The 70,542-nt window shown below is 45.0% G+C and overlaps 2 protein-coding genes across 3 annotated transcripts; both read left to right on the forward strand.

The window, feature by feature from the left end:
• Window positions 1–5,109: 5,109 nt before the first annotated feature.
• Window positions 5,110–29,711, forward strand: QSOX2 (quiescin sulfhydryl oxidase 2). Of its 2 annotated transcripts, none has more exons than XM_030461400.1 (12): window positions 5,110–5,631; window positions 10,067–10,167; window positions 11,476–11,524; window positions 12,618–12,723; window positions 12,978–13,068; window positions 14,554–14,699; window positions 14,922–15,062; window positions 17,173–17,302; window positions 19,909–20,031; window positions 20,950–21,100; window positions 24,849–25,037; window positions 27,364–29,711. In XM_030461400.1, exons 1-12 carry the CDS (start codon window positions 5,328–5,330, stop codon window positions 27,912–27,914), a joined length of 2,082 nt encoding a protein of 693 aa, XP_030317260.1. In that variant the 5' UTR covers window positions 5,110–5,327; the 3' UTR covers window positions 27,915–29,711. The 2 variants fall into 2 exon arrangements, with proteins under 2 accessions (XP_030317260.1, XP_030317261.1); XM_030461401.1 differs by having other exon boundaries at window positions 5,350–5,631; window positions 12,615–12,723.
• Window positions 29,712–33,704: 3,993 nt separating this feature from the next.
• LHX3 (LIM homeobox 3) lies at window positions 33,705–39,821 on the forward strand. Its single transcript, XM_030461346.1, has 6 exons — window positions 33,705–33,774; window positions 36,389–36,560; window positions 36,769–36,971; window positions 37,185–37,336; window positions 37,470–37,641; window positions 39,397–39,821. Exons 1-6 carry the CDS (start codon window positions 33,705–33,707, stop codon window positions 39,813–39,815), a joined length of 1,188 nt encoding a protein of 395 aa, XP_030317206.1. The 3' UTR covers window positions 39,816–39,821.
• The last annotated feature ends 30,721 nt before the right edge of the window (window positions 39,822–70,542 follow it).

Genomic DNA, 70,542 nt, shown 5'->3' on the forward strand with positions numbered 1-70,542 from the left:
CAGTGGCACTCAGCTCCTTGGAAGAAAACTGTGGAAGCTCCTCTGGTGATCCCACATCACAGTTCATATGTTAAGCAATTGTCTGCATGTGCTGTAGAAGAATTATGGACCCCAGAAAAGACATATTCAAATTTTAGGAAGATCAGAGTGCCAGAGCACTTTGAATATAATGATCTCCCAGGGAACAATTTGGAAACAGAAAGCAAGAGGATGTATAATCAGGTATTTTTAGAGCACTGGTATTAAACTTTAGTGTTCTGAAAGCTGACTCACATCAGCTGGTAGTTAATATTATTCTAGCTACTAACACTAAATACAGCTAAAAGAACACTGGCAGAGTATTTCAAATTCCTGCTTCTGGCTATCTACTGTAAAATAATTCTTCCAGAACAAATGCCCTTACTGTGGTACCAGCCTTTTGCTAGAGCAGGTGATGTCAGGAAATCTTGCACTGAGATGCAAACCAATGCTGACAGCTCCTCAGCATCCTTCAGGAGTGCTAAAAAAACTTATGGAAGGGCACCAGTGAGAGATTTAGTTCACTGTGTTGCTACTGTGCTTTTGTGTTACAGGTTATATTTGACTTGACCCATGAGCTGCTGTGTGCAGAATATCAAGTGACTGTAAATCCAAACACATTTCCATGGATGAAAGAAAATTTGGGATCTTACTGTTCCAAGCACCTTTGCAGAGGAGCAGAAGTCAATGAGGTCAAGGTACATTCTGGAAACGTAAAGTGTACAATTCCAGGAGTCTGTAAGGAGAACAGATATTGCAATGGCTGAGAGAGGAAAATATGGACATTGGGAGGATCCTGCAGTGTAAATTATTTAGTTAGAGAAGAAAACAGCATTGCTCCAAAATGCTTGAATAAATATAGACTGAGCACTAGACTAATTATAGTTTAAGTATTCCAAGTGTATGAAGTTCTGTAGAGGAATGGGAACTGGGTTTCAAAATCTCCCTGGTTATAAATATCTTGGGTCTAAACTCTGATGTGATCTTGCATTTAAAGGTTGTTGGTTGGACAGTATTGATCAGCTGTTTCTTGATCAGTTCCCTTAGCTCTTTTGGGGACATTTCTAGATTTAAAGCTGAATCTCCAGACTGGTACCTGTCACTCGTTTGCAACCTTTGCAGTGACAGAATTCCTATGAGAAGAATTCTTTTCAGCCTTTTTTATTTTGTAGACGTTTGTTCAGGGTGAAATTATTAAAATAATGAACCTGGAAAAGAAAGACTTAGAAATGAAAAGAAAATTCCTTAATATGACCAAGTATGGGAACTGTAAGAGAGACAGAGTGGACCTTATTCTGGTAAGCAGACTTCCAAATGGAGATTTGTTTCCTTTCTCTAGGTTTAAACTAGCAATTCTTACGCTTTTGTGAGCATCAGTTTTACCTAAACTAACTTCAGAACTTCAAGTTACTGCTTTCCTTTTCCATACATGTGCAGTAATAATCTGGTATTTCCAATCCTTGTGAATGTTTTAAATTAACTTAATAATTCACCTGAAGTTCTTGGGTGAGGTTCAGTGTCCTTCTACCTTTCAGGACAGACTCTTATTCTTGAAGTAAATTTCCATATCCATCCTAAATTTCAGATTGAGGAGCTTCACAAAGAAGAATCTCAATGGACTGACTACAGTGATGATGAATTAACTGTGAAGATGAGAATGACTGAAGACATCTTTGATAGCTTGATCCTGGATACAATCAGAGTTCTTAATAAGATTTATCTTAGAAAAGCCTGTGATTAAGTTTTCCCTAAAAGGCCCTAATGGAGGGATTTTAATCTCTGGGTTTTCAGAGGCAAGAAATGAATGATTTAAGAATTGTAATTCTGAACTTGTACCAAATACCAGTGTGCCTTGGACTCATATGTTCATGTTTACAATGAAAGGGTGAAAGCAGAGACTTAAAAAGATCTTTAAAATATTCTCCTTGTGTTTGGGGGCCTTGGGAATGCTCATTAAGATCATCCTAAAATGATGGCACACATAATCTAAATGGTGGAAGTTTTATTCTTGGCTCTTTTGTGTTTTGGGTCAGTTCAGCACTTTGTTTGCTCATGTATTTTAAGAGCACATTTTTTAACATTGTATGCAAGTCTACCAGAAACAGGGATCAAAGCCACCTTTGTATCCATTATCTTACTGTGCATGATGAGAAGTGAATCACATGTTGAAAATAATGCTCAGAAAACTGTAATGATTGTCTTAAGAACGTAGATGTGCAGGGGGAATTGTATTTCCCAGAAACTGAACTGCTATTCCTCTGTAGTCTGGAATCAACTCCCCAAATTGCTACAAATCTGAAACTTTCCTTGCTGCTTCCAGCAGAGTCACAGAGGTGACTGTGCCTGGTTTTATGTACTGTGGAACTGGTGAAAAGCAGCCTGGAGATGGATTCAGTGATTTGGTGTGTGGAATGATCTTGCCCTGGCAGGATCCAGAGCCAGACATTCAGTTCTAACATCTCTGTAAATGAGATTATATTGATGTAATGCACTTTTAATGGGATACTTTTCTATCAGTAACTCCAGCTTTGGAAAATTAAAACTCTGCATGTGGTTAGGTTATTTACCATGCAAGTCACATGAGCCCTTTTGATTCTTACAATATCTAAATATAGGGAGGTGAGGATGTACTTTAATTGGCACAACAGAGGAAATCAATAATACTACTATTTTGTATTGGAAAAATCAAGATTTTAATATGCAAATATTAACTTTCCCTGTGCATGGTAATTGGTCACTGTGTGTATTGCTGTGGTGCCCCCTATTTTATGTTAAGACCAATCATAAATTTTTATTTGTTAGCTTTCTTTAAAACATAAATACTATGCAAATATTTCTTAGTGGAACTCAGAAACTGTTCATTATGAAATAATTGAATGTCAGTAAACCTGATTTATTCAAATCCCATTCATTCAGGGTGTCTTAAATGAAATGAAAACAGGACAATGAAATATAAACTCTATATGTACTTATCACAATATTTAGTCTGGTTTTGGTGAGGAAAAATAAAAATATTTTTGTTTCTATTTTAAATACAGATGGCTTAACTGTTTTCATACTGAATGGGTTTTCTGAACAAACAAACCCTCTGCATCTCATTTTTATTTTTACTGTAATTCTAATTAATTCCAGATTACATTGTCCACACTGCTGTTCTTTTTAGTGAATGGTTGGGTAGTTTTGTTGTTCTGAAGACCACTCCCAGGGACATTAAAAAGCCCTGTTAGCTGCCATATGAGCAGAAATAAAAAGGGAACTGCTGCCCCAAGCCCATTGATCTTATCCTGTAAACTATTTTCATGTCCCTCGTGGTGCATTTTCTTAAGTTTCTGATTTTTATCTCCATTGATGAATTAATCCTGATAAATTGTTTGTTCTAGGATTGTTTATTGTTGTCAGTTTATTGTTGATTTTAACTGGTTGTTGTTGTTTGGTTTTTATTTTTTCTCCTGGATTTAAAGACAGATTGTGAGATACAATGACAAATCTATATCTTGAAGCACCACAGTTTTTCAGTTTATAGTCACTATGCTTTTTCAGCAGGATCCTTGTTGTGTTTGGAATGAAAGCCATTAAAAATATCACTTTTTGATGTGGATGACAACATGAAGGACTTGTTTTACCTCAGACCATTGCCTCCTGTTACACTGCATGTTACACTGGAGGAAGAGAACCATTATATTTGCAATTAGGTTTGTGAGTGAAGCTTGAACTCTTGCAAGGTGCTGTATACAGAAGGACATAGCTATAAAATAACTACTGATGATGAAAATAAAAAGTGTATACATAGAACATGTCAGACATATTTAATATCTCCCACCATTCTATATTAAAAACCTTAGATTTTGGCACCCAGATATATTGACCTGCTCAGTCAGTGGCAAGACTTCAATATCAAGATAACTCTCCTTCAAAGTCTAATATTTTGTTTGCCTTGGTTTTGATCAATATTAACCTCTTGGGTCAATAAATCTTGATACTAGCCTCAAGAGGAGCCATTATCCTTCATAGAAAATGATTATTTCTCAGTTAACCCTAGATTTAATTTTCCTATAATTCATCTCCTTCATCTTCACACATTTAACAAGTCTTCTGAATAAAATGCACTCTAAAATACCTGAGGTGCTCCAGATTTTAAAATTCTAATTAGCAGCTGCCACAAGATTTTTCAGTTCTGTGAAGAGGCTGGAGCCTGCTTTTGTACCTACCAAATTTTGTTGCTTACAAGGCCTGGGAAAAATAGACAGAATGTGGCAGAAGCTGTTACTCAGTGCTCAGAGGAGAGGACTTGTGTTGTATGTAAGATTCCCACCCTTGTACTGCCTGTGAATTACTGGCCAGAAACAATTATAAACTAGATTCTGACCTCTGACTTTGCACCAGTGGCTCTGAAGTAAGAATTTGGATCTATTTATTTCCTCTTACTTATAGAAGGATTAAAAGAAACATTTGTAAGTAGCAGAAGTAAGAATTACCTGCGTGGGGACCTGAGTCTTTCATTATCTGAGATTTAAGCTCCTCTCAAGTTGTCATCTGGAGACATTTTCTCCATTGGTTCTCTGATAATGTAATGAAAATCCTTCAGCCTGTATTTACAAATTAAAGCAGACTTTCATACTTTGGCCACAGCTATAAGATGTGTCAAAATCCATCCCAATACCCCCTCAAACTGAATTTATTACAAGGACAGTTTCTAACACACGGTATTCCCTGTCCTGCTTTTTATTATTGTACCTTTGGTTTGGGGAAGGGGCCCTTCCCTGCAGGGTGACATACACTGGGATAAAGCAGTTCTTGACCCGAAGGCCAAGTGATTTTCAACCCTCCTCTGCGAGAAGCCTCGTGAAGTTGGAACTTCAGTTTCCCTGGCAAATCTCCTCATGAAATCAGCCCCCACGCTACCGCTGTTTCCTGATTCCTTCCAGCCCTCCCCAGGGAAACGTGCCTGTCAGCACAGCGGCAAAGTGTCACTGTCACCATGTCCCTTTCACCGGGGTTTGGTCAAGCTTTTGAGCCAGGAAGGGAGGAGGAGGGAAGGTGGGAGCCACTCTACCACCCGCGGATCCGTGGGTAGGGCCGTGGCTCCCGGCAGTCCCGGCTGCCAAGAGGCGCGTCCCCACCCGGGGAAAAGCCATTTCGCCGCCTATGGCCGGAGCGGCCTCGCTGCCTTCGGACGAGGAACCCCTCGCTTCCTTCACAAGGAAACCGAAGCTGAGCTTCCAAAGCCAGAGAGAACCGAAGGGAGCGGGTATCGCCGGGCTCCGCGCTGCCCCGCGTTAGGCCGCGTCTCCAGGGCCGGGCGCGTTGCTATGGCGGCCCCGCCCCGCCCCTCGCCGCTGCGTCCCAACATGGCGGCGGGCGGCGGGCGGCCGGGGCTGCTGCTGCTGCTGCCGGTGCTGCTGGCCCCGCTGCTGCTGTTGCTGCTGCTGCTACCGGCGGCAGCGCGGCTGTACCGGCCGGGTGAGGACCCGCTGACCGTGCTGTCGGCCGGTTCGGTGAGGCAGGCTCTGCTCAACTCCTCGGCCGCCTGGGTAGTGCAGTTCTACAGCTCGTCCTGCGGCCACTGCATCGCCTTCGCCCCCACCTGGCGGGCCCTGGCTGGGGACGTCAAAGGTGAGGCGAGGCGCCAACGCCGCCCCCTCCGACGCGGGTTCTGCCCGGGATCCCGCGCCCGGTTCTCCGCAGCTCTGCCCGGCGGGAGGCCAGGCTGCCCCGGGGCCGCACCGCGGCCTCCCTCGGGTCGCGGCCCTCACTCGGTGCCCGGGACTCGGGGCGCCCGTGTGGGCCTTGGCGGGGCCTCGCCGAGCCTGGGCACACGTGGTCACCGGGGCGGCCTCGGCATGAGGGGGGTGGGGGGTGGCAGCCGGGCCCCCGGGCTCCCGCGGTGCCTTGCCACGCGTGGCCGTGCTGGGGATGCGGCTGCGGGCCCCGCGGGTGGGGGTCACCGTGCTGAACCCTCCCGTGGCGGCTCTTGCCGGCCGGAGCGGCTCACGGGACAAAGCGAGGCTGCCCGTGACAGGTTGTGTGGGAAGCCGGGGGTAAAACACCCTCAGACGAACACCCGGAGCGATCCCGCTGCGGGTTCCCAGCTCAGGGGCTCTATGGGCGGGTGGGCTGAGGCACAGGAGGTGTTTGGAGTCAGCGCTTTGGGGCAAGATCTTTATTTTCGGAATGTTTTGTAAAGAGATTAGCCCATTATAAAAGCGAAACAGAAAATAAATATTGTGGTCATGAAGGGGCCGGGCTTGTGCTTGGTTTGTATTTTGCAAATTCAGTAGAGCGTGAATGGGCCAGGAGGGAGGGAAGGACAGTAACACAATAACAAGCTTAAATGAGACTCATATTTTCAGATTTATCAAACAGAGACTTAAAAAGAACGGGTGGTCTCCATGGTTTACACTGGAGCAGCCCTGCATCACTGTGTTCCGGGCTGCTCAGGTTTTTTTGGCTGGTGCTGAAGTGTTTGTTTAACTCGTAGATGTAAGGTAAGGAAACAAAGTGATCCCCTGGGTATCAGTTCAGTTCAGTAGCTCTGGTGGGGAGGGCTCCTGAGATCAAGTTTGTAGGAAATGTTATTTTTAATGTAGTGGTGCTGAAAGCTTTTAAACTACTCTTAATTTAGCGTTTGACCCAAGAGATGTTTCCAGGATGTAGGCAGAGAGTCTCATGCATTTATACAGTTCCAGTTTTTGAGAGGGAGTGAAGAGCTCTGGCTTTTCTCTGGCAGCCTTGTTTGGGAAAAGTGTTACCAGTTAAGATGAAGAGGAGGAGCAGTGTTGGGCATGTGGGCTTTCAGAGAAGGGGAAATAGAGGCCTACCTAAAAATAGGTCCTGATGGACACATCACATGCTGAGGGTTGCATAAGTTTGTATAACACTTCCATCTCATTTGATATGTTTGTGCTCAGAATAGGATTAGACTTCCTTGAAGAAAATGAAGAACAAAGAGGTATAAGGCTGCAGTGAAGATTATGAAGAGCCTGATCTGGCCAGAACTTTTATCAAGATAAGACAGGGACATGTTTCCCACAGCAGCATCATACCTTTGTAGGCAACATGTTTTGTAACTTGCCATGACTTCCTCAAATGCACATTTTCTTTCTCAGCTGCAGTCAATGAGAACTGCAAATGATGTTGTGCACTTGTATTACCATAGCCAGTTAAAAGCCTATCTACTTTTTAATCCATTGAGTTTTTATGAAGACTTTAATTTTAGAAGTGGATTTTTATGTTTGTGGACATTGGCACTGCCAGCAAATGCAATTGGCTTCTGGTGTTATTTGACAGCAAAATGTTTCCATTTTAAAGCTGTAATGAATGGGGTTTAGTCAGAGGCTGAGAACAGTCATACTTTTCATTGGTGGCCTCATCCAAAAAGAACCAAATAATCTTTTTCCCTCTTGTGTCTCAACGTTTATTTTTCAAAAATATTTACTCATCTGCTAGGATATTACAGCTGTCTCCAAGGATGCAGGCTCATCTCCATTAGAGAACTCCTAGGTCACTGTGGTTATATTTGCTAATTTGGTACAGTCCAGTGAAATTGATGCAACTGCTTTGTCCATAAGAGGCCTGTGCTAGTGCCAGTAATTTTTATTTAATTTTTCATTTGTGAAATCTTGGCAATACTGTCATTGCAACCTCCCTAGTAGAAGATAATCCTCCTGAAAGATAAGAGTGGTGCTTGCTTTTGTGTGATTTACATTTTGAGTTTGATAGTCCCTCTCCTCCAAGAACAGGCTTTAAGCTTAGAGTCATTGCTGCTGCATCCCTAATCACACATTTGGTTTTATTACAGCAGTGTCCAAAGTGGCCATTATACTTAATTGTGCTTTTCCTGTCTTAAAAGATGATTGAATCTATCCACCAAAATGCCTGTGGGCTGGAATTATGTGTAGTAATTTTCAGTGTAGAGATAACAATCCTTGGAAATCCCATACACAACAACAATTTAATTATCCTCAGGAGTAATCTCTCCTCTGGATTTGTAAGAACTGTTCCACATCTAGCAGTTGTTGTTCCAAATCTAGGAATAATGTTTTCCTTCTAGAAACTGCTCTTTTGACATGTGGGGCAGTGCAGGAACCTTGCTGCTTTTCAGGAATAAACAAAATATGTAAAACTCAAACAGCATGCAGGGAGAGGCTCCTTGTGGTGCATCTCATTTCCCTGACCCAAACTTCACCGTGGAAATTGAGATGTGGGATTACATGTACCTGCTGGAGGCAGTAACACAGCATTTCAGCAAAGAAAGTCTCTTCACCCTGGTGAACACCTGGTGTGTTGGTGTTGTGTGACATTTCCTGAGTGGGAGGGAGGTTTGACCAACCTCCTGGATTGACAGTTTATCCAGTGCCTTGTGTCATTATTTGGAACTTCTTTAGCATAAACAGAAATATTGTTGCTTAATGTGATGTCTCTCATCTACCCCTTTTATGTAGCTTGAGGATTTAAAAAATGCTAATGCTAATTTAAAATTTATCAGCATTTAAAAAAACCCCAGTTTGAGCTACAGTGCCACTGTCAACTTCCAGAGTCTCTTGGCTGTGCACTCCAGAATTTTTTGCATCCTTTAGAAAGCAAAAGCTCCTTTTTAAGCAGAAGCAAATGCTGAGCAGCACACAGCCCAGCTGGTGCTCTTTAACCCGAGTATTTAGCCAGGGATGGGTTTGTATTGTTGGGGGGAGGCTATTTGCATTAGGTTGATACTGCTTCTATTCATTGTGTGGAGGAGGATCAAGACAGGTGGAAAAAGGAGGAGGAGTGGTGAAAGTTGAATGAGAGAGATACCCAGAAGCCAAACTTTATCTTTTCTTTTTTTTTTTTTTTTTTTTTTTTTGCATTTATTTGATGAAATAGACTGTTGTGTCTTTTGTGCTCCTGTGAATACTTGCCCATCTGCTCCAGCATGCTTGTAGTTACTCCTGGTGCCTGTTCAGCTGTTGGCATGTTCCAGCACAACTGAAATTCTCCATCAGCTGCCCCATCCTCCTCCAAAGACAAATGAAGGTCAAGCTAAATTTCAAAAGCAGCTAAGCATGCAACTGTCAATCAGATCTTGAACTTGATGAAGCTTTCGTGCTCTTTGCTGTAAAAGCAAGTTTAATTTTAGTGCTTTTTAAATTTTATTGATACTTGGGAATTGTGGTGTACCTTCCAGTTCTGCCCACAGCTGGGTTGATTTAGCTTAGCTTTAAAAAGGAACTGGCTAAGGAGTCTCTTGGAGCAGTTCTTCCTTAAAGGGATTGCTGCAGCCAAGCATGGATCAAAAAAGATAAGTTCCTAGCAAAATGAGAAGGAGAAGACTATAAATGAGTTGAAAGCTTTTATCAAAGTTATACATAAGCATATTTATAGAAATACTTGTGGTTATTGCTATGAAACATTTATAAAGGAAACTTAGTGATGTTTAAACTCAACTGTTCACCTCTCTGGGTAAAACACAGACATTTTTTATGTGTATCTAATGTATTTCTGAGCAATACTGTAAGATAAAGGAAGCTTTCAGGAGGCAATGTGTGAGCCCTGGAGAACTCTGAGAAGATTGGAAGTTTGGTAAAGAGTGAGTCCTTGTTAAAAGAGCTCTGATACAAATGATGCATCACATTTGTGGCTTGATAGTTGGCAGCCATGGGGATGAGTAACTGTTGCATTCATTTGATTCAAAACCTAGTTTCCTAGGTTTTGCATGCTTTATTTTATGAGCTTAGCTACTGGGAAGAGCTGGGGAGTACATTCTGGTATCTTGCAAGTGTTGGGTTGGCCCCCATTTCATCCTTCTGGATGCAATGAATGTGTTGTGATTCTCCACTGTGCACTGGTGCAGCTGAGGATAACAGGGAGGTTTTAATTAATTGATAAAGCAGGAGATGGTGTTACTCTGGAGGACAGAAACAAACAGCAAATGAGAATTGACTGAGGGTCTGATTTTGATACCCCTGGGATCTCTGGGAGTTGTGCTGTTGTTTGGTGTGGGAAGCAGGGTTATCCATCAGCTGGGATCTGGGATCACTTCTGCTGCAAAGCTGAAAGATGTCTTTGTTTTCAGACTGGGAATCTGCAATTAGAGTGGGTGTGCTGGATTGTGGAGATGAAGAGAACTTTGAGACGTGCAAAGAATACGGTGTTCACTATTACCCAACTGTCAGGGTAAGTGGCATCACCTGCTGCCTCAGGTGCTTTGTAGTAGCTAAAACCATAACTTTTTGTGCAGGCTGTTACACCTACCTGATTGTTATTTACCTGGAACTTTGGTTTTGGTGAGGAAGCTGCAGAGCTGATAGATCAGTACAAGTTGTTGCTGAACACAATAGGTGCTGCAGTTGTTCATAGCAGGACTTTAGTCCTCAGTTCTGCATCTGAAAAAATTCATATTGAAAGAAGGTACCATTCTAAAAAGTGCTGTGTTGTTACATTTGTCTAACACCTAGTCAGGGTGTGTTTGTTAGATAATAACATTTTGTATAAATATTTGTCAAATAAATGTTTGTGATTATTAATAGTGGTGTATGAAAGTAAAACAATAGTGGTATGTGGAAATAAAGGCAATGCACTGAATACATTATCAAGTGATTTCTTGACCAGGGCTCCAATGAAAAAAATGAACCCTTGATTGATCCTTCATTATTTTTCTAATTAATTTGCTTAACTGGCTTTTAAAATGGATCTTTTGTTTGCCAGAAGTGTATCTACCATTGTTCATCCACAGACCTCAGTGAAAGTTTTAACTTCTCTGTCTTTGTCAGTCTGGATGATCATGTTATTACCAGTAAGCACAAGCAGAATCTGATGGATGGAGAGGACTGAATGAGCTGTGTTTGCTACAGTAGGAGAGGGAACATAAGACATGGTGTAGAATTTCTGATGTTCTGCCCTCACAGAAAGAACAACTCATTTTTTTATTAAAATCTTTGGGTTGTAAACTGGTATGCACTCTTTATTAGGCACTGATTTTTTTTCTGGTTTAGTTTTTATAGCAGGAGGCAGTCAAGCTCTATTATATATCCTTGTTTAACCACTGGAGGGAGTTGAGAAAATGTGAATAGTGTTCTAAGTATACATACAGTTGGTGGGACTGATTTAGTATTCAGTTAATTCCTGTTTGTTAATTCTTGCAGTAATGCAATACAATATGCAACATGATAATGCAATAAACAGTATTGAATTATATTTTGTGGTATTTTTCCTCCAGAAGTTGGCTTTATTGTGTATCAGAGTTTGGCCTGGTACCTATGAGCTACCCTTGTATAGTTGAGAAGCTGGTCCTTAAAAATCACATAAATAAATAGGCTAAGGGGGAGAGCTCTCTTCTGAACAGATAGATCAAAATGTGTTGTAATTAAAGCTGTAAAAAGTAAAAAATCTTGAAAGCCTTTTCTTTTTTGTCTAAATTGAGAATGTGATCTTACACAGCAAGTTATTTTCAAAGCAATAATAGATTTTTTTTTCCTCACATAGTACTTCAAAGCATTTACAAAGCAGTTTACTACTGGAGAAAATTACAAAGGTAAGAATGTCCCACTGTAAGAAATTCCCAAAGCAGTTTTCCTGTCTGACAGAACTGTGTCACACAGTGAGCAAAATCCCTTTGCCTCTCAGTTAGTTTATACAAGTACAGATGGGGTGGACACTAAATAGCTCTGTAAGGTAGGATATTACAAGAAATGGCACAATTTTAGACAGGAATACCATTTGTTCAAGAACCAAGGGCTCACATTCCTCCTTTTTTTTTTTTTTTTTTTTTTTTTTTAGTGTAGTTCTTAATTTTCATAAAAGATTGGATAATTTTAAATTCCTTTTTTCCACCACAAACTCTATAACCAGGAGATCCAATTTGCTCAGTCCTGACTGGTGCTTTTTGATCTGTCAGCCACTTCCCAGGCAGTCTGAATCTCATTGGGAGATCCCCTATTCAGATGTTGGCTAACTGAAAACAGGCTTATCCTGTGTGTCTGACAGGATCACAGCTTGAGGTGGTTTGTCTGGGGACAAAAGTAATGTTGTCTTTTTCAATGGATTAACATTTAAGAGGCCAGAGGTCAGGAGAAAGACCACCTGCACCATTAACCCTTCAGGGAGAAGTGGGCTGTAGTGTTACCTGTTAATGTTTGGCATTTGGGAGAGTTTCTGCTTTTTAAGTTATTTCTTTTAAAGCAAAAAAGCAGTCTCAGACTTCATGTATTTCCTCACATCTGCTTTATAAGCTCACCTGGCTCCTTGGTGAGGGGTGGTACCTCCCTGCAGCTTTTAATGGCTGAGGAATAGCCTTCCTGCAAATTAGTGTGAAAATGAACAGAGATTTAGAGTGTAGCACTGTCTGAAGGAGAAATCATCAAGGCAGGCAGATGGTTCAATTTGGAAGAGTCCTGAAGTTTTATTAATTTGAGGGTGGGATGATAGCTTTTAAATATGATCTCATCTCAACATAAAAATGAAATCCTACAACTAAATCCTTAGTCCTTGTTCTTCAGCCAAGTAGTCTATTTTTCAAGTCCAAACCCAAAACCTGATGCAGAAGAGCACGAAAACCTGCACGTGAGTAATTTTTTCCCAGTTTTCTGAAGCACTGCATACATCTTTTTGTAACCTGTACTCAGCAGGAGCAGACAGAGAGCTGCAGACAGTTCGTCAGATGATGGTTGACTTCTTACAGAACCACTCCCAAGAGGTGAGGCCGCCTGCTTGCCCACCATTGGATCCTGTTTTGTAAGTTGTTTGCTTAAAGTACAGCTGTTAATGAAATCAAATGTTGAAGGTCTTATTAAAGATGAAGTAAGCTTTTTCCATCTTATCTTATCTTATCTTATCTTATCTTATCTTATCTTATCTTATCTTATCTTATCTTATCTTATCTTTCTTGTCTTATCACTTCTGCTACAATATTGTCAAAGGAGTTTCCATCAATAGGAGTGGGTGTGTTGCATCCTACCTGTCCTAAATAGCTTCTCTTCTCTTCAAAGGCTCCCTGATGTTGCTTCTCTTTTGGACAAGAAGAGCCATCACTACACTGCCATTGTGTTTGAAAACAGTAACTCCTATGTTGGACGAGAGGTAATGTGTGACTTAGGAATGATGTGAATCTGAGTGCATGTTACAGTACAGCTGAATTTTGTTATGTAGCAGAATTTTGATTACAGGACTGAATTAAAGGGTTATAAACAGGAGGTCTGCATGTCTGGGACAGCACTGACTCAAAGGATTACACAGGGCTCTTGTATTTAGTCACAAGAGGAACTTGCTTATAAATAAATGTGCTGTCATGTTAACTTCTTCCATCCATGTTTTCATGGCACATTTATTTGTCAATTTCATTGTTAGCACCATTCTTTTTTCTTTCAAAATTTGGAAGATTGCAGTGAAAATGATACCAAATTACATTATTGTTGTGTGACTCCTGGAGAGCTGTTCATAATATTCATTTTTCTGGGCAGCTTTGTGATTTCTGTCATTTATACTCTAAATTCCCTGATTCTTTCTTCACATTTAGGCTTTAGGAAATTACATTCTAAATTAAGATGACAGCATAAAATTATTTTCAGAGCTCTGAGGCACTGAGGAAGTGGAAGTCTTTGATTTTTTGCTTCTCCTACTCCCTCAATAAAATATTTGATTTGGCATCATTTCACCACCTAATGAGCCTGCTGTTAGCTTAGACAACTGTTACTTTTCTTTTCCTGCCAAGATCTAGGATAAGTAAAGAAAATAAATTGCATAATTATCTGGGCATGATCTGTGTAGAAATAACAGTTGTCTGTGAAATGGTTCTAATTAGATGTGATGCTGAGGTGGCCCAGTTGCGTAAGTAGAGGAGAGTGGGCTGCCAAAAGCAGGAATTCCTTGGGGAAGTGGGCTTATTCCAGACATTGGATTTCTGGAAGCTGCTGTGTTGATACAAGTGGGCATTACTGAAGAAAAAAAATGTCATGATTATGAAGTTCTTCAGCTTTTTATCACACTTTAATTTTATTACCTGCTGTTACAGGGAAAGACTGAGTGTCATTTGGTTAACAGAAAGTGGAAACTGCTTTCAGAAGCAAAAATATTTGCTAATAAACTTAATTGGATTTGAAGTCATGGACTTTGAAATCAGAATACCTGAAAGTGGTGGATCAGTGTTTCTGCACTACCTGAAAATTTGTCTTTAGACTCTTAAATGTATAACACAAAACCTAAACCATGTTGGTTCCTGTGGAATATCCTCTGGACTGTTTTGTGGTCTATGAGGACATTTTATTTTTCCTTCTAGTATTTTCTTTAGATATTGGGCTTCAAAGGGAAAAGATCAGGGTAGACCAAGAAAAAAAAATGGAAGAATGAATGGGTAATGAATTCCAGAGAAGTGTAAGTCTTTGTTAAATTAAATATTTGTTATTTTAAATTATAATTGTCTACAGAAAATAGTCATAGATGTCTTTCTTGCTGAACAGCTAAATGATACTCTTAAAAGATAATGAATTTCACCAATTTATGTGTTGTCCTCCAGGGCTGGATATTCTTTGGATAATCTATAATTCATGCCATCTTTTTGTTACCCAGGTTATCTTAGACTTGATCCAGTATGAAAACATCATTGTAAAGAGAGCATTGGATTTTGATAAGCCCTTTCTTGAGAAACTTGGTATTACTTCAGTCCCTTCATGCTATCTGGTGCATCCAAATGGGTCCCATGGGTTAATTAACACGTAAGTAGCTACCTGTCAAACCACTAATCCAAAAGGTTGTTGTTACTGTTCCTACATTGCACATGGTATCATTTCACTTTGTATTAAAACATAACACCTTGAGCTAGGACTGAAAAATATAAACTAAAGTGAATATATTTGTTTTATAAATATACTAATTTGCTTTGGTAGTCACTTAGTCTGAGACAAAAAGTAATCTTTATTTTGTCCATTTGTGTGCAGTTTGAAGCCTCTACGGTCTGTCTTTTCTTCGTATTTAAAGTCACTGCCAGGTGTAAGGAAAAAGCTTCTTTTGCCACTTCAGCTCCCTGCTCAAGAAAACAAGGAAAGTACAGAAATCAAGGTGTGGAAAGAGTTTGATAAGTAAGTGATAGCCTGGATTTTCAGATCAATGCTTGGTTATTAGAATTCGCTTGCAGCTTTTGCTTTCCATGTAGGAAACTCTGCTGTAATTTATTATAAAATCCCAGTGCAGTTAAAAATTTTACTTCATTCCATCCCAGGTGTTGCAACTTGAGTTGAACAGGTTGGTCACTACTCCATGTGCCTTCTGCTGCTGAGTAAAACTAAATGTGCTCATGCTTAATACTGGAGAAATTATGGCATCGAAGCTGAGAGACAAACTTTCAGCTCTTGCTTCAGCTTCATCCCATTTCTCAGTATATTCAGGTAACCCTTGTCAATTGGTTCAATTCCAGCATCAAGGTTGCAAGGTCTCTACAATTATGAGCAGCATTGCAGGCAGTTCACAGGTAAAATTACTGTGAGCTTTGAGTATTTGGTTTTTAATTTAATTTAATTAACTCTAAAACCAGCAAAGACTTGTCAGCTATTATCTGCAGCATATAAATCACTGATTTGAATTGTTGGAGAACTTCAACGTGTAATTGGTGTTCCTCAGAAATAAATAATAAAATAACAAGCTGTCACATTTCTGTAGAAAGAATTCTAAGCAGTGCCCAATAAGAAGTGCTTGTCAAATGCAAGTACAATAGAAAATACTAAAGTCACTGTAAGAGGTATTTGTCATACCATATCTGGTAAGGTTTATTTTCACCCTCTTTCCTTCTTGTCTGTTTGAGAGAAGGATGCAAAGGCTTTGCAGAGAGATAATCCCTCAGCATCTTTAGATGGAAAAGATGTAGCACTGAGTGCTTTCATTTTGTACTTATTTGCTTTCATGGGCACTATTAGTGTCAGCTTCTTTCAGTGATTATTACAAAATATTTTATGTGAAACATTCTATTATCAGGATAACTTTGTTAAATTGAGCTGCTTTCCAGCAAGGCAAAGTCCTGTTGATGTGAATCTCAAGTCCAGGTATCTCTCAAACAGGATTCTTTGGGGGAACCTCATGCATTCACATGGATGTCTCTTTATTTAAGAAACTTGAAGCAGAATTTTGTTCTTCTTTTAAAATTGAAGTGAGTACACTATTAGCTAAGGAGATAAATTCAGAGTAAGTCTGGTTTGAATTGTTAATAACATAGATTATTCTGTGCTTTAATATTTCCTGCATGTTATTTAAGAGGTGGGACCAGCTGGTTTCTTGAATGATTGTTGTTTTATTTCTATTTGTTTTTAGAAATAATAATGCTGCTGAACTCCTGCAAGAAGTGTGTACCTAGTAACTGTGAACTTCTGTTTGGTTACATTACTTGCCATCATACTGTCTGGATTTTGTACTCTGAAAGCACTGAAATATAGTTTCTTGTACTTGATGTATGTTTACTTTGGAAAGTGTTTACTTTGGCAAATGAAGATACTTGATTGTGAGAAGGAATTCTTAGGATATATTATTTCCTTTACTTGTCATAAGTTGCCTACTTGTGTCCTAAGAGCTGGTGTAATTAAACTTGACTGTTAAACTGGTGTGCAAAGAACCTATGGTAAAACTGCTGCTTTTGGGAGAGGATTTCTAGATTCAGTCCTTTCCAGCATTGACCTTTCTTAGTCTGGTTTCCTTTCCTGCTCTGTGTGTAACCTACTTTTGCCCAGGAGAAGCCTCCTTTTTTCAGTGTGTCATTTTGCTGTTTGTGGTCAGGCCTAAGGGGAAGCTGTGATTTTTTTTATTTTATTTTTTTTTAACACCAACTGTTTCCTTACTGACAGAGTCAGGGCTATAATTTTGTTACCAGGAAAGCTGGCTGTGAGGCAGAGAATTTAGTCAAATATGAAAGAAATTCTTGTGTGTGGTTATGCCTCACTTGTCTAACTCCAAACAAAATGACATAGAATTACTTCTTTAAGAGAATACAGGGAAACTCATTGAACTTGACACTCCCCATGCCCAGCCCCTCAAGTAACTGCTGCATCCTTCCCCTCCTGGTGCAGGATCCATTGCAATCACTGTGGAGTGGCAAATGTTGAGGTTTTGATGACACCTTCTATATATCAATTTTACCTTCATGACTGGTGAGAAAATGAGCGAAAGGAACCTGACACTTTTCAAGGTTATAAATGTGTGTTTCAGGTCCAAGCTGTACATGGCTGACCTTGAGTCAGGATTGCATTACCTGCTCAGGGTAGAGCTGGCTACACACAAGACACTGGAGGGAGCTGAGCTGAAGACCTTCAAGGATTTTGTTACTGTCTCTGCCAAGGTACACGATTCTACTCTTTGATTATTTGCAAGAATAAAGTGACTCTAACATAAAATTTATTATGTGACATAAGTCTCTCAAAATGTCTTTCAGAATGCTTAAATATATGCTTCCTCGGGAGCTTAAAAAAATAGTTTTGTGGGTTTCTGTAAATGTTATTTTTGAGTTATCGTATGCTGTTCTGACACACAGGATTAAAATGCATTTTAATTTCATTTTATAGAGGGCTTGAAATTAAATAGCTTAAGTATTCTGCAGCATACTGCACAAACACTATAAATATAGGCCATTTATCATATTTTCAGAATAAGTAGCTATTGTAAGTGAGGGGGATTAAAAAAAAAACTTTTGTTTTTAATTCTTGACGTTTGGGTTTCATCAGTGCATACTTGACAAATAGGATTCTATTTAGAATACTAGTAACTAGTAACTAGTTACTAGTAACTTCTGTTAATTTTTAATATAATCACAATATGGATTTAAATTAATTGAGTGTTTAAAAATAGAGGTATTATAGTTGAGTATTTAAAAAATAAAAATTCTACATATTATCTTTGAGTTAGAGGACAACATATGTAACATGATGTGAAAAACTGGAATAATCTAACTTTATAATGTCATCCTAGTGACCTAACCAATATCTCTGTATATTTACTTACTGAGCAGCTCACACTTTGTTTGATTACAACAAATCAGTAGCTTTTTAAAGGAATAATAGGGAAATATGAAATATTTCCAAATATCTGCATTTATCTAAAAATCAGTTTCTTGCTCTGCCCCCCTGGCAGCCATCAGAAATCTCTAGCTGGCCTCATTTCTTTAAGAAAGTGTAGTGGTAATCTTTCCATCATATTATCCCTGAAACATCCTCTGTTCTTCCTGATGGCTCCTGGCCAGCTGATGGCATTTGCTTCCCTGGCTCTTAGTGCCTAAGTGGGCAGTGCTCTCTTTTCCTTGCACGCTCAGCTCTTTGTTTGCATTCTCCAGCACTTCCCTCCTGCTTCTCATCCAGGATTCTCAGGCTCTTTCCATGACCAAACTTCAGCCTATCAGCATTTGTAGTGATGAGGAACCCCTAAGTCACAGAGGGCTCTGCATTCCCTGCTTGGGGAATTTTCATCCAGAATGAGTGGGGTTTTTGTTTTTTGGGTTTTTTTCTGACAATCAGTGCAGAAATCTAGAAATCTCTTGGGTTTTGAATCCTCAGTGAGACTGAAACCTACCAGAGATACTGTTGTCTTTTAGACAGTAATGCATGATATTTGGGGGCTCCTACAGGAGTTCAGGGCAATACTGATTTTTTTTTTTTTCCTACAGACTATACAAGCCATTTTTGAACCCTTGAATGAAACCCAAATGTTTTTGCCATTATATCTGAATTAGATATTATTGATAGTTGGACAATGTTTACAGGAGGATTAGTGTATGTATAGCATGCTCTGCAATAAAGTGTTTTATGTATTTAATGTAGCACACAAAGGTGCTTTATCTCCCCATCTTTTGGAAAAACTGCTCCCTCTGGGAGGATCCTTAGGGAGTGATATGCATACTCTACTTAATTCTGTAGTAATTACAGTCATTTCTAGGGTAAAATAAGGTATTACCTCACACTGATCTGCTGGACACTGATTCTTTAAGTTGCCAGTTAAGGAAGTCACTATTTCCAAATCACTTTGGGAATCACACAGGAGAAGGAAAATGCTCCTGTAGATAACCAGCATCATCTCCATTTACAGAAACTGGAACAAGTGTTCTATAAAAACTAATTTTTGTGATGGATTGTGAGAAGGATTACAGCTTCTCTGCCTCACTTGGGTCTTGTGCTCCTTTCTGAGCTGAATTACCTGACTGGGGAATTCTGTGTAGTCTGTAGTCTGTCCAAAGTTCTTCTGAAGCATTTCTGTGCTGCTGAGGAGCTGCTTTTTACTGGTTAACATTTTGTGCATGCAACTTCTTAATTTTTTTAAGCCAAAGTTAATGTGAAATGGCCTTTTATTTAAAGCAGAACAAATAATTAAGTTGCTCATAACTACAAATCTAAAGCATTTTAAAGGTGGGAAAAACACATTTAGCTAAGGAGAAGTGGCTTGCTGCTAATGAGATTTGTGTTTTGAAATATGTGTTTTGGTTGTGGTTTTGTCTTTTTTTTCTTTTCCTTTTTTTTTCCTTTCTTTTCCCCCTTTCTCTTTTTCCCCCTTTCTCTTTTTCCCCCCTTTCTCTTTTTCCCCCTTTCTCTTTTTCCCCCTTTCTCTTTTTCCCCCTTTCTCTTTTTCCCCCTTTCTCTTTTTCCCCCTTTCTCTTTTTCCCCCTTTCTCTTTTTCCCCTTTCTCTTTTTCCCCCTTTCTCTTTTTCCCCCTTTCTCTTTTTCCCCCTTTCTCTTTTTCCCCCTTTCTCTTTTTCCCCCTTTCTCTTTTTCCCCCTTTCTCTTTTTCCCCCTTTCTCTTTTCCCCCTTTCTCTTTTTCCCCCTTTCTCTCCCTTTCTCTTTTTCCCCCTTTCTCTTTTTCCCCCTTTCTCTTTTCCCCCTTTCTCTTTTTCCCCCTTTCTCTTTTTCCCCCTTTCTCTTTTCCCCCTTTCTCTTTTTTTTTTCCTTTTTTTTTTCCCTCAGCTTTTTCCTGGCCGTCAGCCTGTGGTGAAGTTGTTAGAGACCTTACAAGAGTGGCTGGTGAGCCTTCCATTAGACAAAATCCCTTATGATGCTATCCTGGATCTGGTCAACAACAAAATGCGGGTAAGCTGGAGCTGGTTTCTAGCATAAAACACAGCATTAGTAAAGGATAAGAATCTCTATAAATCTAAGACACCACTTACTGATGGTCCCTCTGTTATAATGGAGTTATAAGAAGGTTAAAATGAAAATAAAATGAAATCATTACCAGAAAAAAAACCCCACATGAAGAAATTGAAATGCTCAATTCTGTCTGTGTCCTAACGAGCAGTCACTGGCATACACACACACACACACACACACACACGTTCCCTTGTCACAGCTTCAAATGACACAAGTTTCCCAGAAGAAATTTTTGAGTTGCCTTTGCTTGCTCTGCCTGGGATCAACAGGATTCTCCTGAAGGTCAGAGTTTAAACAATGGGAAATTTATCCATTGAAATGGGCATTATTCCTGAAGAGTTTCCCAAAATACTCTTTAATTTCCTATTAAGACTTTGCTACTGTAATTCCTGTAGATCTTGCCAAGTCACATGGAATTTTTAGTGTGTCCAGGGAACCTGTGGCTGTGTCATATTTGTGCATATATTTTCTTCGTGCTGTACTTAAGAAAAACTTCAAATTAACTGCAATATTCTGTCAAACCCCTCAGACATTTGTGGTGTGCATTTTAGTTGGGTTGACACCAGGGACAGTACATTGTGTATCATGCAATGTGTTTGCCAGAGGGATGGGGTTTGTAATGGTGCTTCAGAGTATCTCTGACCTAAGGGTTGTTGTAAGTTTACAATTTGTTTGCCTTAAGCATGAATTTGTTAGGTGCAGAAAATCATTTCCTCTTTATGATCTTTATCCTTGCATCTCCTCAGTTTCAAGGTAGGATCAGCTGTGTCTGCTGTTGTGTGCAATGGTGAATGTAGCTCCCAGGGCTGTGTGTATTTTAAATTCTTTTGGTTTTTGTTTATTTGGTTTTTTTTTCAGATTTCTGGGATATTTCTTGCTAAGAAGATTCAGTGGGTTGGGTGTCAGGGCAGCAGACCAGAGCTGAGAGGTTATACCTGTTCCCTTTGGAAGCTGTTTCACACCCTCACTGTTCAAGCTGCACTGAGACCAAAAGCTTTGATGAATACAGGTGAGCAGCAGTTATCTGAGGCACTTGAAGGACAAGACAAATACATGCAGCACTTCAGCTGTGCAATAGGAAAAATAATGCATTAGGCAAATTTTTTTAGGTGTTAATACTCAACTAAGACATTGGGGGAGGAGAGTGACTTGGAGATTTAGCTTTCAGGTTGGTACCAGCAGAGGTCAGAGCATAGCTTTGCTGCAGCAGGGAGGCTCTGATGGAAAGTCTGGCAGATTGTTGTGGCTTAGACATGTGATAAATAAAAAAGGTGGCCCTAAAGCTCTGAGCAATAAAGCAGAAAAAGGAGAGAATTTCAAACAAAGAAATTCTGAACTACCTGAGAAGGGGTGATGATTGTTCATGTTACCTGAGGCTGTGCTGTTAATTTGATTTGGGAAGAATGAGCTTAAACCATACAGTTTAGTAGCTATAAAAGCTGTAAAACCATTAGCCAATCTTGTAATTTTATTTCTTAAATACCCAGTGCTATGGATATTTTGGTGTTTTGGTTTTTTTTCAACTGAATGTACCTCACATCCATCAATCTGTGCAGTGACACACTGCCTTGCAAGCACTCTGTAAAACTGCATATTTTTAGACTTGCAGCATCTTGTGAAGCAGAATGTTAATATTCTGGTGATGGTTGCTGTTTAAGGAACATGCTGGATATATAATCTATTTGCCTTGCACAATGGAAATAGAATTACTACTGCTGGAATACCAGCCTTCCTGTGGTTTTGTTCTTGCCAGGACAGGTTATAGTTTTATTTAGCTTTCATTTAAAACCTTTTAAATGTCTTTTCCAAGGAATATAAGAATGCTCTATGGACTGCTACTAGGTCATAAAACTCAGGAATTTGTAAGTTGCTTTGATTTTTTCAGCTTGCAGGTAGACACACTTGTTCAGCATTACTTGCAATCACAGTGAAAATCTCTCAATTCTTAATATTGATCTGCTGTAGAACAGGGAATTCTTGTTTTTTTTTTTTAATATCTAATCATCCTGTTGTGTTTTTTTTTTTTTTTTATTCTCCTTGTTTTGTTTGATATTTGGGACAGTAAGTTGAATCCCTTTAATTTAGTACTGTACCCTGCCTGGTGAGTTGGGAGGTTTTTTCCTACTGGATGATGCATTAGCTGCTCAGCAGGACCAGGAATAAGTTAAATTCTCCCCTTTTGTCTGAATTGCCAAAAGTGAAAAGTAAAAATGTTCCTAGTATTTAACTATACAGAATTGCATCTTAAATTGTTCCTGTGTTTCAAGTCTGAGCTCTGGTCAGTCTGAAGTTAAAAATACATTGTAGAACCTGAGAACTCTTTGGCACACTTAACCATTGATTTAAATCAGGCCAGATATGTGATGATCACTTCTTATGGTGAGAGAATTGGGTCAGTCTGAGACTGTGGGATTATGTCTTGGGAGGTTTTCCTCTCCTTATTGCTTGTTTAAATCCCATCTACTAAAAAGCATGATGTACTCCCTAATCCTTCCCACCACAGGTAGGGTTTTATGGTTCTTGTCCACTTTAAAGATTAGGGTTACCCTGAATTGCAGTAGTTTGGGAGAAAAGAGAAAAGGAGGATTACACGATGATACATGGCAGATGTTAACAGAAGATTCATCTCTGGGCTGGTAAAAGAAAAACAAACAAAATGAGCCATTTTGCAATTGTTTGTTTTCTTTTTAAAGCAGCTGTATTTTTCTTGATAGTTTCCCCTGCTTGCAGTGTCTGGCAGTCAGTGTGAACTTGATGTGTCTTTCCAGCTAAATGTTTTTATTGGTTTATACCTGAGATGTTTTTATGCTGAATGGTGTAATTTGAGCCTGCAGTGGGATCAGCATAAGGGAATCCAAAGGAACTCTGAGCCCAACTGCTCCATCCAAGGATGTGTGAAATCATTGCAGAGATCTGGACTTGAGCATGCTCAATAACATGAGTTTTTAGGCAGTGGGATCTATAGGTGTGAACAAGACAGGCCTCTGGATTTCATTAAAAAATTACCTGGTTTCTTTGTAATCTGTTCCTGAATTTTAAAGACCTCCCCACAAAATGAATGTTCAAGAGGGTCACATTACACAGAAGAGCAGTTTTATTTACTTTTGTGTATGAATCCCTCTTCCTCCATAAGAGGTTATTTGTAATAGTTATTTTCGTTGTCTGGTTCTGGTTTTTTTCTAAATATATTTTTAGTGTGCTTGGTAAGCCTGAAAATGTGCCTGAAATTTGTTTCAATTTTCCAAAATTATTTTTTTAGCCTTTCTTTTAGTACTGTAATTTAATCTGCTTTAATCTCATATCTTTTATTTATACACTCCTATTCAATCACAGATATTGAATGTCTGAGTAGAGATTGTTTGCTTTTTAGGATTTCTATTCAGCTTTAAAGACTTTTTTTTTTCTCTGCCATGTTTAAAAATAAAATGTTGTTGCTCTAAATAAAGACATTTGTGACAGACTTCATGTATTTCTTATAGAGAGAACAGATAAATTCTCTTGATAATTTTTGGATAGGTTTTGCTGAGGGTTTTTTTTTCCAAAAAACAATGGATGTACAGAGGGCATCTGTGCTACCAGACTGTTGGTTATGCAGTGCCAGAACAGGACAGGGAGCACAGCACTGTAACCTTTGCCTGTAGAACCTACAAAACCTGCATTGTAAATTACAGTGAGAGGTGTTCAACTCTGGGAGTCAGTAATTTGATCAATCTGCATCATAAAACGTGTTTTGTTTGACAAGTGTGTGTTTGTGGTAACATATAGTACATTTTTAAGTACATTTGGGCATAATTTACTAGGTCAATTAAGCATGAATCAGAAAATCTGTGAGACAGAGATGAAACCATTAGGATTTTAATGAATTCTCTCCTGTTTTCAAGCCACTCAGAGATGTGGGCACTACCTGCTGTAACATTAAAGACCAAGGCTAAAGTTCTCAATCTGTAAAGACCTGAGCTAACATCTGAATAAAATAATGATTTTTATTTTTTTTTTAGCATTATCTTTAGTGTGAATGTTAGAGAGAAATAATGTATTTGTATGTATTTTAGGCAGAAGTCCTGAGGTGCTCTTGAAAGTTCACATATTGTTAAGTAGCTGTTATGTGAATGCATTCTGTACCTGCTAAAAAGCCACAGCATTAATAACAGCAATGGGATTCTGCTGCTCTGTAATACCCCAGAGTTATGGAGCAGCAAACAGGTGTCACAGGCACCTTGTAAAATACCTACCAGAGGGGTTTTGACTCTTGGCTTTTCAGTAGCAAGATCACCATAACTTAACACCTGAGCCTGAATGTAGTGGGCAATGCATAACATAAATATTTATTTAGTTATTGGGCAAAATACCAATGGATAAAAAAAAATCTTCTGTGCCTCCAGAAGAAATAGGTGAAATACAGACAGTGTGGGCTTGGGGACTTGGCATGTTTTAACAGTTTCAAAATGTACTCTCATGATGGACTTCTAAAAAAACCAAACCAAAACGTTATGAAAATGCTCCATGTGAAGCTTTTCATGTCTCTAATATCCTAGTGACTTCCTGCAGTACAGGTTCTGTGTGCTTTGAATATCTTGACATTCTACCAGTGACTGGTTTCTCCCCTCTCCAGTGGAGCAGTGAATCTGCAGGGAACAAGAAGGCAGCAGCATTTCCTTTCCTTTTCCCACAGTTCACTTTTATGGACAATAAAGTGCAAATGTTGCAGCTCTGCTTGTCCAGCTGGTGCTAAATCCATCTCTCCTCTGTCCTCCTAGGTCTTGAAGACAATCCCCAAATAGTACTTCAGGTCATGAGGAGATACATTCACCACTTTTTTGGATGCAAGGCTTGTGCTCAGCATTTTGAAGAAATGGCTAAGGAGTCCCTGGATTCAGTTCAGACCTTAGACAAGGCTGTTCTCTGGCTCTGGGAGAAGCACAACGTTGTGAACAGCAGGCTGGCAGGTAAGGAAGGACCTGGCTTGGGCAAACCCACCAAAGGAGCTGTGGCTGCAAGACAAGGCTGTGACATTTCATACAATGTGCTGTGTATTTGAACAGACAGAGAAGCAAATTACTCTCTGTAACAGGAGTATTAAAACAGCAGTATTGTTTGCACCTTGAAATGCCTTTAGTAAATACTGACTTCAAAAGACTTAACTCCACATTTAGATTCCAAGAAGGGTACTTGTGAGTAGAACAAAATGTAAAGCATCCCAATCAGCTTTAACTCTAAAAAGCAGGGTGCTCACCTTGGTGTGAGTGAGCAGTGCACACCCCAGAACACAACTGTCACTTCTGAAATATAATGAAAAAACTTTGTCATTCTCCAAGCTGCTCTTTCTGCTGACATTCCACCTGTTGCTTGATGAGAGCATCTTTCTGGAGTACAAATCAAAGCCTTTTCCAAAGGAGCAATACAGTTCAGCCTAAATTTTTTTTTTCTGTAACCCTGTAAATAGCTGTCCAAGCCTGTCTTCGTTTTGTTCCAGAGAGATTCTGTGTTGAAAATGATCAGAATTGAACAAGAGAGCTTCTCAGTATAAAAGAGCCTAAACTATTAGCAGATCAGTGACTGAATTAAACAAAATTGCTCTATGAGGAAAATTTGTTCCCCCACTGGATTGCTCTGTTTTCTAAAAGTACCATTAAAACACTGGTTGTGTTTAATGCCTTCTGTTATGGGGATATCAAATAACTAAAGCACTAAGGAAAATTGGTTTCTCTTTGCACTTAATCCCTGTCTGCTGTCACAGATCTGTGTAATGGAGCATTAGTTACAATTTAAATATGCTATTTTGTGTTCATATTGTGCTTATGCTAAATTCCCAAGATGTGTGAAGTATTAAGTACTACTGTGAGTGTAAACAGTTTGTCCCCTTTCTCCAGGGAGAAAAAAGGTAAATTATGAGGTACTGAATAAAGACATCTCCTCATGTTTGTTACTATATCCAGGTTGAACACAGGAGAAGGAAGCTCTGTTGACTTGGAGTGGCAATGGAGCAATGTACTTATTTAGGGCATTAAGTTATTGGAAACTGCATGGATATTGATTCAGATGATGCAAGTGCCAGCTAAAATACCCTTTTGGAAACATACTGGAATAAATAATAATGTTAAATTATGCTTTTTAAGTTTGCTAAAAATTCTCTTTGGGAAAGTGACTTATTTTAGGCCCTTAAAGCTGCATCTGTATTTCTGGGGATGCAGATACATGTTTGTGTAGCTTGCCATGGGAAATGGTGTTTGGCTGGTCAGTGAGAACCCCCTGGCAAAGCCTTCAAGTGTGGGTCATGAGATTGCATGTGTACAGCTCTGCCCTATGAAATCTTCCTGTTCCTTTAGAATGTTCAAAACTTACAGCATTTTTTGGCAGGAAAAAAAGCAAGTTTTCTGTTTGTAATCCTACCTGAAAATGTTAACAATAATTAAAATCAGAATCTATTTTTCAAAACTATTTTAAGCATTAGTGTACTAATAACGATCAGCTAAATAATTCAACTTTTTTACTAATTAGAGATTTTTGTTCTAAAGATGATCTCCATCCACAGTTTAAAATGTTATGTTTTAGGGCAGAGCCACCACTAGCTGCCATCTCCAGCTCTTGGCCACCAAGGGGGGAAGGTGGCCAGAGCTGTGGGCAACCAAAATGTCAAAGCTGGAGCGAGTTCAAGGCAGTGTTGAATGTTGAAGTGCTAAAAAGCAAGGTGAAAAATACATCTTAAATATCATAGTGGCTTTTAAAGTGCTGCAGACAGTTTGCTGTGCTGTGAAGAAGCTTAGGGTGGAATGGGTCACGGGACAGAAACATGACAAGATCTGCAGCTTTTGGCCTTGAAACTGCTTGCCACAAACCATGCTCCAGGATTAAACAGTAGTGAGTGCAAAAGAGCAGTTTGTTTGGACCTGGAGTTCAAGTTAACGCCTGAAAGGCCCAGGTGATGGTGTTTCCATGCCCTCTAAAAACAGCAGTTGCAGTATCTGTTGTATTAGGATTTGAACACTTGGAGCTTTCACTGAGAGAAAGGAAAATAACAATTTAGAGTTTGTATTCTGAAAGAGCAGGCAGTGCTTCAGGATGTGATTGGTGCATCCGTAAGGAAACTCTTGAATTTCTAAATTTATCCTTGATTGTCTTCAGTTTAATACAAAGTTTATTCCTCTGTGTGCTTTTTTTGCCAGCTTCACCATGTGGGCAGTGCTTGCTGTGGTTTCCAGTGAAGTGTCTGATGGTTCAGCTTTCCAAAGTTCACTCACTTCTGATTTTTTTTTCCTCTCTCCTCCTCTTTAGGAGATTTGACTGAAGATCCAAAATATCCCAAAGTTCAGTGGCCAACTCCAGATATGTGTCCTGCATGTCATGAAGAAATTAAAGGATTACACAGCTGGAATGAAGCTGAAGTTCTACAATTCTTGAAGGATCACTATAACAGTGAAAATATTCTATATAAATACATTGAAAGCCAGACTGACTCCATTGAAACTGAGCAGGGAGATGCAAAGGAGGTGAAGGACAAAAGCCTCCTGAAGAAACCTAGTGGAAATAGAGAAAATAAGATCCAGGATAAAGAAAACATTCTAGATTCCGACTCAAAGGTGTTAGATAAGCTCATAGCAAACCATGGACCTGTCAAGGATAGCAGTAAAGGTGCAGTTGGCTCAGCTACCCTTAAAGAGATGAAGCAGACTGTGTCTTTCTTAGGGATTGGATTCTCAAACCTAGACATGAGTCTGTGTGTCATACTGTATGTAGCATCCTCCTTGTTTTTAATGATCATGTACTTTTTTTTCCAGATGCGCTCGAAGCGTTGGAAGGTGAAGTCTCACCGTTCATCTGTCTAGGAGTTTGATCCAGAAACAAAGCTTTCCTTGTATGTGGCTGTTCAGTACCAGACACAGCTATGATATTTATGATCAGGGATTTTATATACAGTATTCCTTGTTTAAAACCCCTTTCTTCTCAAGTCATTTCACAAGTGTTCTAACTTCACGTCCAGAGCTCGCTGTAAGGACCCAAACCTTTGACTGAGGCACACACTGAGTGCTGCCAGAAAATGGCCACTGAAGTAAGCATTGCATTTTCCAGGCAAGATTTTTCTCTGGCTTATCATCTATGTCCTTTACTCAGTCTCAGAGTAAACATTACATTATGCAATCAACTCTGCCTGGTTTTCGAAGGGAATTGGATATTGTTTTGTGTACTTCAAGTCAGGGTGTTGTTTTTTCTTTTAATTTTTTCCAGAGCTCATTTTACCTACCAGAGTACTAAACAGCTATGCTGTTACCTGGGGAGAAGCAAGAATTCTGTTTTTTTTTTTTTTTTTCAGAAAACACGAGTTCTAATCTGATGAAACCAACTCTAAATTTCTAAGCCTATACAACTTTCTCAAATATTATTTACACTTCAGATTTAAAGTAGAAAGCACAGCACGTCCAAGGAAGTCTTCCATTCTCCTGTGCATTCCAGCCAAGGATGTGTATGTCTCTGCTAGGATGAGAACTTCTGGGGCAGCTTGTGTCTCAGTAAACTACCTAATTCTGATTGCTAATGCAGTCTTCTATTTTAATGGAGCTGAGAGGTAAACAAGGGCAGGCTCAGACCCAGTGCTTCATTTGCTTCTCTGTTGGATGCATTGATGGAGTGTGAGATAACACACCTCACTCAGATATGAACCAGAAAAGGAGCTGAGTAATTATTGGAACTCAGTTCTGGTTAAGTCCAGCAAAGGGAGACTTTCTAATGAAGGACAGGGAGATTTGCATCACCATGCCAGAACAAATGCATAGAACTGGGAATACTGAGTTCTCTGTGATGTTGGATAACTCCCTTACATGTAGTAACTTCTCTTCCTCTGAGGGGGGGTAAACACTTCACCTGGTTTTTCCAGTCCTGAGCTCACAGAGAGTGTCACCTGCTGGGTGTAAAGTTGTCAGTATTTGGAAGAACAGCCCATTTCTCCTGCCTTTCCTTCTGTTGGGGTGCTCTTCTCTTTGGGTCAAGAAAGGTTCAACTGAAGGGTTAGGCTGAGCTGCTCTGTTCTGGGCTGGGGCAGCAGCTGGGGATGGGGTCGTTCCCTTTATAGATCTGGGTAGTTGGGGTCCTGCCTGGCAGCAATTAGAAGAAACCATGAGAACTGTTACTGTATCTTCCAAAATTACTATTTGGAATAGGAGTTCCTCTCTGATCTTAGCTGTGGGGGATAATTCATGTCCTGGATAGTGAAGTTTATAATCCTATCCAATGTAATTGAGCATGTTCTAGTTATCCATTACCTAATCTTTAGTTAATCCTAATAGGTTTTGGCCTCAATGTTTTCTTGTGGCAGTGAGTTCTCCAGATTAATTATGTTATATAAAAAGGCTTTTCCTTTCAATTCTACATTTGCAACTTTTAATTTAATTGAATGTTTGCTGTCTCTTCTGTTATGTGAGAAGGAATAGTCCCTGGCCAATTAGCTGCATGTGTACTGTCAGTGTGTCCTCTTATACCCATCATAAGCCCTAGCATAAAAAGTTTTAAAATCCTAGCAACAAGAACGGTCTTAAAAGCACAAAAAAACTGAACAGGGAGATTTTTTCATAAACCTTCTTTGTTCACAAAACAGAATGTTTCTGACATGAGCTTCTGCAGCTTCCCATTAGAATAACAAAACCAGGCTTCAAACATTTACTACCCCTTGTTCCTTTAGGCTGTCAGAATAACACACGTGGGACATTAACTCTGGTTATTGTCAACGTGTTGGAGGAAAAACCTTCCCTTCAGATGATGCTGTTGGTCTGATGTGCAGAGAGGGGCTGTTATCTGCTGCTTTCTTGAGCCATTTTCCTTGTTTATTTTCTGTGCCCATGGCTCCTGCTCCATCCTGGGAAACCTGACTCCAGGCTCTCTCTGTGGAGCTGGGGATCAGCTCCTGCCACCCGTGGGCTCTGCCCAGGAGCACCTGGGGGCAGCTGGTGAATTCATCAGCTTCTGATCTGACATGAGAATTTCTCAATTTTAACATAATCTTCACCACTCAGTCTCTGCTTTTTAAGGACCCTCCCTGTCCAAGAGCATCAATTGGTGGTTTTAGATTCAGGGTTTTGATGGGTTTTTTTACTGGACATCATTGATTTTAGTGTTGCTATGACCCTGCTTGACAAAAAGAACCAAAACTCAGACCTTCAGTGGTTTTGTTATCTTTGTTTTTTATAAGAGTGTGAAGATCTGAAATGTGGATGTTGCTTATCTGTGTTGGTGTTCAGCTGCTGTCAGCTAACTGGCCAAGGCTTTCACTTTAATTCCTAGTAGGGACCTCATCTGGAAAAGTTTTCTTGGCTTTATACTCAGTCAAGTAAATCTTGGTTTGCTTGTTCTTATTTTCTATCTTTATAATGACAAATTATATCCTTTTATGTACTCCAGCAGTAAAGATACATTATGCCTGCTGGGGAACGTGTGATGCTTTGCTGTGGCACACTATCAGTGAGTGAGTTACAAAAAATGTTTGTTTTTTAAAAGTCACCTCAAACCACAAATCACCTCATTCTTAGAGCTTTTATTTGCATATTATGTTGAACCACAGGAGTTTCTGTGATGCCATGTTCATTTGTGGATCAAACCAAACTGGTGGCAGCCAGGAGAAGGATTTCTTGGCCACCTTTGCTCTTCGGTGTTTTTAAAGAGGAAATACTAAACCTGCATAGAAACTAAAAGGGGTACTATGGCACGTGCCAGGAGAAGCTACAGGTGCTAAAGAAACCGAGTGAGTTATTACTGAAAACTTTATTTTTCATTTCCAGCAGTGTGTCCATCCTGCTCAGAACTGGATGGGAAATAACATCAAAATAGAAGGTCCAGGGTGTATTCCCTAGGTCTGTGCATTGCATATGAGTCGTGGGAAACAGTGAATGTAACAGTTGAGTAATTTAAATGTTTTATTTATTACAGTAGTGTGACATTTTCAAGTCTATTCTGTTTTGGTTTGTTTGGTTTTTAACTCAGTCTCATACCTCTCCAGGAAGGAAGTGACCCATTTTTGTACTAAATTGTAAACTAATGTGCTTGTTTAAAATAAATTGCAAACATTTGGGCAAAGTGGTGAGTTTGGGCTTTTTACTTGTACTTTCAAGTTCCTTTTACATCAGCTGTAGTGCAAGGGGAGCTGTTACACACATCCATTTCAAACCATATCTATCATTTTATGTGGGCATGTTTTAAAAAGCACCAGGAGCAGGTAAACTTCTGCTCCATTTCTTTCCCTGTTATCCCATACAAAATGTGAATGTCTGCAAGAGCGATGGAAAAATTGCCTTTTTCTGAACAACTGTTTGCACATTATCCTCATACATACAGACATACACAAATCTTCTTTTCCCTTAGGAAAACAGGTTGCAAACCTGAATGCTGCCAATTCTGAATCGTTCCGTGGCTTCTGCTGCCACCCACGGTGGCTCTGAGGAGGTGGGATGGGTGGCTTGTCACAAGTATTGATTGTCACAAGTAGCTGCAGGGGTACTCCAGGATGTTTTTAGAAATCAGTAGGATTTCTAAACCTGTAGATGAGGTTCTTTGAAGTCTGGCTCAACAGTCCACTTCTCCAGGGAGATGTTTTCTCACTAGCCTGTGGCCTTGACTTGGGAAGCAGTGATGTCTGCTGGGGAAGCTCAGGAATGGGCTCACTGCCTGTCCTGAGGACAGATGCAGGGACATTGTCCCTGGTGGGGCAGGGATGGGAGTGCCTGTTCTTGCACCCGATGTTCATACATCTGTCTGCTTTTAAAGAGGTGCAGGATTGGTGCCTTCTCCCACCTGAGCAGGAGGGTGTGAGAGTGTGCAGAGACTCCAGAGAGTGTGCAGAGATCATCCAGAAGGACTTCTGTGGAAACCCACTGAGATAGTGTCACAGTGTGAGTGGTCTGCAGGGCTGAAAATGGGCTGTGCAGGGCTGGTGTGCCAACAATGGTCCTGAGCGGGACATGAGACACTGTCCTGCACAGTCACAACTGCCACATGCAGTGTGGGACAGCCACCACCACACACACACCTTACACTGCTTCCTTACAGGACCAGAACAAAAATCCACACTAAAAATCATCCCCCAGCAGCTGTTGGTGGCCCTGGGGCAGGTGGAGGTGCCTCCTACAGCAGGGTGCTGGTGATGCTCTGCCCACACCCCAGCTCTTCTCCAGCCTGACATCTCTGGGTACTTCATTTGGGGAGCACATATCCTGGTCCCCAGAACATCTGCATTGTGTCCAACCCCACAGGTCTGAGCTGTCCCCCAGGCTGGGACCTGTCTCCCGGCCAGGTGAAACACCTGAGGGGACATTCCTGACCCAGCCATTAGCCCCCTCAGCCACACAGAACCCAGAGCAGGTAGGGTGGCAGCCTGGCACCCAGGGGTGCTCAGGAAGGATGTGGGACCAATGTGGGTGCCAGGGGCAGGGCTTTTTGGGGGCTCAACGTGGAGCCGGTTCCTCTGCTACCCCTAGGGGCAGGCGAAAGTCCCGGTGCTGCCGGCCGCAGGAACATATGTGTGTTCCGAGCCTCCCGCCCCTAAGCTGCTTTTATTAATTTGTAATCCCCTGCGAGCAGGAGGTAAAGGGATTCAGGGGATTAACGGGCTCACAGTAACAACCACAATTATCAGCTCCGGCTGCCTGGGACAAGCGGTGCACACACGCACGGGGCTGTGCACCCCGACAGACAGACAGACAGACACAGACAGAGTACACGTGCCCACACGCCCCTGCACACACACCGACACCTCTGCACATGCGGACACACAAACACCACGGAACGGAGCACAAGGGTGCAGACACAGGCACACGCACCTGCTGCACACACTCCAAAACCTGCACACTCACGGGGATGCACCGCCTGGCACCCCCCCCCCCTGCACACACGCCCCTGCACACAAACAGTCTACAAACACGGGCACACCCCTGCTCGCACACTCACAGCCCCATGTGTGGCCCCCTGCACCCCCATGTGCACACCCACCTGCACATACAACCGCACACACACGTTCCTGGCTGCCCTGCCCTCAATTAATGCAATTAACCTCCTCCGGCGCTGGTTGCCATGGGTCAGACAGGAGTCCTCACCCGTTACCTCTCCACGCTCATTAATTAATTAGTGAAGGGGAACGAGTCCCCACCGGCTTCCCACGGGCGGCGTCGGGGCAGCCCCGCGCCGCGGGGAAAACGAAATCCGGACGGGGGGGCTGGCGAGGGGTGTCCGGTCCCGGGGGGAGTCTCCCCCCGACGGCGACCCCCCCGCTCCACTCTGTGCCGCCGCCGGGGGCTTTGCGGGGGCCGCGGGGCCGTTCTGTTTCCGAGGACGGGGGCTGCGGCCTGAGACCCTGCGGCGACCCCGGCCACGCGTGGGACGGGGGGTGTAGTTTTCCCCCCTCCCCTCTCGCTTTTGTGATGCTAAAGAGCCCCGCGGTGAACCGCGGCCCAGCTGCGGCCCGACCCGACGGCGCGGTGCCGCCCCCGGCCCGCCCCTCCTCTCCCCCCCCACCGCTCCGCCCCGGGCTGCTGCCAGCCCCCGTGCCGCTCCCTGCGCTCCCCTCCGCGACGATCCGCCACTCCTCCGCAGCCACCCGCGCACCTCGGACGGCGCCCGGAACGCCCGCGGAGGCCGCGATGTTGCTGGAGCGGGTCCGCGCCGGTTCGGAGAAGGCAGCGGAGCTCTGCCCCTTCCCGCGTAGCCCAGGTGAGGGGAGAGGAATGGGGGGAGCGCGAACCTCCGCGTCCCCCCGCGGAGGCACCAGCAGAGGCTCTGGAGAGCCTCGGCGGGAGCGGATCAGGCTGTTCCGCGCTCCCCGGAACACCGTCGGGGCTGGAAACAGGGGAGGGCGGGCGGTCCGACGGCACCGGGAGTTCCATCCCAATCCACCCCGGTTCATCCCGCCCCACGCTCCCTCTCGTTTTCTTTTGCTTCGCCCCGACATCGGAGACCCCTCCACAGGTCGGTGGCTCCTTCCCTGCGCCCGTCTGGGTCTCGTCGGGTCTGAACCGAGGCTCCCCACTCACTCCCGGGGGAAAACGCGGCGGCTGCCCCGGGCTCATCCCCCCCCTCGAGGCGGGGGCTCTGCTCGCACCGCGGCGCGGCCGTGTCTGCCCCGGCGTCCCGCCGCACCCCGCGCAACAAGGGAAGAAACAAAACGAAGAATTTCTGCCCGCCGGTTCCCTCTCGACGACGGGCATCCCCCGCGCCACCCCGCCCGGCTCCCACCCGGCTTTTTCCCCCTTTGGAAAAACTCCCGTTAATTTATCTTCTAATTTTTTTTTCCCCTTCCGGTTAACGAAACGGGGACAGCGCTGTCGGGGATTGGGGAACCGGGCTGTGTTTCCCTGGCGCGTCCGTGGTGCCGGGGGTTCTTCCCGGGTGAGCAGAATCGTGTCTGGTGCCGATGCGGAACCGCCTCGGTTCTTGATAGCATCGACCGTGGCCCCTTCGGTTTAAAACCAAAATAACGAGAAGCAGGGTCGGGGACGCCGCCGGTGTGCGGTGGCCGCGGTGTCACCAGGAGTGGTACCGAACCCGCCGTCGGGCTGGTGCCCCCGCTCCTGGCGCCCGGTTTGTCTTTCTGTGGATCTCCGCGGTGCGGCCGCCGCAGCCGCGGTAGTTGCGCGTTTGCCCTGGCAATCGGGAGATGCTTTTGCTCCCGGGGGTAGGACGTGACACGGCCGAAAGCGAAGCCCCGGTGAAAGGAAGGACGCGGAAACGCCGTTTGTCCGCAGGACGCGACGCTCATTCACGGCACCGCGGACGCCGTTCGGGCTCCGTCGGGGCCCGGGGAGGAAGCGGGCGGGGAGTACCGGGGCTCACCGGGGCTTACCGTGGCGGAGGGCCGGGGCAGGACCGGGAAGGTAGAGCCGCGCGGTGCTTCGCCCGGGCCGGGGGCAAATCCCGGGTTTGCGGCTGACAACCAGCTCGGGGCAGTGACCGGTGCTGCCCCCCGGGCCCCTCTGCGCGGTCCCCGCCGCCTTCTCGGTCCCCCGGCCGCTGCCAGCCCCGGCGGGGGGCGGCCCCGCCCGGGATTCGTTTCACGGAGGCCCCGGAGCCGTCTCCCTCCCGCCGTGCCCAGCCGGCAAGGGGCGGCGGGAGGGGATGTGCCGACGTCCCGGAGAGGGATTAAATACAGCGCGCCGCGATGCCCTGCCTGGCGCTTCAGACCGGCACCGGCGGGGAGGTCCGGCGTCTAAAAATAACCCGCTTTAGCGAATTAAATCCCCGAGGCCTCGGGGGTGGCAGCGGCCGGGGGGCTGGGAGCGGCGGGGGCCCGCGGCCCGCCTGAGGGAGCGGAGCTGCAGCCGCCCGCTAAATCGCCATGCAGCGTAAGACCCGCGGCTTGGAACCGGATCGAGATGCAGCCTTGAGGGGCTGCACCGAGATACCGGGCCGGTGCTGATACTGGTCCCCGGTCCTCCCGGGGTAGCCCAGTGCCGGAGCCACTGCCTTTAGCGTTGCCGTTATTTGGGTTGGCGGTGGTGAATTGCTGAGGAGACGATTCTACCTGTAACGATATCATCTCCACTTCTACCTCTACCCTCAGCTATACATCGCTATAAATCTATTTATAGTTATCCTTACATATAGATACTCCCATGTCTGCACCTATTTATATCTATACTGTCGTTTGTCCATATCTGAGTCTGTATCCATGCTGATATATCTGTATTTATGTACCTCTACATCCACATTTTTACCTACCTATACATATTTATATAACGATTTTTATATATTCATGTCTATATATCTGCACATTTTCGTTCTCCACGTATTGTTTCCACAGTATCTGTTGATTTCTAGGTCTCTTTTCCCCTGTATCCATATTTTTATACCTTTTCTTTCTGTATCATCTTAGCCGGTATCTGCAGGGTGACAGTACAATCCTACTGCATTTTTATTTTTAGTTCAATTCTCATAGATTTTATCAGTTTCCTTCCTCACCCCACCGTTATTTCCAGGAGAAATTCAGAAGTATAGGGGGAAAAAAAAGACAACAAAAAAAGACCCTGGAATAATTACTTTGCAACTTTGCCGTCGGCTCGGCCCGGAGTTAATTCCGTTACCACCATTTCCTTTCTTATTTTCCCCGGTGCTCCCCGGCACCTCCCCCGGTGTGCGCGGCTCGGGGGTCACGGGTCTCAGCCTCCCACGGCGCTGCGCCAACGAATTTGAACGAATACTCATTTTTTTTCGGGCTGTTCCCCAGGCCATCTCCAGCTTCCTTGTCTCCCGGTTGCGCGTTTCGGGCGGGTGACGGGAGGCATCGGGGCCGTCGGGGCGGTGGTGTCTGACGGTGGCTGCCTCCCCACAGAGATCCCGCTGTGCGCCGGCTGCAACCAGCACATCGTGGACAGGTTCATCCTCAAGGTCCTGGACCGGCACTGGCACAGCAAGTGCCTGAAATGTTCCGACTGCCAGACGCAGCTGGCCGAGAAGTGCTTCAGCCGCGGGGACGGCGTCTACTGCAAGGAGGACTTCTTCAAGTGCGTGGGGACGGGGGTGGGGGGCAGCCGGGGGAAAAGCTCGGGTGGGGGGCAGCAGGGCGCAGGAACACGCGTGGGATTCAGCACCGCGGACAGCGGGTGGGGGTTTGTATCAGCACCGCGGACAGCGCCGGGACGGGGAGCTGCTCCCCCCACACACCGCGTCCTCAGCGGCCGCCGCTTGTCCCCCCCCTTACCCCTCGTCCAGGCGCTTCGGAACGAAGTGTGCCGCCTGCCAGCAGGGCATCCCCCCGACCCAGGTGGTGCGTCGGGCCCAGGACTTCGTGTACCACCTGCACTGCTTCGCCTGTATCGTCTGCAAGCGGCAGCTGGCCACCGGCGACGAGTTCTACCTCATGGAGGACAGCAGGCTGGTCTGCAAGGCAGACTACGAGACGGCCAAGCAGAGAGGTAATAACTCCTTGCCCTCCGTCCCTCCCGCTCCCCAAGAGCAGGACAGAGGCGGATCGGGACCCTCCTGCCCCCCGGGACACGCTCGTGAAGAAGGCGGGAGGGGCGCCCGCAGCATCTGCCGTCAGGGGGTGGCTGGAGGATGGCAGTGGATCCCGCGTCCCCGGGGACACTCCGCGGTGACTTAGCCTCTAATTCGCATTGTGTCGGCAGAGGCTGAGTCCACGGCCAAGAGGCCCCGCACCACCATCACGGCCAAGCAGCTGGAAACTCTCAAAAACGCTTACAACAACTCGCCCAAACCGGCTCGGCACGTCCGGGAGCAGCTTTCCTCGGAGACGGGGCTGGACATGCGGGTGGTGCAGGTGAGACGGGGCGGCCCTCGCTCCCCACGATGGGTCTGACCGGGACGTGGGAAGGGGCGTTGCGGGGAAGGGGCATTGCGGGGAAGGAGCCGGCCCGGCAGAAAAGAGAGTTCCCGGCTTGCCCTGATTGCAGGTCTGGTTCCAAAACCGCCGGGCGAAGGAGAAGAGGTTGAAGAAGGACGCGGGGAGGCAGAGGTGGGGTCAGTACTTTCGGAACATGAAGCGATCCAGGGGGACCTCCAAGTCCGACAAGGACAGCATCCAGGAGGAGGGGCCGGACAGCGATGCCGAGGTCTCCTTCACAGGTCGGTTTCCCGAACACAGGTTCCCTCCGGGGCTTTGCCGAGTGCCGTCTGTGCCCTCCCTGCAAAGCTGCTCTCCCTGTCCAGGCTCCTTTCAGCCCCTTCGTGCTACGTTAATCATTTTCAGGCACAATATAATGAGTGAAAACAAGAGCCCGAGAAGACGTGTGGAGCTGCGGGATTTACTGCCGTGCGGCTGCTCTACCCGGCCCTGGCGGGGTTGGGGCACGGGGGGAGCTGGACCCTCGGCAGCCGTGGCTGAGAAACCGCAGGGGAAACTCCGTTCTCCATCCCGGGGGGGTTGTCAGGTCCAAAATGGTGCAGGGAAAGCAGGAGAGATTCCCGGGCAGGCGCGGCGGCTGCTGGAGCCGCTGCTCATGCACAGCGTGTTCAAGGGGCTCTTAAAAACAAAATAAAACAAAGCAAACTAAAAACAACAACGACGACAACAAAAAACAGAGTCCGGAATCAGTGAGCTATGGAGAAAAAAATATTCAGAGTTTTATTCTCAACCTTTTTTTAGGGGTGGTTTAGGGGAGTCAGGGCTCCCTTCTCAGCTCTGCGGGAGTTTTGTTGGAGCAGGGAGGTTGCTGCCTGGCAGGAGGTCTCTGCATCGGAGGGTCCTGGGTTTGGAGCAGAGATTTCTGTGGATAACAGCAATTGCCCCTCTTGTCCCTCTCTCTTCAGCCCCAGGACAGCTGCTGCAGGAGCAGGATACAGCCCTGTGCTGGGCTGGGGGAACATCAGGTCCTGCAGCCCTGCGTAGGCTCATCCTGCACAGCCCCAGCTCCATCCCAGGGTGTCCTCAGGGTCAGGAGGTCTCTGGTGACATTATTTGTGCCACCACAGTGCCCAAATGTGCCCCTGTGTGTGTATAATTTTTAGGAATACACAGGAGAAGCCGGAATGCAAAGCTCTGTGTACATATTTGCAGGGCCATACACCTGGGATGTACACAGAGTGTTTGTACACAGGCACTTGGCATCTCAGCTCCTCTCCAGTGGTCCTAAACCCGATTTGATTTCCAGGTCTGTTTACACACGCCGTGCATCAGCATCATTAAATATGAATGTACTATAAATAATAACTAAAAAATGTTGAACAATTATTGATAGCTGGATGCCACAAACACGTTTGTATCCCTGGCAACAGAACAGCTCTCCCTGTCCATAAAGCCCCTAACGAATGCAGAAAAAAATTTGCTGGTAGCTTAAAAAATATTGCTCGATTTTCAGAAGTGTTTCTAAGTCATACAAACACATTTCATTGGCCTGCTCCTGAGCAGACAAATACTGCTGAGACTTAATGCCTCTTTTTTTTCCTGAGCAATGGGAAGTTTTCTTGCATTGGTGAGTGTTCAGGTAGCTCCTAAAAATTATATCAATATTCAACACAAACCTCAAAGCCAATAGAAATGCAGAATAAAAGGTAGAAAGACATTGAACTTGCATTCCCCTTTAAAGGATTATTTTTAAAGTAGAGTCTTATATTTTAATATGTACTTTTCATGCACAATTTTAAAACCCAGCATGTATTAGATGCTTGTACTCAGAAAAGAAAAAATAATAATCCCATGACCTCCTATGAAGATCTGTCTACAAGGATGTGAATAATAAGGAATTACAAATGGCAAGTGTGTGGCTGCTCAGCTCCCATCCATTTAATCTCCTCATGCCCAGAGCTTGCAGGAGTTGCCATGCAGCTGCTGCCAGCCGTGGCCACTGCTCTCCCAGTAAAACCATTCCCTTTCCCTTCCAGATGAGCCCTCAATGTCCGAAATGAGCCATTCCAATGGGATTTACAGCAATCTCAACGAAGCATCTCCTGCCCTGGGGAGACAAGCTGGGACCAATGGGAGCTTTGCTCTGGATCACGGTGGCATTCCAGCTCAGGACCAGTACCACGACCTGCGATCCAACAGCCCCTATGGGATACCCCAGTCACCAGCTTCCTTGCAAGCACTGCCAGGCCACCAGCCTTTAATCTCCAGCTTGGTTTACCCAGACAACAGCTTGGGAATCATGGGACAAAGCGGACAAGGGGTGCCCCAGTCCATGAGGGTCCTGGCTGGGAACGGACCCAGCTCCGACCTCTCCACCGGCAGCAGCGGGGGGTACCCGGATTTCCCGGCCAGCCCGGCCTCTTGGCTGGATGAAGTTGACCACGCTCAGTTTTGATACAGGGTCCACCACCATGCCACGGGAAGGGAAAGGACTCGGGACTGTTCAATGTCATCTACTCTTGGAAATAAAGGAGGGACAAACCGTGGCCACTGAGCGGGGCAGGAAGGTGGGACAGGACGGAGGGAGCAGCTGCGCTTCGCAGTGAGCTGACAGGGGACAGTGGGCAAAGGCACCTGCATCCCAGTGAGACAGTGTCCACACGAAACCAGTTCTTGTGTCTTTACTAAACACCAAGACTTGTGCTTTAAAGATTTGATATGAGGTATTTTGCTTTCTGTTGTCAGTGCATTCTCCAAAGCAAGGACTCGCTTCATCACCCACCCACACCGAAACCTTTTAAAGAGAAAATAAAATCCCCATCCACGGTGAAAGGTGTGACAGTGTCTATATTTCTATAGGAGAAATGTTGTGAATCACTTCAGAAATCCATGGTAGAAAACTCTGTTCTTCCAGCAGATATTTTAAAAAGCTGACCGATGCGGTATGTCCCCTTTATTTGGATTTTACACTCACTTTTCTAAAATTAAATGCTCTTTCATATGCCAATCATTTACCAGCAACCCTTTTCCTTTGTAAAATGAAAATCATACGTTAATTCTGCTTCTCACCTTTTTAATTTGTAGATTGCTAGTTTTATTCTTCCATATAAACATTAAACCGTGACTAGATGTGTTTATTACCAAGGAACTGCACATTTATCACCAAGTCAAGAGGTGATTTTTCTTGACCCAGGAACACTAGTGGCTCTGGGTTGGGAATTATCTTTCTTTCAAATTCCTTTGCAACAGTTTTACTGCAAAGTGTCTCAAAAATCACCCTGATGTCTTGTTGCCAAATCCCTTCTTGAAGGGGGGGTGTGTGAGTTCTCTCAGCTGGGGGGTTCGGGTGGTTCGGTTCCAGCCCTTCTCTGCTGGGAGCTCATGGGAGGCAGCACACATTTTCCTGGTGACACTTCTCTGTTCCAGGCATTTGTGTGTTTCTGCAGATCTAGTTTGAGCTGATTGTGAGGAAAGGCAAGACAATGTGTATATTGTTCTCTGTAAAAAAAAAAAAAAAAAAAAAAAAAATTGCATTAACTGTAGATTCTGTGGATGTCCAGTGTCTTTTATTTATATTCTCGCTTTCTCTCTGATGATCAACTAGTTCAAGATTACAAATAAATTTGTCAGCTAAACTTAAAGTAGTCTTTTGCTAAATTCACACCCAAAGCATCAATATAGGAAAAACAATTTCTGACACTAAAAGGAAAAGCCCTCGAGATGCGATGCCTCAATTCAACAAAGTGTTGAAAGACACTTTTTGCTTTAAACACAGGAGCAACCTCGCTGATGTGAACATGCTGTGATAAAAATGCCAGTTTTGGAGGCAGGAAACCCCTGGGAGATCCAAACAGTGTTGCAGGCAATTTTTGACAGCTCGTGGTTACTTTTCAGCATTTGTTGCAAAGGTAGAAATACAGAAGGTAGAATTTTGTGCTGAGAAAGCAATTGTGAATAGCAGAGTCAGGTAATGGCTGCCTGTGGGCACAAAGTTGTGCCCGTGGAACCCTAAAAATCAGATGCTGGAATATTTCAAGGAGAAATAAGAAAGAAGAGGGGGAAAAAGCCCTGAGGAATTGAGCTTGGCTGAGCACATGGCTCCCGTGTGTGTGTGCCCATCTCTTCCTCCACCAGTGGCTGTGGTCGTTCTCCTCAAGTCTCTGGTTTAAGAATCAGTTGGGAGACATTTTCTAAAGCTCAGGGGTTTTAAGTCTCCCGTTCCTGTGGGAAGTCAGGGAATATTTGTACTGGGCTCTGCCTGCTCTGGCCCCACGGGTGATGCTCTTCTCTCTGCCCCCATCCTGCTCTTTGTGGAGGACCCTACAGGATGAGCTGTGCTGTCACCAGGAGTCTGCCAGCCCTGGCACAGCCTCTGTTGCCTCAGGGACTCACCAGATGTCAGGCGGTGACACCTGGAACGGTCTGGCTTTAATTTCTTACTTTTTCCAAAGGCCCCCCAGCTGCTGGCAGGCCTGGGTGCTGTGCTGCCTGCTCTGCTCTCTCCCTGTGCTCTCCCAAACTGCAGCTGTGGGGTCTCTGTGCTTCCCCCAGCACCCACCTAGCACTCCCTGCCTCCTGAGCCTTGGCTGGGAGAGGGTGGGACACCAACACCTCCAGGAGCCAGCTGATACTGGGAGTATCTGCAGAGAGATCTGCATTTGCAGCCTCCTTGAGAAGCACCCACACTGTGTGAGCATCTCTGCAGCTTTCCCTGGAGTCTGAGGAGGGGAAACGTGGACAGTGGGACAGTGTCTGCTCTCAGGGGGTCACCAGAACTCTGCCCAAAGCAAAAGGTGTCCATGCCCCCTGCCATAGCACTGCCACATCATTTACACAAGAGAAACTTAATTTTTTTCTTCTTCCTCTTTTTTCCTTTTCTCTTTTTCCTTTCTTTTCTCTTTTCCTTTCTTTTCTTCTTTCCTTTTTCTTTTTCTTTTTCTTTTTTTTTTTTCTTCCTCTTTTTTTTTTTTTTCTTTTTTTTTTTTTTCTTTCAGGAGATCCAACCCAAGAGCTGCTACAGCAGAGGAGGCTCAAACCCCACAGACTGAAACCATGGGGCTTTGGGTGTAAAAACACCAAGCTAGTTGGGACCCAGGGGTGACACACACAAATTTGTTGGTGTGTCTGCTCCTGGGGGATTTTTCAGGCGGGTGAAGTTGGGTCTTCTGCAGCCAAAGCAGAAATTTGCTTCATTTGGAGGCTGAGCCCAGAGCTGGGCTTGGCACCAAGAGCCTGGAGCTGCTCTATCATCCTTCTCCAGGACTCAGGAATAAAGAGACAACTGTTGCTGCCAGCCAGAAGGTACATCCCAAGGACAATCCAACTTCTGAAGTAATTAGAAAATAGTGGGATTTTAAAAAGCAGATTGCAGAAGTTAATCCAGACAGAAGGTAGGAGTTTTTAGGAGTTTATGTTTTCAAGAATTCTGTGGTTTCTGTTCTCTTTCTCGCTGATCTGGAGACACCCTCACTACACCTGGGTGGGTGATTTGCATCAAAACATTTTGGCAGTTCAAGTATAAATAATATTTTCTTACAAAAGAATATTAAATATTCTTGTTTCTTAAAAAAAAAAAGAAAAGAAAAAAGAAAAAAAAAAAGAAAAAAGGAACAAGAACAAAAAGACAGCAATGTAGCTCATTTTAGGATAACGATGTTGTTACAAACCCAGCTTAGAAACTGTAGGAATTAAACACGTGTTTTATACATCTTTTTCTCTGGGTTCTCCTCCCGGCAAACCCCAGGCACTGCTGCTCCTCTCTCCCCAGGAATTCCCAGCGGAATGGCTGAATTTAAGGAAGGAAGCGATGCAGATCCCCACCTCAGCCTTTGTGCTTTGCTTGGAGAGCAGAACGGGCTGGAAGTTCCCGGTGCTTGTGCTGCTCCGAACGCGGAGCAGAACTCCCCGCGTGTCCTGATCCCAAATTCAGGGATTGCGTTTCAGCCCCTCCGGTCAGGGCTGAGGCTCCGGGGCTCCATTACCATAAATGCTTTCTTCCTCTTAAAAAGAAAACCAATTTGAAAGAAGCAAATAAAACTAACACTGTCCGACTGACTGACAGCTTGTAAAACCCAGACAGAATTAGGACGAGGGGGTTGAGGTAGCTCAGGTGAAGCTTTATAACCTCTGCTGATTTGCCTGAGTGCAGGGAATCTTTGTGTTCCCAGCAAGGAAAATTTAATGTATGGGTTTAATATTTTTTTTCCCCAAACGGTGTATTCCTTTTTCAGAAGCAACTCTGCCTCAGCTCCCCTTACATACAGACGCAGAAAAGGGTTAGATGTTGTGCCAAATAGTAGGAAAAAAATTTTATTATTATTTTATTTTTTAAAAAAATTTATTTCCTGTATGAGGTAAATGAAAGCAACCCCCTCACACTGACACACCACGCCAGGGGGGACAGACACCACCGTACTGGTAATTATTCTCTGCTTTTTGGGGGGAGGTATCAGCTCTGCAAGGAACACGTTCCTCGGGGCGGCTGCCGGGACCCAACACCGCGGACCGGGCCGAGAGCAGCGAGGCGGCGGAGCCGGTGCCGGGAGGGAGGCTCAGCCCCTCGGTTCCGTTCAGACAGCTCCGGAGGCAGCTCCGTATTGGGGCCAAGCAGGGCTGGGACAGGCGGGTTTGCTCAGCCTGAACCAGGGGAACGAGGTGGCAAAAAAAGGGGTGTCCCCAGCCGGGGCTGGCCCGGGGACAGCACAGACCCCCCGGTGTCCCCTCTGGGGCCATTAGTGTGCCTGTAGGGACAGGGGCCAGCTGGAACCCCTGACTCACGGAGAACAGGAGGGTGGCTGGGGACAGAACCTCCAGGCCCCCTCTGGCGGCTTCTCCCGAATGGATCGGAGCAAAGATGCTGTCGCCACCCAGAGCACCCAGGTCTGTGGGAGTGAGGCAAGCAAAGCCCTGCGTGATTTGTACACTGAAATAACATCTAAAAGCAGCAAATGACTTCGTTAAAACCTGACAGGAAAGGCAAGCTGGCAAAAATATGCTGAGAAAAAGAAGTGAAGGTGTTTAAGTGAGTTGGTTTTGTGGTTTGGGTTTTGTGTGTGTGCTTTTGTTGTTATTGGTTGGTTGGTTGGGTTGGGTTTTGGCTGTTTTTTGTTTTTTTTTTTGTTGTTTTTTTGTTTGGTTTTGCTTTTTTTGTTTTTGTTTTTTTCCTTTCTGACATTTTATTATGTTCCCGGGTTTGCATTAAACCCCAGGTGCAGGTGTGTTTGCTGGCACAGGGATGCTGTGCATCCCTCCCAGGAACAGAGCCTGGGAAAAACGCGGATGTAGGCTGCAGAAATCACTGCTGCTGTGCTTGGCAGTTTGCAATCTGAGGGTGAAAAATAATCTGATAGCCCAGTATTCAGGGCTCCTGGATATCGATGAACTTCTACATTTTGTTTTCTTTCCGGCCTGAATGAGGACTCGGGTGATTCTCAACAAACGAATCAGGGAGCTCTGGTGTAGCCACAGGGATTCTGGAGCCAGGACTGGGCAGTGCCACTGCCAGGGCACCCTGGCTGCTGTCCGGGGACCCTGGGAGCAGCGATGGTCCCGAGGAGGAGGATCCGAAGGGAGGGGACGTGGCTCCTTTCCTGCGCAGCTGCTGTCCCAGTGTGTGAAGAGCTGAGATTCTTGGTCTGAACCCAGAGAAAACACAGAGGAAAGGTGACAAATGGCTCAGTCCTGACTCACCGGAGATTTTTTTTTTTTTTTTTGATGTGACCCAAACTCTCCTCAGGTAGCAGAGGCAGAGCTGCCTGTGGGGAGGAAAAAGACATCCCAGAGGTTTGGACTCAGTGAATGTTCCAGCAAAGATGCTGCATTTTAACAGGCAGCTGTGGTCACCAGCAGCCCCCAGTTTAGCCAACACCAAACTCCACACCTTTTTTAGCTCCCTGGTTCTTTTTCCCCTGTGGCCTGAAGAGCATCTCTGTCTCTCCAGGGAAGGCAAAGCCACTTGCTGCCAGTCCCTGCCTCTCACTCCCACCCGGGCATTGGCCTCTTCCAGCTCCTCCACAGAAGCCTGTAAAAAGTCTCCGAGTCAGCTGGAGGCAAGTAAATCATTCCTGACAGCTACATCTCTACAGGGCAGTTAGAATTAATGTAACAATTTGGCGTTTAATGAAGCAACAAGATGCTGGGCTGCAGAGAATGGCCGGGACCTGCTGCAGTCACATTATCATCCCCGAGGGACCCAAACGGCAGCGGCTCCATCAGCTGCGGGGCTGGGGCTGAGCAAAGCCCCGCCTGGCAGGGAAGCGGAGTGGCCAGGAAGGGACAGCCAGAGCTGGGGACAAACAGCCAGACTCAGCACGGCTGGGGGGAGACCAACCTGCGGCTCTGAGCCCGGCACCGGGTGCCCTGATGCTGCGGGGATGGGCACGGCCCGAAGGAGAAGGAGCAGCCCAAGGGATGGGAGGGGATGTTGGGGACCCCTGGTCCTGAGGGGCTGGAGCAATGTGGTTTGTGTGCAGGGGAATAAAAAGAATAAAAATAATAATAATAAAAAAAATCACCCACAGCTTGCTGGGGGAGGAGAGAAAATAAATCAGCATCGGAGGTGCTGGGGGGGGATGTGGCAGAACAATATGTTTTGTAAATGAAAAGCAGCTTGATCAGGTGCTCTGCAGGCAGGAGCTTTCTGCAGCAGTGGCAGGAATTCCAGCTCTCTCCGGGATAAGTCCTTTTCAAAACACTCATTGCAGGAGGGAAGGGACAAATGCAAATGATGCTGGAGACAATCCCCTGGCTCCCATGCACATCCAGACGCTCTCCAAGCATTGCAGTTGGCAGCAGCTTGGGTGCTTTAAAATAAATCATGCGGTACATTTTTTTTTTTTTCCTCCTCTTCCTTGCTTTGAAATGAAACCACAGCACAAAACACCATTCCCTGGCTGGGCTGGGGGTGTGTGTGGCCATAAACCAACCCGTGTTTTGTTGTGAAGCCTCATGGTCACCAGCTTTAAGGGCCTGACAGGTTTATAAAGTGCTGAGTGTCCCGGAGGGCTGGTGGGACTGTTTGCAGAGAAGATGAAGCGTGGCACATCCAGCTGGGCTAACAAGGCAGAGGGAAATCTAAATTAATTCAGGAACCACTCGCTGGTTTTCCAGTGCTGGTGTCAATCTGTGGAAACAGCACATTAATGGGGTGGGGGGTGCAGTGCCAGCCCCTCCCCTCTCTTACAGGGGTGTAAATCAGGAGGTGTTTAACACAAGAGGGAAAAGGGGGTCCCGGGGCTGTGTCCTCACATTGATGGGGTGCACACACCCCCAGACAGCCCCATAGGGCTGGGCAGGGGGGGGCTGGAAGGGTGATTTCCACTCAATGCAGCTGAATCCCTAAAACCTGGCTGTAGAGAGGGAGCAGCCTCAGCAAGTCCCACCTGGGCTCTGCAGGTGAGCCCAGAGTTATTTAAGGGTTCCTGCCTGCCCCCTTTTCAGGGTTGTGTCTGTGTTGGCTCCTGGCATCTTTCAGTATCATGAGATCACCTTGTGCTGCCCATTTGGGACCTGGGATTGAGCTTTCTGAGTGCTGAAGGTCAGTTGTGTGGGGCTGGGTTTGGGGAGTTGCAAGTTCCTGGACTGGGAGGGGGGGGGAATCTTATCTCCAACATGGGGGTCTTGGTGTTTGTGTGGGCCATAGCAGAATATGTGTCTTGATATCCATAGGGAGGTTGGTTCCCAATGTTTAATTTTTTATTTTTTTCCAACTAAAAGTCCCAGATGAGTCTCAGGTGATATCAGCTTGATGGACAAGAAGTGTTTGCAGTAACCCAGGCTGGGGTTGAGGGTTTGGGGTTGTTTGCTTCTTCCTTTTTGTGGGGTAACATGATGCTGAGTTGTGGCTGTTTTTCTTTCTGTGTGGAGCTGGACTGGGCTTTGTTTTGTTTTCTGAAATGTGAATTATAATTTGCAAAATGGAAAACTTGTGCGTCTGTCATGTGCAGCCCCTCAGGCCCAATTCTGCAGCAACTGCTCTGGTGGCTCTGGCCAGCCCTGGCCCAGAGCTTTGGGAGCCTTTAACTAAATGAGGGAGGATTTGGAGAGCAAACCTCCCTGCTTGGGAACTGGGCTCCAGTTGTTGAGTTTGTCATGTGGAATTGGCTTCATATTAAATGGGCCTTTTATGAGGGTGATGGGGTAGCTGCAGAGCCAGATCCTGCTTCTGTTCCTTGCCACCAGCAGTACTTAGCACAGCTTTTCCATTTTCATTTTCTGAGCATCCTCTCCTCACTGTGGCCTCTTTCTGACAGGAGGTGGCCATCAACTTCAAAATTAATTTTCCTGGGCTCTCCTAATCATTCCAGTTGAAACATCCCCTTGTTGTGCTCTTACTGGGACTTGGCTCTGGGGCATAAGGGTGTTTTGATGAACCTGTCTGTTGTGGCAAAATTAAAACTTATTCTGGTTTTAATTTGGACTAATCATACACTCAGAAATAAAGAATTGGTCCCCCAAGTGTTTTTCTGGACTAGAGGACCAGGCTCATTTATTTTCAGGGATGGATGTGTGCGTGCTAATTGTGGGATGGCAGCAGCAGGGGAACCACACTGAGTCAGACCCACTGAAATACAGATTTGTACAGGTTTTTGCCATCAGGAAAACTATCATTTTCAGAAATAAAACTCACTGTTGTTAGCTGCAGCCTCTCCTTAACTTAGAACAACACAAACTGGAAATGCTCTGCTCAGGTGGGATGTTTCCTCCCCTTTTCAATATAAAGGGCAGGATGGGATGTCCTGCAGGTCCAGCTGATGCTGGGAGCCCTGAGCTGTGTCTGCAGGAGCTGTACTGAGATAGCTGAGCACTCAGGTTTTTGGAGGCTGGGGTGGGCAGCCACAAACCATGTCCTTGTGCCCCAAAAGCTGCCCTGGAGCTTGGAATCCCCTCCAGGCTTGGGGGTGAAGTCTCTCTGCACCTCTCCTTGTCCCTGCAGCTAAGGTGAGGCTGTGTCAGGTGTAGCCCAGCTGGAATGTGATCACTTCCCTGGCTCTGGGGCTTCACCACTTCTCATGAATATTGCACCAAGCCCAGCAGGGTTCCAGTTGCAGTGCAGGAGCCTTGGGACATCTGAGCTCTCACTGCTCTGCCCAGCAGGCTGGGGGAGGAACTGGAGCAGAACTGGGAGCAGGAATATCATGGAAAGCTGCTGAGGGGTCAGGAGCCAGGACTGAGTCTGACCCCATCACCCCTGGCTTGCTGCAGGGTGGGGACAGGAGTCCCTCAGGAGTCACCTCCTCTCCCGGCCTGGCCAATGTTTTATTTTCTGCCAGCCTTGGCAGAAAGACCCAAATGCTCAGCAGAGGCTGGAGGAAGGGAAAACCAGAGTCCTCTTCTTTTTTTTTAAGGCAGTGTCTGTTCCTGCAGCTGAGTCAGTATGGAGGTCTCAAACCCCAGGGAATGGCTTTGTAAAGGAGCAATTCTCTGCCCCAGCATCTCTGTGGGCAGAGCCACAGTTCTGTGCAGCCCCAGCCTCTGTGTTTGGGGGGTGCTACTGTGCCCCAAGTCTCTGCTGGGTCTGGCTGGGGCAGATTTCTCTCCTAAGCTTTGGCTGCCCAGCTCCAGGTGTGCCTGCAGGCTCCTTGTGTGAAATGGGTTCACGCTGTGGCAGGGGAGGTGCAGATCAGATGTTAGGAAAAATCTCTTCACTGAATGAGTGGTGAAGCATTGGAACAGGTTGCTCAGGGAAGTGATGGAGTCTCCATCCCTAAGGGGATTAAAAAATGGGTAGATGTGGTGCTTCAGGAGATGGTTTAGTGGCTAAGGGGATGTAGGACTGATGGTTGGACTTGGTGACATTGAAAATATTTCCAGCCATGGTGATCCCGTGTACCCCAGGTGTGCTGGGCACCAAGGGCTGGGTGTGCAGGCTGTGGTTCTGCCTCTCTCCTCTGAGCTGGCAGGGGGGGGTGCTCCAGTTACAGATGGGAAAGTAAAGCCAAGACTTATCTTGAGTATTTCTCAGCTGTCACAGCCCAATCTTCAGCCTGATGGCAGTTTTGAGCCTGGAGGTCAAATTCCTCTTGGAAAAGAGGAGTTGAAGGCACACGTGCTTGAGGCAGAAAGATGCTGCTGGTTTAAAAACCCAGCCCAAGAACCTGGGGTTTCATTAGCTGTGTTTTGGGGAGCTGTGGCACTTCCCCCAGCTCGTTGTGCTAATGAGAGGGCAGGCTCTGGAGTCACCTCCTCTTCATTAATTAAAGCTGTTTGGTGTGAAGCAGTGAAGAGGAATTGAGGGGAACGGCTCTCGATGCAGTTACACTTTCCATAGATGTTGCTGAGTATCCATTATGGTCTGTGAAAGCCTTGTCAACATTTTTTCCAAGGAAGAATGAAAATGTAAATAACTTTAAAATGATTCAATGTCAATGTGGTATGGAAAAAGGTCAATGCTGCTGGAGACCATTTATCTTTTTGCCGATTTAAAGAGCTTTTTTCCTATTACACTTTTTGAAATTAATGTTTTTAAACATTACCCAAAGTAATGTTAATAATCAGGGGGTTTATAGGATTGATTGTTATGCAGGCTGGGATTTAAATTGAAAAAGATTTGTTTTGGGTGGTCGTTGCTGGGTGGTTTTAACAGACTTTTTGATTTATTGCTTATAAAAACATTTGCGGGATTTAATGAAAAGACAAAACAGATCCTGAGTGCCCATGCAAACAGGGGGTGGAATATCCTTTGGGGAGGGAGTTTGGCATTATGGAAGTGGGGGCTGTCCCCTGCAGAGCACAACCCACCCAACAAGGTGGCCAAGACCTTCTCATGGGCTTGTCTGTTCCAGCTGCCCCCCAGCAATGCTGCCCCAAACCCCCTCCCAGGAATGACACCTGTGAAAGGCTTTTTATGCTCTTCTGCCCAGGAAGAATTTAATCAGGATTGAACCTTGCTTTAGGAAGAGGGGAGGAAAAAATAGTGGTGCTCTGAGAGAAAGACGTGGCCTGCTGAGCTGCACTTGCATTTTTCACCTCTGCTGCCCCTGCTACATCAAGTGTGAGGGAGCAGGGGATGCCACAGCTGGTGCTTTGCATGTAATTTTCACCCTCTTGTTAATGACCTTGCAGGGATTAGCATGGCCTTCTCCATATGCCAGTAGATTATGTCTGTTGGCAGCTGCTGCTACTGGAGCAAAATGGGATAGTTTTCATTAGGAGTGCTTGACACTGGGCTGCCCTGGGTGTCGTCAATCCTAAACTGTCAGTGCCTTTGAATAAAGCAGTGTACAGATGTGATTTATTAGATGTGTTGCTGCTTTGCTGAAAACGTGGGGTTTTCAAGTCAGCAAGGTCTTGTAGAAGTGTGAAAGGGACCTTCTTGCTCTTCCCTCCTCACTCAACCTTCCACCCTGCAGGCTCTTTGGGGAAAATCTGCCCTGGGATGTCTGAGTGAGGTGGGGGCTTGGATGAAATAACCCCTCTGTGCTCTTCAGTGAAGCTACTCACTAGTGAATATATATGTATATACATATATATGTGTGTCTACTTGGGGGAGGAGATGTTTTTTCAACAGCTTGAGCTTGCCAATAGGTTCTAAAGGAGCATTTCTACCCATCTGGAATGGGGGCAGGAGGAGCAAAACTCTGTTCCTCAGTGCTGAAACTTGATGTGGCAGTGAAATTATTTTGATGATTAAGAAAATGTTCAGACTGAGCACCCAAACTTCTCCTCCCTCCTCAGGAAGTGCAGAGAAAAGTCAGGTTTTGGTGTCACCTTATTCCTCTAGCTGAATCAGGGGCATTTTCTGAGCCTGCAGAGTATTTCTGCAGACTGAGGTGGACACAGGTCCCCCTGGGGATGTGGTTTCCAGGGTGCAGGGCAGGGGGTGCGTGAGGTCCTCACCCAGCTGCCATGGGAAGATGCTGGAGAAGCTCTGGGAGGAACCAGGCCCTCTGTGTTCTGCAAGGACATTAATCCTCTCTTTATCCTGTTTTAAAATAAGCAGTTTAGAGGAGGCTGTCAAAGATGATAGGACACAAATCCATGTCATTCTTTTGATTTGCAACAGCAAAGCTGAACCCTTCTGTGTTCCCTTCCTTGTTTAGACAGAATGAGGGCTTGTGCCCAGAATGTCACCCACCCTGGGAGGGTCACCCATTCCTGGGGCAGAATTCCCTGTTTAAAAGGGTCTAAAATTGAACTTAGTGGTGTCATCTAGGGGTTTTGTCCACTTGAGCACCCAACCATCACTTGATGTGATGTTGCCTTGTGGAACAGCAGGTTTGGGTCACAGACTGACTGCTGCAGGAGAGCCCTGAAGCTCTTTGCTCAGCTTTGCACCCACACCTCTCCCTCTGAGCACAACTGAGCACACCAGCTTCCCTGCAGCCTGCTTAAAGACTCTGCAAGTTCAGTAACCACCAGTTAACTCTTTAAGGCAAACCAGAGAGGATGACCAGCCATGTAACCCACCAGGTATGAGTCCTCTTCAGTAAATGTCCATAATCAATGAGAAATTATTTTATCAGCAAGAGTTCTGCTGAACAGTGCAGGTGGGACATTGATTTAAGTGCTAATGGGAAGTGAATTTTCCTCGTTGCTGAATGCCATACAAGAGCTTGAGCAGCCCCAAAGCCCCACAGGCACTGACAAAAAAAAAACAAAACAAAAACCCAACAACAAAAAAAACCCAAAAAACCCCACAAAACCTGAAGAAAAATGTAAAATTTGAATCAAGCTCCTTTATTGGCCTGTAGCAATCTGAAAATGTTCCCAGACATTGTCTGTGGACAAAGTCCCCACTTCAAGAGGGCCAAGGGAGATCTTTGTGGCACTGCTGGGCACTGGAGGGGTGATTTGTGCCCAGGGGCTGGGGACCAACCTGCTCTGAGCCCCTGGGCTGTCTGCTGGTCAGAAGACAACACTGAGGAGTGGTGAAAGGGTGTGAGCAGGGGATGATAAATGAGGGAGGAGGGGGGAAAAAAGCAGCAAGGATGGAGAATGTGAAAAGAAGTGCTTGAACTCTGACTGCAGCAACATTACACCACAGATGGGTTTGGCTTCTGTGCTCAGCAGCAGGAATAAAGCATCACCCCTGACAATCAGAGGCAGGCTCAGCACAGAGAGTTTGCAGGAGAGGAAGGATAAAACAGGTTAGCTAGCAGGGATAGTTCTGAAAAGCCCAGGGGATAACTAGAACAGTCTCTCTCTCATGTAAATACTAAACTCCACTGCCAAAACCCCTCCCAAGCCAAACAAACTCAGAAAAAACAGAATAAGAAGTAATAATCATAGCTATTCTATTGCCACATACTGCAGCACCAAGTACATGAATCCTATCAGCATGTGAGTATCTAGTAATGATGCAAAGGATTATCTGACTAAAACTGCAGCTGGGATCCTTTCCTGCTCTGGAGTTTCTCAGATTTGTGGCTTTGCTGGTTTGTGCCTGTGTGTCCAGGCTGGGGAGGGCTCTGGTGTGGGGTGAGCCACCCATCCCCAGCCACCACCATCTGGTGCCTGCCAGCTGGGCCAGGCCCAGGCTGGGATCCCCACATTAAGAAAAGGAACTGTTCCTTTTCCTTGTTGGAAATCCTCCAGTGGTGTTGGGCCCCAAGCACAAGCACCTGCAGTCCTCATGCCTGGAAATTTCCTTTGGCAGCCAGGTTGAAAACCAGTGAAAATATCCTGAAAAAGAAGTGTATGTTCTAGTGTCCAGGCTCATGGCTGGATGAGGCTCCTTCCTTCTGACCTCTCAGCTGCACCCAAAGCTCCCTCTGGGTGGTACTGGAGATGTTTTACCCTGTTCATTCCCAAATTCCCTGCTGGAGGAGGACATAGCTCCCACCAGCTCTGCTGAGCCCTTTTCCCATGAGCATCCTGGGGATGTGAATGCAGGATTTTTCCCTGGCCTCCCCTCCTGCAGGCTGTAGCTCAGATCCACTTCTGCACCAAGTAGGTTTGGGGTTTGAATAAAATCTGGAGCTAGAATTGTGCAGTTACTGCTTGCTGATTTGTTGCTCTGCATCTTTCAAGCAGGTGAAGCTTTCTGCATTTTCCTCCAAAAAATGAGGCAGAGGAAAAGTGCTGCAGGAATGGAAGGAGCAACAGGCTTGGTCTCTGCAGGAAACCCCATGTGAAATGTTATTTAATAATTCTTGCAATTGGATTTTTGAGATTTCTAGCAAAAGGTGACAGTTACTGACAACATCTGGGGGGTTAGAATTTAATGAGGTAACTTTCATCATTCAGGTTCCTTTTTTCATTAAACTAAGTATTCTATTAGTTAAAATATGGAGGTATTTGAATATAGAGTATTTGCAGCAGGAAAATTAATAGTCATGGTAGGGAAGTCCTGCTGGTTTTTTTTTTCTCCCCACTTTCATTTTGCTCTCGTTAGAGAAAAGCTTGTTCTAAAGTTCAGTTAATTATTTAGACTACTGATGTAAACCTTGCTGAAAACATTCTCTTGACATCATAAGACTAAATTAAAAGGAGAACTGACACGAGAAACAACTTGAACAATAGGTTGTCAAGGCCTATCAAATATAGGAGGTGATTTTTGGCATAAGTTAACATCCTTGGTAGCAGGGTTGCAATGCCCTGCAAAATGACATCAGCCCAGAGAAAGGTGTTGGGTGATGAGTGTCTGTACCCTGGAGAGGCTGAAAAATCCCAGTTCAAAACTGCTGAGTGCAACTGGTGCCCAGGGGCTGGCAGTGCCCAAGGTGTCCTGGGGAGCAGCAGGGACAGAGCCAGGGCTGGGTAACTTCTCCTGTCCCTGGGGCTGCCCAGCCATGCTCTGTCCTCACAGGGGACTCAGCCAGCTCTGGGGTTACTTTGTTGTGCCCATTCTGGCTGTTGCTTTGGTTTTCCTTGGTGAGGGCACCTGGAATTTGGGTTCCTGAGCTGCCCTTTGTGGCTGAGCTGGGATAGGGTGGGAGAGTGGCAGCTCCTGCAGCCCAGAGAGGTTTTTGTCTTCTTGCAGAGCTCTCCTTGCCCCAGCATTCATGGATGATGCTACAAACGCTTCATTTCCCTGAATTCAGCTCACTCTGCAGCTAAATTTCTCAGCAGTGGGTACTTTTTGGAATATCAGGATGTTAGGGTGGGGGGAAAAACCCCAGCTCCCAAATACTTCCCTGGGTGCCACCAAGTTCAAGCCCAGCCCAGGAGGTCCTGCAGGGAGTGAAGCCTTGGCAGGTGCAGGGCTCCCAGTTTCAGGGACCAATCAATTGGAATAACTTCTGGATTAAGAGCAGTCATGAGCATAATGAGAAGTGGATATCTCTGGGTAAGAGCAGAACTAGAGGGCTGAAAAGCTACTTGGAAAAAAACCACCCAGGGACCACCAAGTCAGTCAGGATACTCCTGATCCTTGACTACATTTTTTTAATGAGGTGCCAGTCTGGGACCAGGAGACATAGAAAGCAATTGCATTAAATCAAGGACTACATTTGACTTTATGGCTTGTTTGTGATATTTCTTTTATTAATTCTTTATCCTTTAATACTATAAAGGATTTGTGGCTACAATAAATAATGTAAAGTTCCATTGCATCCTCTTTGGCTTAAAATTTTAATATTCCTATTGCCCATCTCCATAAAGAAATTGTATTTGAGGTCATTGCATATGTACAGCTGCAGTCATAACCCTAATGGAATTACCATTCAAGCACAGCAAGATTAGTAGGAATGCCAAGAAACTACCTCTGTCAGGGGAAAAGGTTAAAAGTTCAGAGTTCAGCTTGCATCCAAATTATTTATCTCCCTAATAACTTAATAGATTGAATATATTACTTGTCAGTGGACCTTGATGTACAACAATAAAAGACCCCTTGGTTGTGTCAGAAAAATATATGAGACTGTAATAAGTAGTACTTATGTAGTTGGAATAAAAACATATTCTTTATGATAATGAAGTCTCTCCCACAAGGACACCACAAGGACAAGTAAACCAAACACCAGGCTTTGACAGGAGGTAGCAGAGGGGCTTCTTCTCAACCTCAGCTTGCAGGGATGCTGGTGCAGGGGGCTGCACCCTGGAGACCCCCCAGAGGTGCAGTGGGTTTTGCCCTTGCTTGCTCAGACACATTACATCCCACACCAGCTTTCTTCCAAACCACCTGTAAGAGTATGGCAGGGAGTACTTTGCTTTTTTGGGGTCCTCTTGACTTTGTGTCATTTCTAATTACTCTCACTCTGGATCTCCCAAGCATTTAAAGGAATCATTTAAATTAGAGTTTAGGATTCAAAGGCAATACTGCAGAGAGGGATGTTGTAAACATGCCTAAAAATAGGAAGGTAATTTTCCTGAGTGCCATGGTCTAGCAGTGCAAAACAATGTCTCTGTTTCTTTGTTTCTATGCCTATTTTTCCCTTTTGATAATGTGAAGGCCTTGAAAACAAAAAGCCTCAAGTACATTGTTCTTTAATAAGGCTTATGATTCTGGGGTTTTCTTCCTCAGCCAGCACAGAATCACTGTTAATGTACTCAGATGGAATGAGTGTCTCCTCTTTAATAGGTCACTTTAATATTTAAAGTTTCACTTGGAGATGCAGGAGGACTGTGAGAGGGGAGAAGGGAGAGGAGGAAAAAAACCCCCAACTTATTTTCTATTTGATATTTTTCCAATTAATCCCCAGGCTGTGCCCAGCCATGTGCAGCTGACTCTGCCATGTGCCAGGAGCAATCCTCCTCACCTCCTGGGACACTCTGGGTGCCAACTGCCTGGGAACTGATGGGGTCCCATCTCCAAGCCTGGATGCTGATTTGGAAACCAATGTGGCAACCTGACTCTGAGGTCCCTGAAGTTAAAACTCTGCCTTTTTTCCTTTGTTAGTAGTGATCAGCTTCCAGCCCCCTCTCCAAAAGTGTAGGACACAGCCCTGGGCTGAGAAAGGATCCCCAGGCTTGTCCCTACTCTCCAAAATCCCCCTGGAGCTGGCACGTGGGTGGTTGTGCTCCTGTTCCTCAGCCACTTATCCCAGCAGCCTCACGTTCCTGATTGTATTTATGGCACTTAATCTGTGCTAGCAGCCAGGATCAAATATATCTCCAGGTATTGATCAGCTTTAGGCTGATAGAAGTTCAAGCTCATGAGGTCCGGTCTTTGACCCTCAAATAGGATTATGAATCTCAATCCAATAGACTGATATTCACAGGCAGTGGCCTGCCCAGGGTTGCAGGCTGCAAGGGAAAAATCAATGAAGAGTGCTAATGATTCACAATTTATAGAGCAGCTGCCATTTTAATATTAGAATAAATGTTATAATTGCAAAGGGATGGAACATAGGTGGTGGCATGGAAAATATTTCTTTGGAGCCTTTTCTGTGAGGAAATGATGTGCAGGGGGTTTTTATGAAGTATAATTTATTGGCCCTCATTTAGACTTATAATTTAAAACTCCTTATGAAAAAGGTATTTAACCAGAGTGGATTGGGTAAGGAAATGGCAAGGCAGAGCAGGCTGTCTAGAGAAAAGGGAAGCAATATCCTAATACATGAGATTGGGTGCAAGGACTCCCTTCTGCTTCAACATCCCTGCAGCATCTGGCACCAGAGGTCCCTTCCTCTGCCCTGGCTCGGTCTGAACACACCTGTAAATGAAAAGAAATAGAGTGGAGGTGTTGATGGGTAGAAGGAGGCACATTAAGATGAAAATAATGGATCATGTCAGAGTGAAGTGGTAGGGCAGAAACTGGCTGAGGAGTGCACACACTGGTGTCTGAGGACTGGAGAGAATTACTGAAGCCAAAGGGACAGGTTTCCAGCCATGGGAATGTAAGATCTCTGTCCTGATTACACAGGTTTTATTGTACTCTCAAATAACTTCGTTTCTATTTGCAATGAATTCATTTCTTTACAATAGCTCATGGGACAGGTAATCTCCAGGCTGTGGCAGAGGGAGCAGGCAGGAAAAAGGGAAGTAAACTCTGTCCTTTTGGCTCTTCCTTGGCTGTGGTACCCTGGAGCCTGGGTTTGTGAGTCTCTGGAGAAAGAAAAGGCTTCAAGCTGGGCAGGCTACATCCAACCTCAGCCAGAACTTCATCTTTCACGCTCTTCAGTTCCCTGTTCAGGAAGTCTTCACCCGGAAGGCCAGTCCATGGGACACTGTTTCAATGTGTGTTAATGACTTCTCACTGCACAGATGCAATAGTAAATAGGGTTTTCAGTGCAAAGACTCCAGGCTTTTCAGAACAGATGAGAAAAGATGGAAATCCTACATCAAAAGCACAATTTATGGCATCTGTTTTTGGCCATCTCTGTATTTATTTTTTTATAGAAGTGAAAAGAACTTAAATAATTCATCTGCCTGAGAGCTCATAAACTCTCTGGCCTGTGTAGAATATCTTCACATAGCTCATAACCTGGAGCCTATTGACAAACTGCATGAAAAATAACAGCCCTTTCACTTGCAGAGGCAAAATCCAATTTATTGATTGTGATAGTCTAAATAATGGCATTTCTATTGACCAAAAGGTATTTGCCCAAACAGGGTTGAGGAGTTTACTTAAGTCAGGGAGTGAAATGTTCCATGCATACCATCAGAAACCCCAAATTCACTTCAGGCTTTTCCTTCCTTGCTTATACTGAGGCCATGACCAAACTATTTCACCAAGAACTTGTGAGAGGTGTTTCATGACAGTAAACACAAGATCTTTGGGGAGGAGGAGGAACAGACCCAAGGTGGGAACACGTTTGCATGGACCTGGTGGGTTATTTTTTAGCAGGCAAAAACTTACCCACAGCTATACACACATCATTACCCTTCAGGTGATCTGAATTCCCAGTCAGGGGAAATACCTGAAGTTAAACTTAAGGGGGCTTTGGTCCAGCGATCTTAAATGTGCACCAAGTTTTTTCTTTTCTCTGGATGTTGAAATGTTTCTATTTTTTGGTTTGTTTTGTTTTCTTTTTTCTCCCTTCATTACCTGTCATGTTCTTTCTCCTAACTTGGGCAACAAAAAATGGTTCCAGCCTCATAAAACTTGAAACCCTTCCCCAAACCTTCTCCATCAATTCTGCCTGTTGGAAAATCTTGTTCTCAATCCTAACTTGCATACATTCTGTTATCTAATTTATAAATGCTTAGAATAGGGGGCTAAGAGATCCCAACTGTCTTTTTACATAATGAAATACAGGAGTCAATGATGTTACTACCATCTATAAACTTATTGTGCACTTTACATAAATTCAGATCAGGTGGCTCTGCATGCAGATTTTACATTTTTCAACTTTATTAAAGAAAATGAGGCAGGGTGCTGGAAGGCTGCTTTGCTGTGAGGTCAATTCAGATCCTGGGGGCCATAAATCTGAAAGCCTGTGATTGGTTGTTCTTTGCTCCAATAAATTAAACCTTTCTTGATGGAGAGGTTGGCTGCATTTGTTGCAGGTTAGGTCACAGTGTTGGGATAAAGATGCATCTGGATGTGGCTGGGAAGGGAGTTTGCCACTGGTCCAACGAGGCAGGGCTAAAATGTTCATTTTTATTCAAGCTACTGGAGCTGCCACTCCCAGCTGAGTCAGGGCTTGAAAGTCAGATAACTGAGTGGGGAATGATGCTCAGTGGAGGGCGTGATTGCATATTGAAAGCTTTTGGTGTGTTCCTTGAAGGTGTTTTGTTTGTTTTTGGGGTTTTTTGCCTGCTGAAGCAGTAGTTTAACCATCAGAGGAAGGCAGGGCTGGCTGGCAGGTAGTCACTCAGGGGGTCCCCACTGTCTGATTCAGCAAGATGCCACTGGGGCAGGTGCTTCAGGAAAAAGAAATGAGCAGAGCAGGAGAGTGTCAACATCACCTGGCATGGCAGAATATGTGGCTGTTATACAGATAAAACATGGGGGTTTGTTTGTTTGTTTGTTTTTTTTTATCTTCCATTGGTAGCAAATAAATGTCCCCAATTGCTGCTTAATGGTGTCTCTGCTGGGTTAAGGGATGGGTTGATATGTAGGGTCTGGTGAAGCAAAAAAGTATTATTGCTTCCCACCAAAAATCATAACATCATTTAAAAAACAAATCATTTCCAAGTGCTTAGTCTGTCGAGTCTAGCATGAAGGATGATTTAGTTGATAGTTTGCTTATATTTTTCCATAAAAAAAAAAATAATCCACATTCCTAGCTTTTTCTTTCTCACCTAGATTTAAACCTCCTTTTAGCCAGAGAGGAAAAAACATTCTTACCATTGAACAGGACAAAGGGCTGTTCTGTTGAAATAGCAGCTCATTTAGAAATAATCTTGGAGGCACTGCTGAAATAACAAGCTCTTCTGCAAATAATCCCAGACTGATTGTCCTCCCCTCTCACAAATGGGGGTTAGCCCACTCCAGTGTGTTCCTTTCACTTCCAAGCACTGAATTTTTGAAATCAAAGTGTGATGAGCTGCAAAAATGCAAAGAAATGGTACAATTCCCCAAATGAGAGATTTGTAACTTAAAGAGAAAAAAGTATTTCTATGACTAACTTTTTTTTCCCCTCATATGGGGATAAGATTAACATCGAGAAGGTGGCATTGTAACAATACAACAGCTTATTGGTCTCAAAACCAGCCAAACATAAGAAAACCAGGCTAATGGCACTCAACAAATGCATCTCCAGGCAGAAGATTGAAAACAGAGTTAAACACGAATACCTGTGTACTGGATACAGAATGTCTGATTTACAACTGCTTAAGAATCACTAACAGCTTGGGGATTGGCATTTTAATGCCAAAATTAATTGGCATTAATTTTTACCCACACTGAAACATAAAGAGTTTCATCTTTTTGGTCATATTACTGGTGAAAAAAACCCCTGGTAGGTGCAGGTGCACATTCTAAATCTGCTCTGAATAAAATATTGGGTGAAGAAAAGTTTTGTTCAAGTGAGAATAGATTTCAAGTTTACCATTAAAGTGGCCAGGCCATGTCTTCTCCTCCAGCCTGGAATTCACCTTCCCCAAAAGGCAGGGCTGTCATTGGATGTTGATCTGTATTGGATCTCACATCTTGCTCCTTGGCAGCATCTGTACCTCTAAATTCAAGTTTAGCCCTGGTTGCTGAGCAGTGCTGAGGAGCTCTGCTCATTCCTGTGCCTGCTGAGTGTGCTGGGGGCAGGGCCGGGGCTCTCCTGGAAGTTTCTCACATCCCCACTGCTACCTAAAATTCCCTGACTGAAATCTTGTGCAAAAGGACTTAGGAAAGTCCTTGTCCAAGTGTGGCTGTGAGCTGCTGGCATGGCAAACCTGCTCTGCACTTCATTCCTGGCCAAAGATTTTCCCCCTGTGAGCTGGCTGAGGGAGTTGATGTTTCTGTTACCACCACAAAACAATGGATGGAGAAAGAGAAGAAAAAATAGGAAACCTGATCTGGTGATACCTATGAAATGTTTGTGAACTTCTTGTGTCCCCAGTGCCAAGGGAAAGCTGCTCTGACCTCTGCAGTCTGCACACCTCCAGCACAAACACCTGCCTAACTCTTCCAAACACCCCCCTGAACTCCAGGGGAATTGCTTTTGCTGAACAGCCACTATAATTCCTGCTGTATATCCAGATTTTGACAAGTAAATCTCATATTTTAAACACAGGATTAAAAAATTTTATTACTACAGTGGGGATTAAGTAGTAAAGCCTCAGAATGTAAGTCTGCAAAGTAGAAAACACAGGAAAATAAAGTGAAATGTATTGTTTAAAATAACTCGGGCTTAACCCTTTGTCACCTGGTGCAGACCCAACCTGCAATCAGTCCAGCCCTGTAATAATTATCCCAGGGTTTTCTGTGACATTTCACAGGACAGGCAGGGGATATGGAATTTCTTCCTGTTGTTTTCCAAATCCCTCCATTTCCAGACTTGGCTGCACCATCATGCTCAGAAATAACAGTGGTATTGAAGAGCATCCCAATGAGAAACTCAAGCCAGCTGCTCTCATCTGCTGCACTTGTCTGATTGGGAAGGGCTTCATTTCCCTTCCTTCTTGTTTGTTTTTAAAAGAATGTCTATTGAGAGCTCCATTGTAAAAGTGTTGTAAATAGAATAACTTCTCAGCTGACAAGTTTTTAAGCCTTTGGGTGAAACCCTGACCCCCACAGTATCCAGAAGGTCCTGGGCCCTTGTTTTCAGTGAGTCTGGGATTTTATTCAAAATGTCTACTTGGAATCTGCTCCCTACCCAGGGTGATCTTGGGAATGAGCAGCAAAGGACAGGAGATGGGAAGTATGGGCTCCCTAATCATAGAATCATAGAATCATAGAATTGGCTGGTTGTAAGGGACCTCAGAGATCATCAAGTCCAACCCTTGATCCACTCCCCCCGTGGTTCCCAGCCCATGGCACTCAGTGCCACATCCAGGCTCTTTGGAAAGATCTCCAGACACGGAGAATCCACTACTTCCCTGGGCAGCCCATTCCAATGCCTGATCACCCTCTCCAGAAAGAAATTCTTTCTCATCTCCAACCTAAACCTCCCCTGGCACAACTTGAGACCCTGCCCTCTTGTCTTGCTGAGAGTTGCCTGGGAAAAGAGCCCAACCCCCCCCTGGCTCCAACCTCCTTTCAGGGAGTTGCAGAGAGTGATGAGGTCTCCCTGAGCCTCCTCTTCTCCAGCCTCAACACCCCCAGCTCCCTCAGCCCTTCCTCACAGCAATTCTGCTGGATCCCTTCACAGCCTCCTTGCTCTTCTCTGGACCTGCTCCAGCACCTCAATCTCCTTCCTGAGGGGCTGAGGGGCCCAGAACTGGACACAGGACTCAAGCTGTGGCCTCACCAGAGCTGAGCACAGGGCCAGAATCCCTTCCCTGGACCTGCTGGCCACGCTGTTCCTGAGCCAGCCCAGGATGCCATTGGCCTTCTTGGCCACCTGGGCACACTGCTGGCTCATGTTCAGCTTCCTGGCAATCCAGACTCCCAGGTCCCTTTCTGCCATTCTGTGCCCAGCCTGGAGCTCCCCATGGGGTTTCTTGTCTTAACCTCATCCCCTTGGGATCAGCCCAACTCTCCAGTCTGTCCAGGTCCCTCTGCAGAGCCCTCCTGCCTTCCAGCTGATCCACACTCCCCCCCAGCTTGGTGTCATCTGCAAATTTGCTGATGATGGACTCAATCCCCTCATCTAAATCATCAGTGAAGATATTGAACAGCACTGGGCCCAACACTGATCCCTGGGGGACACCACAGCCGCCATTTTGATGCAGCCTACCGCTTTCAGCACCACTCCTGGGGCCCGGCCTCCAGCCAGTTCCTACCCAAGCACAGGGTGCTCCTGTCCAAGCCACGGGCTGATAGTTTTTCAGGAGGATGCTGTGGGAGACGGTGTCAAAGGCCCTTGCCTGAAGTCCCAGGTAGACCACATCCACAGCCTTCCCCTCATCCCCCAGGTGGGTCACCCGATCATAAAAGGAGCTCAGGTTAGGTCAGACAGGACCTGCCCCTTCCTAAACCCGTGCTGGCTGGGTCTAATCCCTTGTCCATCCTGCAGGTGCTGTGTGATTGCACTGAGGATGATCTGTTCCATGACCCTGCCAGGCACTGAGGTCAGGCTGACGGGCCTTGGAGTTTTCCAGGTTTTCCTTCCACGCCTTTTTGTGGATTGGTGTGACATTCCCCAACTTCCAATCATCTGGGATGTCCCAGTGAGCCAGGACTGTTGGTAGATGATAGAGAGAGGCTTGGCAAGCTCTTCTGCCAGCTCCTTCATTACCCTTGGGTGGATCCCATCTGGTCCCATACACTTGTGGGGATCCAAGCATCTTTCCTAGCTGTGCACTGCCTCAAAAAATTCCTGCCTCTGAAATGATGGATAATAACAGTTCTGTACCTGCCAGGTGGTAGTTTAATTCAATCTGTGGCTAGTAGGTGATTTGAAATCCTTGGCTGAAAGCTTTTATGAAAATGGAAATAATAATTCTTCCAGGATTATCTGAATGCACAAATCCAGAGGCTGCCACTTCACAACCTCCAGCTTCAGAAAGTGAACTCACCAGAGGCATTGTTGTCACTGCTCAAACTTTCCCCTTAGAAATTTACGCATCCAGAACAATGAAACATTCCCTCAAAAAACACTGAACTTTACCCCAGGGAAAATTCTAGCTGAAATAGGTGCCAGCAGTAGCCATCTAATGGAAAATATTCCGTTTTTTAATGAATAGGGATAGTGTTGATGTTGCTGTGTCTCCTGAGTCTCCCTGAGGTCACACGTATTTGAATAAACTGCATTTTCCCAGAAATCCAGGGTATCAGTAGCTGCTGGGCTCAGGACCACTGCAGAATTTAAAGCTTCATGTTGTGTTACTAGCAAGGCTCTACCAAACCAGCAGCTCCTGCTGTTCCTAGGATTCAGCTATTTTCTGACCAATATTGCTTTTCTGAGCAACTAATGAGCACCTGATACCCAATGAGCTGTCTGTCCTTTCAGATACAGCTTAGGAATCCAATCAAATCTCAGGCACAATCCTAAATCTTAGGAATCTGGAAGCTTTACTCCTGATTCTGGCAATTCTTTTCATGACTTTCCAGATCAATATTCTGTGTCACAAGTGCAAAGCCACATGAGCCTTTGGTTTGTGAAATGGTTGATAGGTGTAAACCTTTCAGAGATTCCCCTACTTTTGCTAAGGGAGGGAAATCTAATTGTAGGTTTGATGAGCAGCTATCTTCTCACTGCCAAAAGTTAAAAAAATATAAAATTGGTCTAATAAATGATCTCTGTGTGTCCAATAATTAAAGCCCTAATGCTCAGCACTCACAACTTCCATTCTGAAACTGTCAGAAGATTCTACTTTAGTGGTATGAGCAGCACAATTCTTTTACACAAATCTTACATTCCTGCTTAAGGAAATCAAAGTACTGATCATACAGTTCAACCTTCTCCATTGCTAAGGAGTGAAATTCATTGGCATAATAAATGAATAGTTACTGATACTATTAGCTGCATTCTTATTTCTGCAGGCAAAGAACACAGATTGTGCTGCACTGAGCACAAAAAGCAAGCTGCAGGCAGGAGGTCATAATGGGGCCAGAGAAATTTGAGATTTTTTTCTTCTTGGTGTAACTTTAGCCTTCTTTTTGATATGGTTCTTAATTAACTAGGAACTTGTCTTTTCGTTTTCCAATTAAATGTTATTGATGGTGCATTCTCCCATGCCTTGTAACCTACTATTTTCCCCTTTGGTGTAATCAAAACAGATGTGACACAAAGCTACAGGTGACATTAAAAAGAACTTTTCTTTATCCCACATAATTAATTGCCTGTCTCTCTCTCTCCATTCCTTATATGACAGTGTAACAAAACAGCTGCTTTGAGGGAAGGACTAACTTTTGCGTAGTATTGGGTCTCCTAAGTTGAAGCAGAGCTGAAGCTGACTCTTGTAGTTTGGAGAGAGCAAGTTTGCTGCTTTGTAATAAGAGGAACACAAAAGCCTGGGGGAGCCTTCATCTCTCCTCGCTTCTATGGTTTTTGACTTCACCACTTCAAAATGAAATTCCAGGAGTGTGTCAGGGCTCATCCTTGGGGCAGTTTCAAAAGCTGAGATGTGCAGCAAAGGAGAAAAGCAGCAGCACCAGTTGTGTCCCAAAGCTGCTGAGCAGCCCGGGTTTGGGAGCTGAGCATGCAGCAAGCAGATGGAAATTAAACTCCAAGAGTCTTATTGCTGCCTCAATTCTGTGTGCTCTGCAGAGTCCACGGAGGGGGTATCTGCTCCAGCCCTGTCAGGAGTTTCAAGAGCTTCCATTACTCAGAGAAGCTTCTGCAGTGCAGGAAAAGGGACTCTGTGTGTGTGCAGAATGGTGATGGAAGGCAGGGTCCTGCTTGGCTGGATCAGGATATCCCCAGGTCTGGGCTTCCTGCTTTTTATTTTCACTGCCTAAACTTTACTGTAGTTTGTGCTGATGAGCTGGAAAAGAGGGAAGAGAAGGTGTGAAGCTGAAGGTTGTTCTTCAAGATGAAGGAATTAGCTGTGCTCACAATTAATTTTACAAGACGTAGCAGCTGCAGTTGTCGCCTGGAGACTGAAATGCAGAGGGGGTGCTGGATGATATTGCTGGAGCAGAGGCCCAGGGTAGTTGGAGTTGAGAAATTTAGAAAAAAAAAATCAAATTGAGGCACCCTTCATTATAACAGTGGTGAACGAGTCCTGCTCACAGAGTTACAGGAGCTTTTTACAGGTGAGATGGGGCTGAATCAAGTTGTTCAACAGGTTGAGTTTGTGCTGCTTTTCTCGTCAACTCTGAAAGTGCTGGCTGATAATAATAGATAAATACAGAAGGATAATGTTGCTCTGCTGTCACAAATTGCCCAGAGCTTTTATTATCTCAATGCAGACTATGTAGTGGGCTATTAGTTGGGTAAAAGTCAGGGATTTAGCACAAAAGAAGGGAAAGAAACAAAAGATTGACAGAAAACAAGTGGAGGTTACAGTTTTTTGTTAATTAAACTTCCTTCTTGGCCTTTACTTTCACTGTTGCCAGCAGCCCAGCTCCCTGCTTTGTCCATAAAGCCTTTAGTCACAGGTGACTGATTCCAGGGGAGGTTTATGTTACATTTAAGACAAACATAAGCGGGTAAACCAGAGGTAATGAGTTTGGAACACTCCTTGAGTGGCTGGGGAAGGCTGTGGAGGGGGCCCAATTCTCCAGTAGCACACAAAAAGGGTCTTGTGGGAGAGCTGGGCTGTGGAGGGGAGAGCAGGCAGACAGTGGGAGAGCTCTGGAAGCGATGGGGCACAGGGTGAAATTGGGGTCTGGGGGGGTTCTTTCCCTCTCCGGTGCGACCTGGCAGCGCGCTCACCCCCAGAGCCCTCAGAGGCGGTGGCGGCAGCAGGCAGGGTGCCCGCCCTCTGAATCCCTCCGAGAGCAGCGAAGCTGCCCCTTCCTAATGGCTGGGCTGCAGGAAGGGAAGCGGGAATAAAAAGGAGAAGGGGAGCGTGTGGCGGGGAAGGGCGCAGCCACCTCAGGGAGCGCAGCAGCGGCTCCCGCCGTCCCGCAGCCTCTGCTGCCCCCTCCCGGCAGCGGCGCCTCAGGCGGGCGGTGGGGTTGGGCCTCGGGCTCGCCTCATCGATCGGGCCGTATATTATACCCTGGCGTGCAGGCTGCCGGGGCCGAACCTCGGGGTTTTTAGAACAGGTTCACCAAATTGTCAATTAAGTGCGAATCAATCCTTAGCCATTTATCACGTGTTAATCCGCCCAGCGCGGTCCGAGGCGAAAAATCGATCGGTTCCTGTCACCGGGGACCAATCGAGGAGAGCTGGAAGACCAACATCTGCTGTATCAGGGCAACAGCTGAAATTTATAATCTCGGAGAAAAATTGCTGTTGCCAAGTTGCCCATTAGGAAGTTGGGGAAGTTGAGAGTGTGGGGGGAGGGGGGGAAGGGCTGTGACAGAGCCTGGCGCGGGGAGGCTCAGGGCAGGGGGTCCTGTCAGGCGGTGAGGAGATTTTGGCCTGATTTATCGAGGAGAGATAAATAAAGATTACTGTTAACTCAAAGATCAATGTGTTAATACATGTGGCTTTGAGCCTTCTGGGGGCATTGAGCCGCCATGGTGCTGTGAGGGTCGTCTCACAACCCCCCCCTGTTCCTCTCTGGTCTGGGGAAGGAGGCAACAAAGAGAGCTCGGCTCCTGCCAGGCGTCTGCAGCCCCAGAATAAATCCCCTTCGATGGCTTCTCTCGTTGTCAAACGTATTTGGTGATGACTGAGGGGGCATTTCCATGTAATACATGTGGATAGTCTTTTTCTCAAACTGGAGTAACAGTGGTCAGGGTCGTTCAGCAGCACACGGGGCTCATGGCTGGTGCTCAGGAGCAGGAGATGGGGTGAATGCAGCTCTGATGGATCTTCAGGCACCCCCTCTTCCACCTCTGGGGAAGATTTCCCAGATTCACACACACAAAAGAGAGGATTACCCAGAAAAGAGAGGCTGGAGAAGGCAGATATCTGCAGTTACCATTGCATTTAATGGGAACATCTCAAGGGCTCTCCAGAGCCCAGCGGCTATGAGCACAGAGCAGTGTTAGGAGCACGATTGTGGTTATTTTTTAAAATGCTCACAAAGCAAACACAGGTTGTTTGGGTTTTTTTGCTATGGAAATAAAGCTTCTCGACTATTCTGGTGTGGAGTTACCAGGTTTGCTATAAAGACTTTCATAATGCCCTCCCTGGAGGGTTGCCAAAGGTTGACATCGGCACAGCCTCTTCTGGAAGAGTTCAGGAAGAGAAGTGACTGTACTGGGGAGCTGATTTCTTGAGCTTCCTTTTAGGGTCTTACTGAACGCAAAGCTTGAAATCATAAGCACAAGCCAAGAGCTGGGGTGATTAAAACAGTGAAGTGATTATTAGCTTAAAGAAATGAAGACACAATTATTTCCTCTGGCAAATACGGCCATGTGCAGGGTGAGAGGCTGACTCCAGAGCTGTAGAGCCCTGTGCTGACTCTGCCACAGAACTTCGGGGCTCTCATTTCTTATTTCAAATAAGACTGGAAACAGGCTGAGGTTGAAACAACAACTTCTGGCTACTTTTGGGGTCTGGCACCACTTCTTCCTAGGTGTGTGGGTTTGCTAGTGTCACTGTGCTCTTGTACCAGCTGGGTTCCCCTGGTCCAATAGTAGAAAAAAATAGAAGAAATTAATCTTGGGAAGAGAAATTGAACCAGACAGGAAAGAGCACAGTCAAAACCCTCATGGTTTTTGTTCCCTTAGTCCCAGTGAAAAAATCTGCCCTTTTTTCATTTATAGCTAAATGAATGTCAAGAAGTTTGATTCAAGAGTGAGATAAGCAATTACAAAAAGTTTTGTTTTAAAATTTAATATCTGCAATTTTCCCAGCTGTACTCATGCTGTGTTTCAATATTAGCCCGACTGAAATCTGCCATTATGAGTCGTAGTTTGTTCCTTGCCAGAGTCATAATTGGCAAGGTGCAGTTTTCTTGCACAAACGAAAGATGTCTGATAGCAATTTGCATTTTTAGGTATGTTGTTGAACTGTTTAGGAACTGTTGTATTTCAGCCAAAGAAAAAGATAGTTGCTAGCTTCTGACATTCAGGTGCTCTTGATCCATTATGCTGTGAAGTTATGTGTGGATCTTCTTGCATCCAGCAATTTTCAATGGACTGAAAAAAAAATCCAAAAAGAAAGCAACCCCTGTTGGGTGTGTGTGTGTGTTACGTTTTTCTTGTAAAAATTTGGTAAAATATCGCTCAGAATCAGGTTGGTTGGTCTTGGTTCCCAGATTAAGGAATTAAAGATCGACTGAATTCTTCTCAAGTATTTAAGAAATGAACCATCTGTATAAGAATCTAGGACAGATTACACTTAACCTTATTCTGAAGCAAGAGATTAAGATGAGAACAGCTACTGTAATTAAGATGCTGCAGATGCTGTTCACTAAATATTCAGCAAGGAGATCCTAGACCCTTGAACTGTGAGAGTGAAAAACAACACAGCATCTTTTCTAAAAGATCCTCAGTATTTGGGGAAAACCATTTCACTCCAACAATGCTTGACTGAGTTAAGATGGAAAGAGGGTTGATTTGGTGTGGGGTTTTTTTGTTTTCAGTTTTTAAAGGTTAATGTGATTAAAAGCATTGTCCTGAAACCTTTCCTGAAAGTAAACTTACTAATCAAGTGGCAGTGTGAAATATTGTATGTCATGTGTTGATCTGTCTTGTATTTTGCTGGTCAAAAGGACTCCTTGTTGATGCCAGCAAGAAGTTCAGGTTCTCCCTAACTGCAGAGAGCTTCCAGAAACCTCTTAGACAGGTAGTACATGGCTGTTGTTGAATAAAGGATTTTTCATGGATACACATGAAAGTAATTTGCTGTGTGATCTTGTATCTGGTAGCTACAGATTTTATTATTATTTTTTTTGGCTACTGTGACTCTTGGGCACAGGTGAAATTCCAGAGTGTCCATCTAACTGGCCTTGATAAAACCCCAAGCAGTGATCTGGATCCCACTGGGAAGCCAAGGTCTGGAAGTGAGCAGAGTATTTCCAAGCACTCATCTGTAAATTGTGCCATAACGCATCAGTCTGCTTAATGAAGTGCTTATTATCCAGCCAGCTTCCAAATTGCATTAGTAAGAGGGAACCACATCCCTAGCAGTCTGCCAGCAGCCTGGGCTTCTGAATGAAGCAGAAAGTAGAAATAAAACCAAGATTTTTTATTTTTTTTTAAACTTGTTTACCAGGATTGGTACAGAAATCTGTAGTACGACTTTTCTTTCACTTCCCAAGTGGGAGTTTTTCATTAAAAAATAAGGCACAGGTGCTCCCTGAAGTTACTGAAGTTATTTATCAAGTGAGTGAAATCCAGAGACGTGCATTGCACAGTAGTGAAATCAACCTGGGAGAATGACCCAGGCTCATGTACAGGTGAAATTGTCTGGGATGCTCACATTTATCAAGTCATCCAGTTAAGCAGCACTTTTCCTGCTAGCAGGAGAGCCTTTCCTCATGAACAGACTTGCTCTACTTGAATATTGTCAGGGAGGGAGGATTTTCTTCATCCTTCCCCCTCAGCTCAGGAAGGAGATTGAGGTGCTGGAGCAGGTCCAGAGAAGAGCAAGGAGGCTGGGGAAGGGACTTAAGCACAGATCCTATGAGGAGAGGCTGAGGGAGCTGGGGGTGTTGAGGCTGGAGAAGAGGAGGCTCAGGGGAGACCTCATCACTCTCTCCAACTCCCTGAAAGGAGGTTGGAGCCAGGGGGGGGTTGGGCTCTTTTCCCAGGCAACTCTCAGCAAGACAAGAGGGCAGGGTCTCAAGTTGTGCCAGGGGAGGTTTAGGTTGGAGATGAGAAAGAATTTCTTTCTGGAGAGGGTGATCAGGCATTGGAATGGGCTGCCCAGGGAAGTAGTGGATTCTCCGTGTCTGGAGATCTTTCCAAAGAGCCTGGATGTGGCACTGAGTGCCATGGGCTGGGAACCACGGGGGGAGTGGATCAAGGGTTGGACTTGATGAGCTCTGAGGTCCCTTCCAACCCAGCCCATTCTAGGATTCTCTGATTCAACAGCACCCATTGCCCTTCAGGCCAAACCAGCTTCCTGGAAGAGCCTTGGTTCATTCCTTCAGCTGCTTGCAGACATTGGGTTTGTACTCCCAGTTCTGGAAGCACTGATCACTCCTCAGGTGACAGAGGTGTCCCCAGCAGGGTGGAGCCAGGACACAGCACCAGGAAATACTTTTCCCAGATGCCTCCATGCCCAAGGCAGGGTTTGCACTCCTGGGTTTTGTGGGTGTTTCTTCAGCTTGGTTTTGGTCTGTGCTGTTCCAGGCAGCCCTGTGTTCTT

Source organism: Calypte anna, chromosome 17 (genome assembly GCF_003957555.1).
Source record: "Calypte anna isolate BGI_N300 chromosome 17, bCalAnn1_v1.p, whole genome shotgun sequence".
In the NCBI taxonomy this organism is placed as follows: domain Eukaryota; kingdom Metazoa; phylum Chordata; class Aves; order Apodiformes; family Trochilidae; genus Calypte; species Calypte anna.

Coding starts and splice junctions, on each gene's coding strand:
- QSOX2 (XM_030461400.1), top strand. CDS start 5,328: ATGGCGGCCCCGCCCCGCCCCTCGCCGCTGCGTCCCAACATGGCGGCG. Junction 12,724..12,977: donor CCACCATTGGATCCTGTTTT/GTAAGTTGTTTG, acceptor TTCTCTTCAAAG/GCTCCCTGATGTTGCTTCTC. Junction 13,069..14,553: donor ACTCCTATGTTGGACGAGAG/GTAATGTGTGAC, acceptor TTTGTTACCCAG/GTTATCTTAGACTTGATCCA.
- LHX3 (XM_030461346.1), top strand. CDS start 33,705: ATGTTGCTGGAGCGGGTCCGCGCCGGTTCGGAGAAGGCAGCGGAGCTC. Junction 36,561..36,768: donor TGCAAGGAGGACTTCTTCAA/GTGCGTGGGGAC, acceptor CCCCTCGTCCAG/GCGCTTCGGAACGAAGTGTG. Junction 37,642..39,396: donor TGCCGAGGTCTCCTTCACAG/GTCGGTTTCCCG, acceptor TTTCCCTTCCAG/ATGAGCCCTCAATGTCCGAA.